The 71,167-nt window shown below is 48.2% G+C and overlaps 1 protein-coding gene across 1 annotated transcript; it reads left to right on the top strand.

Annotated features, from left to right (window-relative positions):
* Positions 1-11,319: 11,319 nt before the first annotated feature.
* MSH4 (mutS homolog 4) lies at positions 11,320-40,778 on the top strand (the record flags this gene model as incomplete). Its single annotated transcript, XM_082056252.1, has 20 exons — positions 11,320-11,554; positions 13,412-13,576; positions 17,110-17,273; positions 18,365-18,475; positions 19,337-19,452; positions 20,078-20,251; positions 21,554-21,726; positions 22,491-22,558; positions 27,417-27,491; positions 27,889-27,953; positions 28,498-28,667; positions 30,889-31,025; positions 31,427-31,530; positions 32,352-32,476; positions 33,578-33,778; positions 34,998-35,116; positions 35,675-35,803; positions 37,230-37,404; positions 39,073-39,161; positions 39,517-40,778. 20 exons carry the CDS (start codon positions 11,320-11,322, stop codon positions 39,700-39,702), a joined length of 2,781 nt encoding a protein of 926 aa, XP_081912378.1. The 3' UTR covers positions 39,703-40,778.
* Positions 40,779-71,167: the final 30,389 nt, after the last annotated feature.

Here is a 71,167-nt window from a genome sequence, read left to right as displayed (position 1 = left end):
ACTTAAATTAATGAGCTTTTTCCTTCTAGCATTTTAGGTATATTTAGAGCCACTGGCAGGCTTCAAATATTATATGCAAATCCCTAAAGAGACGCTTTTGTGATTATTTGCATTAGAGAGGACAGAGTTTTGTTCTGGAGTAAGAGAAATGAAGGGGAGAGCGCTGCGTTTTCCTAATGATTGCCATTTATACACTGTTTTTCTGTTCAGTTTTGTATTGTATTGCTTCTTAACTAAACTTGGAGAGTTAAGACAGGTCAAAGCTCTGCATTGGTCCAAATAAGAAACGGAAAAACTGGAGAAGTGAGACAGCAGCAGGAGTCGTGTTTTGGAGCATCTGTGACAGGAGAAGGGATGGGGGTGCCAGGTAATCGGTAGGAGAGCTCTGATGCGTGGCAGAGTCATGCCGGAGAACATTGTCATTGAACTATAAAGATGATAAATGGAGATGGACAAGACCGGAAGCTATGGATTACAGTGGGCTTCTTTGAATTTTTAATCTAGCTTTTTAAAAGCTGCTCATATTGAACAACTTTGATAGGGACATCTGTATAATGCTGGTCTTGAACCTGCTCATCACAGCTTTCAGAGACCTCACTGTCCAGATCTATAAAACCTGCAGAGCGACTCATGGTTGGTACAAAGGGAGTTTTAATGCTGGTTGCGATGTAACAGGGAGTGAGCTGTGGAATTCCACCTACTCGAATGTAACCTCTGTGGCAGTGGAACACGACCATGGGCAACAGACCAGGGCATAACAGACGGAATTTGTAGGTAGAGGTCTCTTACTGCATCAGCTGATCAGGAGGAGAAAGCAGTCAGGCTTTTGGGCACACGAGCCCTTCTTTAGTCTCAGATAAAACCATGGACTCAACAGCCTTACTGGTATCATGACGTATCATAAAACAGCTCCTCATGTGCCTCTCTGTTCCACAGGCAACAAACTCCCTGTTTCTTTTCCCTAACATTGTCTCCTCTCTTATCCCCTCCATAACTTCTCTTTTACCTCAAAGCTGTCAGCTCTCTTGTCTTTCAGAGATGATCTAAGCGGTACACACCCAGCTAAACTCCGAGCTATTGCCTTCTACTTGTATTTAGCTCAGCTAATTTTATGTAGGTCCAGCCACATCTATTTTGAAAGCCTCCGAGTGTTCAAAAGCTTGCCTGTTTTTACAGCTACAGCAACTCGTTTAATGCAGCATAATACCGTTGCCGGCAAATCTAATGATTAATTTGAGGGATGAAAAAAATGAATTAAGGAAAACTTGAATGTATAACCGGACCCGCCAGGCTGACGACAGCAGCAACGGGATCTGTAGTAATTTAAAAACCACTGGATTTTACCTTTGTCCCCAAGCCTTGCAGTAACTCTGGCTGTGTACAGGGAGGCAGTCCAGAAATGCTCGTCTCCATAACCCCTGCTCTAGGGATCTTACTCCGAACATCGTGAAGACAAAAATGTATCCAGGGTCATGCAACATTGTGACAGACCCTGATACCAGTTTCTGGCATAGGTGCATTTCTTGCCCTTTTCTTGTCTCCTTGGCCATATTAATGGATCCTTAGACTTCTGGCTGTACTCTGGTGAGCACAGCGGGGCAGAAACTTGTATAAGTTGCCTTCCAGTGTGCAGTCCTCTGAAATGTGCTGGGATATAGCAGGAGTAATTAGTGCAACTTGTACAGCTTTGCTGTTATTGAACATCCCAGTTTTTCTGAAGCTCAGTACAGTTCACTCAGTCATACCATTTATAGGAGTAAACCTCCTATAAAACAAGAAACTGTTCACCCATCCAACCAGGCAGGGTCTCAGTATTTGTACAGATCATTTTTACCACCTCCTGGCAGCACCAGGTGACCTTGGCTCGGTTCTGGATACCGGTGGATGAACCGGGCGGGCAGAGCGCGAGGAGCCCGCGGCTGTCCCCAGCCCCTTTGCTGCTCAACCTTTAGTATCAGATCAAACCACCAGAATGGTGCCCACCATTCCCTTGGGGTGGATCCTTAAAGGGCACAAGTCATGCACATTTCCAGTGTTGTTTGTCCTCTATCTGCTTTTCCCAACTTTGTGTTGGGACTCCACTGCAGGACTTCTAGCACTTTGAAAATACATTTCACATGGCTGAGTTTGCTACGAATACATCCAGTGACAAACACTTAATGATAAATGTGTCCTTTATAACATCAAAATGGAAGTGTTTGAATATTTTGTGCCTTCTCAGCATCTGTTATGTTGCTATGTTGCAGCTTTTGAATGACACAGGATGTTAGGACATCACAACAGGAATATTTTTATTCGTGGTTTCAACGTTGCCCCAGTTGTAATTATAGAGAGACATAAATCTTGCTCTACCTTTTGCTCTCGCAGTGCCAGGTAAAACCGTCTATTTAGATTTCTCAGGGTTCCTTTTCTGCAAAGACAGAGAATACACAGCAGATAATGGTTTCCGTAGGCTGTGGCCTCGCTCCCTGACTTCTGTTGTTATGGAACGGAGGAGAGTGGCCAGGCCAAACAATAGACCTCCGCTGAACTGAACGGGCCTGAGACTCATTTGGTTGCCAAGCAGCAGTGGACTAAAGACCAATTTCTCTGCATCTATATAGTGAATGGGAATGCAGGAAAAGCTGTAAAGGAAAGGGAAATGGTTGAGAGAAAGAAACACGTGAGAGAGGCCTTGGAAAAGGAGATGCTGGAGAGGGTGCAGTATAAATGAGAACAAGTGACATTGAAAGAGAAGAAATGCTGAAAAGAATTGCTGCTCTATGGAGTTTTCAGAATTGGAAAAGGAAGAGACCTGTAAGAATAAAAATCATGTTTCTTTTGGAGTTCTTGGTGGTGAGATTACAATGAAGCAGTGCAGAGGGGACAGACAAAATCAGGGACTTGCTGGGATACTAAGTGAGATTAATTTTGAAAAGGTTTCAGTGCTAAGAGAATAGGGAAGCTAAAGAACTATATGGGAGAGAAGTCTGAAGACAGGCTGGAGTACTTTGTCAGGCAGGGACATTGGGCAGTATCTCTTGACACCATTGCCCAGAAAGACGTGGAAAATAAGAGTGCTAGGCAAGTTTTATAGCGAGCCTTCCTTAGGAACCCAGCGGATTGTGATATGTGAGTGAGATACAGTCTGCAGCTTCGCTGAGGCTGGCATTCAGCTACTCATGCTGCACAATACTTTGCATCCCGCTTTGCTTCAGTTAGATCTTTTCTGCTCGATCTTTCCTTAACAGAGCTACTACTCTGTTCACTTTCCAGTAAAGGGATGGAATTTCCAATAAAGGAATGGTAAAATTAGCTGGAACAATTATTGGTGAGCCTACATGCAGCACATGTTCCATTGTCTTACATTGTACTTGCATTTAGTATGATGATAAAAAACTCAATAGTTAGATGACATTACTCTTCTTATTACTAATGGCTGAAATAGCAAGAAACAAGTATGCATCTTATTTGTCTGCAAATGAAATTTTAAAAATCTGAAAATTCTGCTTAAATTTTCCTAAGTGTTCATTTTCCCAGCCAAGCGATGGGTCTGAAAACTGACATGCATAGACTTAGTCCTGTCTGAAACTGTACTGTTACTGTGGACTGGATCTTTCCTTTTTCATGTTGGTGAAGAGCCCATCCTGTATCTAAACCATTGCTGCCTGTGGAACAGTAAGACTTGAGGGAAGAGATGCTTTCAAACCACCCTCCATGTACCCACGTGGTACAGAATGTACCCCAGAGGGAAGGGGATTCCTGCCCATCGGTGTGGAGGAGGAGGAGATCCAAATCTGGACAACGCATTAACCACTCCAGAACTTCCTCAGCCATTGTGCCTTGTAGGAACGGAAACATTTGCTTTGAGAGATTTAGAATTTGACTCTTCCACTTTATTCGAGGCGTCTTGGATTTGTCATATAGTGTTGACAGATTTCATTAGCAGGGTTCAGATTATACGCATTGTCAAAGTTCTCTTTGTATTTAAGCCCATGTATGATTTTGATGGTGGGCCTGTACAGTCAGTCTCTTCTCATAAATACTTCTCGTTTCATGAGCAAAGATGTGAGTGCAACTATATTAAAGTGTGGATGGGGAAAGCACTGTTAATGAAGGTGAATTATCTTTGGAGTCCTTCTTTCTACATTGCTGTGTGAAGTTTTTTCAAAAAACCAAATCCATTTTACCTTGAAGAGCATTCAGTTGTTCTTGCTTTTCTTTGAAATACCGACCACTGAAAATTGTTTACTGTGCAAGATGTGGTTAAAGTATCTGGTGCAACTTAAGGGTGTTAGTTTTGCAAAGTACTGCACATAAAAGGAATTGTGCTGTTGTGTAGTTTCAGTCTTGACTTTCTCTGCCTAGTGTATAGATTTTGGAAAAACATACAACTCTTAAAGTAATGTATTCCTCAGGTTTACAGTTATTTAAGTTGCATGTGCTATATTCAGACTGGCAAGTAGAAGACAGAAGAGGCTGCCTTAATCCTCACAGAATCTCGTGTGAGACAGAAAACAGACGACCGAGGTCTCAGTTTACCTCACGGTGCCCAGGAACATGCCCTCCTCCATCTGCGGCCAGCGCGGGCGCGGAGCCTGCGGGCGGCGCGGCAGAGGGCGGGGGGGCAGGGACGTGCCAGGGCCAGGGACGCGCCAGGGCCAGGGACGCGCCAGGGCCAGGGACGCGCCAGGGCCACACCGGGGCAGGGCCACACCGGGGCAGGGCCACACCGGGGCAGGGACGCGCCGGGGCAGGGACACACCGGGGCAGGGACGCGCCGGGCCAGGGACGCGCCAGGGCCACACCGGGGCAGGGCCACACCGGGGCAGGGACGCGCCGGGCCAGGGCCACACCGGGGCAGGGCCACACCAGGGGCACACCAGGGGGTGCAGCTGGGTGCTGTGGGGAGGAGGGCAGCGGCAGCAGGACAGCGCTGTGGCGCTCGGGGCCCTGCCGTGGGCCAACCTGCCTGGCAGTGCTGGCCAGTGACAAGGCAGTGTAAATCAGCTGCTGGTTTGCAGGGACACCGCCTCTGGGTGTTGGACCATGGAGCTGAGAGGACCGAAATTATGATGTTAGTTGTCTGTAGAGGAGGTGAGTCGGTGTTGGTGGTGATGCAGGTATGTTTAGTGGAAATGCATCTTACTCTAATCCTGTGGACTGATTCTTGCATATGGTGCCTAAAATCAGATGTATAAACAACACGTGTAACACGTTCCTGGTGTGTATCCCGCTCTGCTACACTTCCAGAGGAAGCAGAAACTTCAAAAGCTGTAGGCAAAACCTCCTCAGCTGCTTCTTACTGTTTTCTTTCTTTTACATGCTATGGTGTGTATTGCTCAAAAATGAAGGTTCCATCAGTTCTTTAAAGTTCATTGTTTACAGTTTCTTGCTCAGGGGCTATGGTTTATTACTTTATTCTCTGGGACTCCATATTTATCAATCAGGGCATGTGGTTTACTTATTTACTGATCAGGATATAAGATTTAAAATCTAATCCTATCTATAAATTGCAAAGCACCAACAATCATTTGGGTTCCAAGATATGTAGTTTAACACTTAAAGTTCAGGGTTTACAGCTTAATGTTAAATGATAAGGTCCAGATGCCTAGATAATAAATTGTAAGCCCTGAACCCTAAACAGTGGGCTGTTCTGGGGGGTTCATATCTTGGCCCTGGTGCCAGCCAGCATTCTGCTCTGTGGTCTGATCTGAAGCAATGAACAGGAGGTAATCAGACAAGTGTTTGAAGAAGCAGATCTGCTTACGCATGCCTGAATTGCAGGAGGGATGACATGGCTACGCCAAAAATGCGGACACGGCAGCCTCCTGAAAGGTTAACCTGCAGCGACTGCTGAGTCTGGGTTCTTTCTTGCAGCAAACCCACATGTTGTGGTGGTCTTCAAAATGGGGGTGGAGGCACAGATTCGTGTTTGTGCACTAAATTTGGGTTCTTGTGCTTTTCTGCAGGGCTTTCGGTTTTGCCTTCCTTTATGCTTTTACAGGACGATGCCTTTTACTATGCGTGTCAGTAAGCAGCAAATCACATATTATTGCCACAGCGGGTCCCGAGGCAGCGGGTGATGCTGGAGAGCGCCTGCCGGCCGCGGGCAGCGCGGGCTCACCGCATTCGGCCGGACCCCACGAGGTTTCTGCAGGGGTGCAGGTTTCGTCTCCACTCCTCTGTCCAGCTCCCCGCCCCCCGTGTCTACCTCTCTGCGCATGCGCGGTGCTGCCGCCGCGCGCACCGGGCACGGCAGCTGGCGGCACGCATGCGCAGTGCCCGCCCCGCGCCGCCCTCGGTTGATCCCGGTGCGCTGCCGCCCGCCCTCCCACACACGCGCGGCTCCGCTTCCTCCCGGGCGCTGCCGTGGAGCTCAGTTCCCGGCTGTGCGGGGATGGTGTACGGATGTGCAGTACGGCCGCAGCGCTCACCGGCCGGCCGCGGGTCCCGGCGCAGTGCCCCAGCCCGCCCCTCACGCATGCGCGGTGCCGCGGGCTGAGCAGAGCCGGTGCTGCGGCTGCCGCGTGCTCAGTGCTGCCCTCCCGCGGCCGCTGCCAGCAGCGCAGCCCGGGGCGGGAGCTCGCCGTGCTCCGCGAGTAACCGGCTGTGTTCACCGCTCTTCCTGCCGCCCAGCTCGGCAGCAGACTGTCGGCTTCTCGGCGCTCCGCTCTGCGGTGGGACGGGCCGGCCCGGAGCGGCTCCGCGGCGCGACACGCGGTGCAGCAGCTCCCCCCACCCTCTGACACGGCGCTGCGCCGCGGCCCCAGTGCGCATGTGCGAGCCGGCGGCGGCGCGGCCGGTTTGTCGGTACCGGGAGCGGTGCGGCACGTGCCGCCGGCACTGCCCGCCGCCTCTGCCGGGTCTGCCCGGTCTGCCCCTGCCTGCAGCGCTGGAGCTGCAGCCACCGGGAGGGTGGCGTGCGGGCCTCGGGCTGCGGCTGCTCGGAGCTGAGCCCGGGGACGGCGCTGAGGCCAGCGAAGGGAAACCCTCCCGTGGTGCGGCCCCGGGAACGCCCCGCGCCGGCTGCGGGCAGAGCGCTGCGGGTCTCGGCCCCAGGTGCACAAGGGAGACCCTGCGGGAGCGCAGGGGGTTTTCCCTTCGAGCCCGTTGCTGCCCGGCCGCAGCCGGTGCGTCCTCTGCCCCGGGGCCGGCTGGCCTGGCTGTGCCAGTCCTGCCTACCAGGTACGAGCTGCCTTATCAAATTAGTGACCTGAGGACCGGGGGAAGCAGGAAGACAGGCTGGAGGAAAGGCAGCCCCAGGCACACTGAGGCCCCTGGCACAGGCTGAGGATGCCTGCCCGAGTAATGAAGGTTTCTGCTGAGCCTCCCCGAGGCTGCCTGCTCCGTGCAGCTGCCCCAGAGCCACGGGACTCCCCAGTCTTGCCTGTGCCAGTGAGTCACACGTTGCTTTGCTGTTTACCCAGACACCCAGCAGCATGCAGCCACCCACGAGAGCACACAGAGTGAGCACCCTGCTGGGACAGAGCTCCCACTGATGTGCAACCTGCTCGTGTGTGGTGTGGCAGTCTGGAGCTGCCGTCACCCCTCGTACCGCATGCAGCGCAGTGAACCATTTTAGCCTTGCTTCCAGTGCCCGGGCAGGGTTCCCTCCTGGTGCGGCTCGAATTGTACTTGTGACACTGGTATCAAACCCAGTTTCCTGGTGGATCTGTCTCTGTGCAAACCAATGTCCGCCCTTCATCAGCCTCTTTCTGCTCCTCCTCTGCCTGTGTGCAGCACAAACCTGGACCCGACTGCTTTGTGACACGCAAATGAGAAGAGCAGCGGCCGCCCGGGCTGCCGGGAAAAGAAACAGAGAAGAAACAGGAAAAGAAAATAAATAGAAATGGAAATAGAACATACATAGAAATAAATGGGGCCGAATAGAAAGAGAACAGAACAAAAAGCCGCATCGAATATGCAAATCGCCCTGGGGCGATTTATATGCAAATATATGCATTTAAAGATATGTTTATAATTTTATACATATATTTATATGTATTTTTATATTTATATATATTTAGTAATGACATATTTATATAAATACATTTATATATATTTAGGTATAGTTTTAATATATATTATATTATATATATTTATATATGTATTTATATATGCAAATAGAGCACCCGAGGGCTCCTGAGGGGCCGCCAGGAAAAAGAAATAGACGTGGAAATAGAGAAAGAACTAGAACTTGGAGCAGAAATTAAACAGAAGCAAAAGCCGCGCGGACTCTGTAATTCGCCTCGGGGCTCCAGGGGCGGGGAGTGGGCGGAGAGAACGCGAATGGAGATGCAGAGCGGGCCAATCAGATCGCGCGAGAAAACTTGAGGGGCGGAGCGGAGCTCAGCGCGGGGCAAACACGGAGGGGCGGTGAAAGGCGGGAGAAGAGAAATTGAGGTGCGTAGTCGCCCAATCAGGTTGCGGAGAGGGAGGAGAAGGGGCAGGTGGCAGGGGCTCGAGGGATTTAAAGTGCGTGCTCCCAACGAACGCACGAAGGTGCGTGCACCGCTTGCTTCGCGGTGCGCATGTGCACTTGCCGGTAATGCCCCTGTGGGGCGTGGCTATGGCCATTGAACGTCCGTCCTCCCGAACAGGCCGCTCGGGACTCGCCTCGGGGTCTTTGGGGTGCTGCGGTTGTCGAGGACTGTGGAGCGCGGCGGGACGGTGAGAGAGAGCGAGGCCAACAGAGCGGCGAAAAGAGAAGGCAGGTCGGTGCGGCGAGGGTGAACGCGACGCCGGAGCGCATGGGACGGGATGGGCTGGTGCGGCGTGGCGGTGCGGCAAGGGCGAACGTGACGCCGGAGCGCATGGGACGGGATGGGCTGGTGCGGCGTGGCGCTGTGCGTGGTTGTTTTACCCCTCGGCTGAGCGTGGGCAGTTCGTCCGAGGCGCGCGCTCCTGCGGCAGGGGGGTGTCCGCAGCCCGGCCCGCAGCGGGGCTCTGGGTGTCCGCAGCCCGGCCCGCAGCGGGGCTCTGGGTGTCCGCAGCCCGGCCCGGCGTGGCGCTCTGCTGCAGCGCCCGTTCCCGGCGTGGCGGTGTCTCCGGGACCAGCGCGGTCGCTTTCGGTTCGCAGGTTGTTTGAAAGCAGAGATACGGTGTGGCTGCAGCCTCGGTGATGTGGCGGGGGGAGGGCGCTGTGGGGGTGGTGCGGCCGGTCAGGACCGTCAGGGTCTGCGTGTGTGTGATCCGAGCGTGCCCCACGCGAGGCGCAGGCTCTGGCCCGGCCCACGTGGAGCCGCTGCACCCGCGCGCTCAGCTGCCCCTTTCTTGACAACGCGGCACAAGAGAAAGAAAAAGAAAACACACACAAAAAGCCAGGTCAAGAACTGGTGCCCAAGAACCAAGTTGCCTCGGGTTCGGCAGCGGTGACCATGGGTGCAGAGAATGTTAATTCAGATGCAGAGCGGGCTGATGAGATGCTTACATGTTGCCTGGCTGGCTATGCATCTATTGGGGTCTTTTGCCTAGTCCCCCACGCCCCCCACTCACGGTAGAGCAGCGATCCCAGTGCCTGTGTAACGGCTGAGCCTGAACTTATTAATCCACGTGGAGATCAAAACCCCACCCTGAGTTTGACTTTATAGCTGCTGGAGAGTGGTGAGCTGGGCTTTGGTTTTACAGAAGTTCAGGGAGGTCAGTGATTTCTAGCCCTCTTCTGGAAGACTGTCCTATCCGAACAGCCCTCGTTGCTGAATGCAGATGGCCGGGTTTACGCTCTGTAAGTCCACGGCGAGGGCTGCAGCCTTTGCGGTGCTGCAGGGAGGCGAGGGTGCGCGGGTGCTGCAGCGCGGTGCTGCAGGGAGGCGAGGGTGCGCGGGTGCTGCAGCGCGGTGCTGCAGGGAGGCGAGGGTGCGCGGGTGCTGCAGCGCGCCGCTGGACGATGGCGCAGGCGCACGTCCCGGGAAGCGATTACCCTGCCGATAGAATAGGCCCAGGCAGTATCTCTCAGCAAAGCATATTTTATTAGCGATTTTGCTAGACCGGGTGTTGTACGTAAACTTAGGCACACAGAATATGGCAAAAAGCTCCCGCTTAGATCTCCACCCCCTCTTCCCCAGTCCCAGCTGCAAATTCCCGTCCCTGTTCCCCACTGGTTGGGTACTGCAGGGCTTACAGACTGCCCGGCACCTGCCTCGGTTTACCAGAGTGGAAGAGTTTCTACCGACATACACCAAATATGGTAGCAAACACAAATTTTGCACGAAGTTAACCTCGATGACACCACCTGGGGATTTGAAAAAAATTTGGAAGACAACTTCATGGTTACGAAACTTAAATTGTTATAAAGTCTATTTGCAATCGCGATACGCGTTATTGTAATTTACATTCTAGCCTACCTTACAATTCACTGTTTTAGGTGGTACAGTGATATCTGTTTCCAACTCCAATACAGAAATTATAGAAACTAATAATTACAAGACATGTTCTATAAGAACAAGTCTCAAAAAAAGAGGGGATTTGATAAGAAGAACAAAAATCTTATAGAAACCCCTAGGCCAAATGTAGCAAGACAAGGCCTAACGCAACAGAAACCTGACAGAGAAACAATAGCTCTGTAGAGACTGGACATGAGACAGAGCGGGATGTCCTTGGCTTGCAAGCCGGGAAAGTGGAATGTTCCACTGAATGGAGAAGGAGCTACTCGACTTTTGCTGAGCAGCAGCACAAAATGACAATATGTGTGCTCAAGAAATTAGGTCAAGCAACTGACACTGGGGGGGCACCAAGTTGCAAAGACCCTGGGGATCACGAGAGACCCGATGAAGACTCTGGAACACCAAAGATGGACTGCCAGCAAAGGGCGGGGCTATGAATATCATTTATGTTTAATGCATTAACTCAGCAGTAGAAACAAGAACACGAAGTGCGAATCACGCGTACACTCGATTAGAGGAGCGATCCTCCGAGCGTGCGGCACGCTGTAATGAAAGTGCTGCTTGTTAACGCTTTCAAAACTGTGTTAAAGAGTCTTTTTGCGGAGTTTTTGGTATCGATTGGGATCTTTTGGTATCTAAACTCTTGAGCAGGGGGCACAACATCGGTGTAGTTTCTGCTAAAAGTCTTTGAGTGTTGAAGAATGAATGTGGGACAAGTCATGTTCAGATGCTTTGTTCCTGTTTGAGAGAGCACAACAGGACGTTTCTCTTCAGACCTTCTGGGGGGCGGGGCCTCGCCCGCGCGCGGAGCAGCCGCCGTTCCCGCGCTCAGGTCGTGCAGCGGCCGTCGCGCGGGCCCGGGCCGTCGCGGTGAGGCTGTGACGCTGCGCGTGCGCGGGGCCGCCGTGTCGCGAGGGCGCTGCCGCGCGCCGTGCCCGCGCTGGGCGGGGCGGCCATGGCGGAGGGAGGAGCAGCGGCCGCCTCGGCGTCCAGCGCGGGCCGGGGCTGCTCCGCGTCGGCGCTGAGCGGGCGGGCGGAGCGGACGCCCCGCTACACCTTGGGGCTGCTGCAGACGCCGCGCAGCACGGGGGGCAGCACCGGCGGCTCCTCCAGCGGCGGGGCCGGGCCGGGCAGCTCCAGCGGGGGAGGCCTCGCTGCCGGGGGGAAGCCGCCGGTTCCCGGCAGAGGAGGTGGGGCGGCGGCGCTGCCGTTTCCCTGCGGGGCTTTGCCCCTTTTTTACCCACTTGCCCTCTCTGCTGCTCGGTTCCAAGCGCCGGCACAGGCGGTGCCGCAGCGGGAGGGGCAGCAGCGGTCAAAGGCGCTTTCTCTTCAGCTGTGTAACAGTGGGAGTCGTTGCTCGCACTTCGTTTCCTCAACCTTTATTATTTTCCCTACTAAGCTTTTAGATCGCAGTATCCCAGTTCCCTGCTGGGGTCAGTAAACTGGTTTCAACTGCGGCAGGGTATTTGCTTTACTAGAGACGTGAACCACGTTCAGCTGGTGATGGATTTTGGTTTTGTGATTGTTTGCTGGGCTGTTTGTTCTGGGAGGTGTTCGGTTTTCTCGGCTTGCCCTTTGCAATGGCTCAAGGGCCGTTATCGGGGACGTGTTGAGACGTTGTGACCCCGCAGCCGCCGGTGCCGCCCTGTGCGTGCAGCTGCTCCGCGGGTTCGAGACCCCTCAGCGGCTCCCGTGCCCGGACCGGGGCTCCAGCCCGCTCGGCACGCCTGGGCCTGCTCGCGCAGCCTGGCTTGGCAGGCAGGGAAATATGGTTCAATTATTTTTTTTTTTTTCAGTGGAGCAACTATAAAAATAATTAGAAATTCTTCTAACACTTGTTGAAATGCATTCTGAGGTACCTACCATTAGGCATAAGTTGAGAACAGGTAACATGCTCTCGGGTAATGTGCATGATCAGTCATGAATCCTACAAAAAACCCAAACAAAATAAGGCAAAAAAGCCCCTTAGATTGCTAATTTGAGTACAGCGTAATTTACGTGTTAAATGTTGGTTTTTAAAAATACCTACAGATGGTTTGGTTCATCTGGTCTTTAAATTACATTTTTCACCATGTTACACCAGATTCAGTACATTATAAAATAACGGCAAAGTCTTTTTGGCTGAACTTCGAATTAACTTATTCAAAAATCTACATGAATGCTATTTGGGTTTGTATGTGTCTCAATACCTGGAATTTTTAAAGTTTTAATCTGAAATCCTCTGTTTTTTTTTTTTTTTTCCTTTTTTAAAAATATATATTAAAAAGCAATTATTCAATGTAGATTAAGCATGTGATATTGTTCTTAGTCAAGAGAACTGAAAATCAGTAAAATGCTATCAAATGATTTATTGAAACTAAAGAATGATCTGAGAAAAAGAGATTTTGCAGGACTTAAAAATATGGATATGTCTTAAGACACACATATAAAAGAAACTGCAGGTAACATGTCCCAGATCGTTGTATGAGTTCTGAGAGTTGAACCCCATCACTTCAAAGGGAGATCTTTCTACAACTGAGGTGTTTTGGGACATGATTCTTTGCTTTCTGTTATCATCCTTTTTCTAAAAAGAATGGTCAACCTAAAAAAAGAAAAAATAATGAACACGTGTATAGTTTCAGATACGGGTTTTAAAACTTGTGGGCCAATGTGGGATAGAACTGACTTACAGCATTCTTTAATGAATCTAGAATTCATTAGAACACAAAATTATGTGTTGTAAAGTGCTTCAGGCCAACAATGTAAACAAACATTTTTATTGGTGCTGCAAGTGATTGCAGCATTGTGGAAAATAACCATGTGGATACAGGCTTGTTTTCAAATCAGACTGATTTTTATTTCATTTTATACTTTAGAGAGCTTTTATGGAATGACATTAAAGTTTATTGCTTGGATATAGCTATTTATAGTAAGAAAGATAAAGTTTTCTAAGCTGTTTATTTATATATTGCTTTCTGGATAAAAAATGATTAAATTGTGTATCACTTCACTGAAAAAATATTTTAATGTGTCTGTTTACAAAAGTTATTTTTTCCTCCCCTCCTCAGAATCATATTTTGGGGACAAAAGTTCTTGTGTAGAAAATACCAGCACACTGAACCTCACAAGTTCTTCTTCTGTGCGAGGCCTGAACAGCGAGTGTGTCAGAAAAACCCCCCTCTCTTCCAGCAAGACCGTGTGCAGGAGTCACACCCCGCTCATGGGATACTCAGGTGAGGTTAAAGACCTTAAAGCAAATAGTCCTACTTATGTTTGTAACATTATTTTATTAAACATAATTTATTTTTGACATGGTACAGTAAGATACTGAAATATATGCAAAACATGATGTGTTTTGTACTACAGAGTGTGCCTGCCAATGAGAGGTGCACTCGTAAGGCAAAATAGTGCTTTAAACACTAAGTACATGTTTTGGTATTGCAGCCTCTTGTCACTTCCTTTGCATTCATGTCTCAATTAGCAGTACAGTTAGAATTCAGACTTTTTTCAAATTACACAAAACTGGATTATTTTCTGGACATGTTGGTTTGTGTGGTGACGGAAGAGCCCAAATTTATGCACATTTCTAATCAGGGTTTCTTTAGGCTTGTGATGCATCGTACGTCACATATCGTGACGTTATTCTCAAGTTTCCTGATACAAGTTTTCCGCCTTTTATGTTGGCATCTCCAAAGGTGTAGCACACTAGCTCTCCAGAGGAACGCTGACGCAGTAGCTTGTTGGGTTTACGTTTGCAGTGTTTCTTATGAACAAAGCTGTGTTTGTGTGTGTCTGTGTATTTGTTTGTGCTTGCTGTATTGTATGTACCATTCCTTGATCAGTCTTTCATGGATCCGTATTGAAGGCAGTGTATCCAGAATATCATATGTTGTTTGGTCGCTGTATTTTTTTTTTTAGTGTGACAAAATGGAGAACTAACCATCTTCCAAATAAAATGTGTGTAATTGCCATATGTAATCTAAAATACCTATTATCTTCACCCTTTAGTTGCACTTAAAAGACGAGTTAATATTGTGATCAGCTGCTACTGATGGGCCGGGGATTATTCTGAGTAGAAGATTCAGAATAACAATTACGTTATCAGCAGACCTCAGATGAAACTTTATGTGAATGCTGTTGTTGACATCTTATGGCCGACAGAATATAGGTAGAATAAATAAAGGTTCAGACTTGGTTCTATGCAGCATCAAAGAGTTTGCTCAGGTGGTAGCCAGTTGCAATTCAGACAGCCTTTAATCTCAAATTCTACTCTGATTCTGATCTTGCTCTTCCAGATTCCTGGTAGGATTAGTTTTGATTCTTGGAGTACAAATGGAGTTTACTCAGAAGAAAATGTCAGGTTTGGTGTATTCTGCATTCTTGGCAGGATTGTTCTGTTACTTCATTGCTCTTATTTCATTGCTTTTTGAGAGCAAATTCTGTGAAGAACAAGGTAAGGTAGGTGTGGAAAAGAATGTAAATAATCACTACGAAGCAAGTGGAGTTCATTGGTGTTTAGATGTCTGTGCTATCAAAATCCAATACTATTTAGATGTTTTTGGAAGTTTAAATGGGGCATTCCTTATCTGTGCAAGTGTTTTTCATACTTTGAGTACTTTAGTCTTAATGGTTCAGCTGAAAGTTAAAATTTACGTCATGAGGGCTATTTCCAGTTTGAGAAGTTACACCAATATGTATGCAGTAGCTGCTTTTCATAGTGTGTTAATTATGTCAGTATTGCTCAGAAAGTTACATGTTTGCTGACTTGAATAGCACAGTCTCACAATCTTTGGTTGCAGATTTCCAAACAAAACATCATTAGTAGCTTCTCCAATAGAATTTGGAGGAATGTCACACCATTTTGCAAACATAAAACAAAATCATCTGAGATACTAAAAGCAGCACTGTCTACATATTTTCGGTCTTCCATAGATGAAAAGAAGTCTGGTACACTGAATTAAAATGCATCACCCCTTGAGTGAAGTGTCACACTTGGCAGCACTGTAACTCAGCGCTCAGCAGTGTTCTGGAGCTGTGCAGCGTCCTGTGGCGCAGGGCTCCCTCGCTGCGGTCCAGATGTTCACAGAGCTGTGGGGCCGGACCCCGGGGAGCTGGGGAGGAGTAGGGGGATCAGCACCCTGTCCAACTGCTTATCCCAGTTCTGATTGCAGACCCCCATCTCTGAGCCCGTCCCCACTGCTCACAGCTCGGTTCTGATCGCAGACCCCCATCTCTGAGCCCGTCCCCACTGCTCACAGCTCGGTTCTGATCGCAGACCCCCATCTCTGAGCCCGTCCCCACTGCTCACAGCTCGGTTCTGATCGCAGACCCCCATCTCTGAGCCCATCCCCACTGCTCACAGCTCGGTTCTGATCGCAGACCCCCATCTCTGAGCCCATCCCCACTGCTCACAGCTCGGTTCTGATCGCAGACCCCCATCTCTGAGCCCGTCCTCACTGCTCACAGCTCGGTTCTGATCGCAGACCCCCATCTCTGAGCCCGTCCTCACTGCTCACAGCTCGGTTCTGATCGCAGACCCCCATCTCTGAGCCCGTCCTCACTGCTCACAGCTCAGGTGTGAGCACTGACACAGCTGTGCTGCAGGGCAGTTGTCACTTGGTGCTGTTTAGAGTTCAGTACTGTGTGGAGTCCTGTGGGAGAAGTGAGATGAAGGAATCCATCGAAATCTGTCTCTAGTCAGCTATTACTGCAATAAACCACAGCTGAACCAGAAACTAGCTCCATTTTTGAGACGACCTATTTGGATCTGAAGGAGAAGAGATTAGGCAACATAGGCCTATAGAATTCAGCTTAGGTATAAACATGAGGTTTATTGTAGATCTATAGTACAGTCCCAAAGTATATTTGCTGTGTTATGCTGGGCACATTGCTAGAGCAGCTGGATTGGTGCTTCTATCTGCATGGGAAAAGCAAGAGGCTGCGTAAGAAAATGAAGTTTAGGGCCTTCAGAAGGGAAGACATGAGGGGTTAAGGAGCTGTAGTCTTACTTTTCATACAATCTTTGTAAGGGGTGGTAGCTCTCAGAGTGGTAGCTGGATATTTGAAGAAGGAGATGGGATTAGTTGAGTTCGTGATTATATTTGGGAAAATTTAAGCCAAACCCATTTTAAGATACTAAAAGTGTTTTTTAAAAAACCCACCAAAATGAAAATCAAATTACAGGGTCTCGAGCATACTGTAGATAATAATTATCTATATCTATTAGAATAATTTAATAAGTTTAGCGGAAAAACAGATGAAACATGTATATATAAAAAAGACCTTTGTTTCCCCTGAGTTGACGAGATCTAAGCCACCTCAATCAGAGTTCTACTTTTAGTGTAATATTGACTTACAGTATCTCTCTGCAATTAATACACCTGATTTTAATTAGTGGTAATAGCTATGCATTGTTTTGAATTTAAAATGGAAAATGTTTAATAACAGCATGCCTTTTGGCACATACTAAGCATCTTTTTGTTTAGTGCAGCCATGGTGGCTCAGCAATTGTATTTTATCTTGCTGCGGAAATGTTATTAGTTCTGACACGTAGGAGTATGATGTTCATACTCGGAAAGTGTGCCTTGTCTGTACGGTGTGAGCAGTGAGGAGTTCGACAGCCAGGATTTAAGATTTCTAACAAAGTTTGGTAAATTGAAGGGGCTTTCCACGGATGTCACAGTGTAAACGCATATTTCCCTTGGAATGTCGAAGTAAGATTCTGAGTGTAAAGTGGCCGGTAACCGAGTTCTCACCTGTTTCACAGTGACGTCCTCGTCAGCGACCTCTGCGCACGCTGCCGCGTCGGTGATCGCAGCGGTGGTGGAAGGAAGAGGCCTTGCCAGAGGTGAAGTGGGAATGGCCAGTATTGACCTAAAAAATCCTGAGATGATATTATCACAATTTGCAGATAATACAACTTATGCCAAGGTATTGTTGCATGCTTACTTGCTGTATCCCTTACAGGCTAATTATTGTGACTTTCTTATAATGATTATGACTAATTTTTAGCTTGTAGAAGAAATTTCTCAAAGTTGAAGTAACGAGTTCTAGAAAATGTGCAATGTTGGAAGGACTGCTATTTTATTTACTGTGCCTCAGATAAAGAGGAAAGAATGTTTTGCCAAAGAAAAACAGCCTTTCTGCATGGTGCCCGTGTTTTGCTAGGGAGTGATATCAAGATTATTGCGTGTTCTTGCGCACCCTTTTAGTTTTGAATATTCTGTAAATTAATTCAGTGAAGTTCTCTTGTATTTTCTAAGTTCCTCAAGGTTTGCTTTAACTCTGATGCCTCTGAAGAAAACTTCCTGGTGATTATCAAATATGTCAGGCAGCAACAGCTCTACCTCCCACACCCCCAGTACTCTTAGATGATTTATTTTGTGTATTTTTTATACTTGTTTACCTTTACATTGTTATCTGTCCCTGCTTTCACATCGCAATTTCTAAGCACTTAAAATATAGTCTATTTTGTCATGTTTCTCCCTTGAAAATTTGCACATGGTGATATAAAAGAATGTAAATGCATAATGATGTTTGCCCTTTCTTGTACAGTAGACAAATAGAAAACTATATAGTGCACTTTAAATCCCTACAGCAGGTGTATCTAACATAATCAAAGCAAGGCTGGCTTAAATATGCACATTTTGAGCCATATTGAAAAAGGTGAGCTGAGATAAATGTTGTCAGAGGAGGTTAGAACAAAGTCTAAAAGAAGTCTCAGTCAAAAGATTATTAATACTCAGATCTGTTGCATTTCTTAATTTCCCAGAGCACCATTAACTTCTTGGCTGTAGGCTCAGAAAGCTGCAGTGTCTTGAAAAGTCCTTCTCCCATCATAGCCATGGAATATAGTTTTGGATATTTATCTCTTGCTTCAATGACAAGCATGTTTGTGTTTAAATCCGAATCTATGTGTATCTGTAGATTCTATAATTCTTTATTGCTGGTTCATTATAATGTAAAAATATTTTAGGCTATGTATGGATTTTTATTGAATTATTTTGAATTATTTTGTTCAGGTTATTACTAAACTCAAGATATTAACACCGTTAGAAATAATAATGTCAAACACTGCTTGTGATACAGGAAACACAACAAAGTTGTTCAGTCTGATAACAGAACATTTCAAGGTAAGCTCTTAAATTTCATTCCATAATTTGGAGTTCTTGTTGATCACTTTTATATGATTGTTGACTTGGGAATTTACTCAACTTCTAAAGCCTTAAATGCAGTCAGTTTTTGTGTTTTCTATTATATTCAATCCTGATTTTATCATGGTAAAGAATAATTTAAATGCATCTCCAACACTGCTAGTTCTAATTCTGGTAAATGTATCACAAAATAGAAAAAGAGCACTGGCAGGGTAAAAGAGGGTGAGATGAACTAGTATATGTAATTTATGAGTATTAAAGCCTCAGAACTTGTAAAAGACTGTATTAATTACTACTCGAATTGTTTCCACTTCTATACTGCTGGTGGCTTCTTCATGAGTCATCTTCTACTTCCTGACCTTTCCTTTTATTTGCATGAATCACCCGTGCATCACACACAATCAATGACATTGACTTATTGTCTTTATGCCTTATTTACCATTGAAGGTTTGATAACAATCCCTGGGCTTAAACCTTGCCAAGGGAAAACTACAGTTTGATTGTGGGCATTGCTGCTAGCATGAAAATAACTATTCCCAAAAAGTCATTTATTTTAACGAAATCCAGGTTAAATTAAAAATGTGGAATAGCTAGTACTTGAGAGGAGAAGCAATATCCAAGAAAAAGCCTATGTACAATCTCAAAGCGGTAGTATGAGCCTTTTTTGTGTACTCGCTACCAGAGAGCGGGAAAGATGAGTGGACAACAGTGCTAATCAGCTGGAGTGAGTGCTCCTGCAGAGTGCTCAGTCACACATATAGTTAGAAGCATAGAGAAGTCTTTCTGAAATGTTCTCTGTTAACTTTTTAAACAATTTGCTTTCCCCATCCTTCTTCACAGAATGTGACTTTTACAACTGTCCAAAGAAAATACTTCAATGAAACAAAAGGTTTGGAATACATAGAACAACTGTGTGCGTCTGAATTCAGCACCATTTTCATGGAGGTTCAATCAAAGTATGTTTAAACAAAGCAAAAGCATACTGTGCCCAGATAAGTTTTTAACAGCTTTTTACATACATACACAAGTCTGTGGCTTGTTGCAAAGGTTAGAAAGTCATAAAAGAGCTGTTCTTTCATTTTGCCATCTAGTGTTTCTGATATAGCTAGGAACTTAAACAAAAAGCCCATTACAAATTAATGTTTTAAATGTGTGTGTGTTTGTTTTGGTTTTTTGTTTGTTTTCACAGCTTTCCACTTTCTCCTTTTCATTCTTTCTTCGAACAGCTGTGATTGCCTTTCTTTCTGGCCTCAGGAAATGTTTTCCTTGTACCGGAAGTTTCAAGTGGTGATACTTGTGGCCTGGGTGTTCAGGTCACATGTAACTACTGAAATCTGTATGTTCACAATACCAGCTGCGTAGTGTGAAGTGCACAGACTCATTCATGAGTATTCAATTTACATGCATCCATGTGTACTATACGTGGGGAAGAGCACACCTGAAGCACGCTGCTTTTTCGGTGCCGTCAGTCCCAGTAGTTGTCAAGCAGAAGTGCGAATGTGGTTTCTGTAGTTCACCACTTGGCTTTGAAGTATTTAAAAAGCACTCTCCAACATTCATTAAAGATTGTTTCTTTTCAAGGTACTACTGTCTTGCAGCTGCTGCAGCTTTGCTAAAATATGTTGAATTTATTCAAAATTCAGTGTATGCTCCCAAATCACTCAAGGTGCGTTTCCAGGGGAGTGAGAAAACAGCTATGATAGATTCGGCATCAGCGCAAAATCTTGAACTAGTAATTAACAACAGAGATTCTCGGTAAGAGTATTTAAGTTTACAGATTACACTGTTATAAAGCTGAATTTCGCCAAGTTTCCTCGATGTTTCCGTCAAAGAGCTGACCATTGTATTTAATTCTGTAGCACGGAACTTAAGTACCCTTCAGAGCAGTTAAAAAAAAATTTGGACAGAGAAACGCATTACATTTCAGCACAAAATTTCTAGCATAGGAAATCCCAGAAGTGAATTGAGGGAAGAGATGATACATAGTAATCTTTACATTGATGTCTATATTTTATTCTGACTTATAAATTATATTGATGCAAAATTTCACAGATTATGAAATGCAAGAGGCAACCTTTCCACAAGAACTTGCTTATGTTGAATTAAAATGCCTAGGTTTTACACAACATAAATACTCCTGACTTGAAAGGTTGTTTTTTAACTCTACGCAACAGCGGCAAACAAAGTAATTTCCATAGTGATGGTCCGGTGCGGTGTGATACTAGACTGCAGGGTCGCTCTCCACGAGAACAGTGCCTGGCGCCTCCTGCACCGGGGGTGGTACTTGGATCACATTTCTCCCTATACAAGTTCCGTTTCAATCAATGTATTTTTATGGCCCCAGCGTTTTCAGTTACCCTCTTTCAACTCAGTAACTCTGAAGGTTTCAGGTTTCTGAAACTGTTCAGGTATGTACTAGATGTAAAGATTACAGGCTGTTTATTTTAAACAGATAAAATCAACCCTTACGTGTGAGAGCCTGGGATGTGTAACATGCAAAAGCCATGAACATTAAAGTAATATTTATAAATAATAAGCATGTTATTTGGCTCCTGTATTGACTCAAAGTCTGTTCTTAGCGAAAAAAAAATAAAAATCAAAGCTTATTTATGTCTTGGACTTCGCAATATTTTAAATCAGAATTGTATTTTAATAAAAATGTTCTGATTAGTATTTGATCTCAGATGGTAATTTGTCTCCTTTTGGAGGGTTAGTTGGTTTGTTTTGAATTAGTTCAATTGAGACGAAAAATGTGAACTGCACCATGCCAGTTGGAATGGAATATTACTACAAAAACTGAGGAAAATACTGAGTGTAATTGTATTTCTGTATTTTGGAAAATTATATAATGAGGGCTAATATTATATGAAATTACGTCAAACTACCTGACTTTCTCAACTGCTGTAGTTCATATAATGTACATAGTAAACAGGAAGGTGCTAAGCATCCCTAAAGCACGCCTCAAGTGTGTAGGATGCTCTCACCTGAAAACGTCATTTGACCTTTACCATTTTGGTTTTCTGAGTGTATTCTTCACAACTATTTTTTTTTCCAAAGGAATGGTCACACGCTTTTCGGTGTCCTGAATTACACTAAAACTCCAGGTGGAAGTCGAAGGCTTAGATCCAATATCCTGGAGCCACCAGTTGATGCCGAAACAATTAACATGAGGCTGGACTGTGTTCAGGAATTACTCCAGGATGAGGAGCTCTTTTTTGGTCTTCAAGCAGGTAGTGGTTTATTTTTAATACATCATATTATATTTATTTTTAAACATTTTTTCTAATACCTGAAAGTATGTGACTCAATATGTTTGATTTTTTTTTTTTTAAATGATTTGTCAGGTGACACATAATGGAAGTAATCTTTATTATAATAGTGGTGTTTTTCTCAAGTATTTTGCTAAGAAAAGTGAATTTCGCAGATAAAATGGGTAGAAATCAGCCAATACCTTTTTCAAAGAATTTGAGTTTGTCTCTACCTCTGTGACTAGATACGCGCTATGTTGGAAGTATATGAGAATACATAATGTATACTCTAAAAACAAATGCATCACTGATGTTGTACTTGTTGTGTATGGATATTTTTTCCTGTTGCTTCATAAAACATAGCGGTCGAAACAAACAAAAACAACCAGCAGCAAACCAGAACCAATAGCAGAGTATGAGTCAGTGCACCTGAAGCTGGATCATGTAATCTTAATCTTTATCACAAGAGACGTATGATTCAATCAAGCTAAAAGAATATTGCTGAATTCATATGTGTCCACCTGTAAAATAATCACTACATGCTTCAGTACAGTCTGTATAGTTATGACAACATAATTTAGATAGCAGCAATTTTTAACCTGTTTTTTCCCCTGGTAGATAATTTGTGAAGATAGAATGAAAGAAAAAGATAAGCCTAAGTTTCACTAAGTAATTGTATGCATTAAAAAAGTAGATTTTATTACAATATCCATTCAATTTCTGATCTGGGTACTTTTGTTTCACAGTTATCTCGAAATTCCTGGATACAGAACAACTACTTTCCGTTTTGGTACAAATTCCAAAGCAGGATACGGTATGTTTCGAAATGCACCTTAGATGAGCAGTTACCTGGCTATATATAAATGTGGTACCGATGCATGATATGGTAGGAAAAAGACTGCGCCTTAAAAAGACATGGACTAATGTTATCATAGTCTGAGAGTATATCTTATTGTACAGCAGCAGGAGATTCTATAGGGGAATGTTAAAAAATCCGAGTTTGCTTCAATATCACATTTATCTTAATTTATACAAACTGACTTAAAAAAATGTTTACTTTTTCATCACTCCCCACCTTTATTTTTCGTACATGTTCATCCTATTTGACAGTACTAGGATGAGAGAGGAGTTTTCTTCACATCAGCATAAAAGGAAAAACTGTGTTAATATACATTTACTTTCATATTTTTGGAGGTTAATACAATTTTTAATAGCCAAAAGAAAATTAAGCCTCTTTCCTACTAGAAATTACATAATTTTTTAGCTTTTATGTAATACGAATCAATAGAAATCAGTCTTTATTGTCTGAAAGATCATTTTGAAAAAGGTTCTTAAGAAGCACTCTTGACCTTGCTCAGCTGTGCTTATAATACAGATAAATCTGTATTTGATTACTGAGTCAGTTGTGTAAACATACAAAGTCAGAAGTGAGACTTGGCTGTTAGTTTCCAATAGACAGACAACGTATGAGCTAAGTGCAGGTTTTTCATGCAGGTGTTCAGTGTTCCCTCTGAACAACACCTGACAGAAAACAATACACATCTTTGCAGAGCAGAAGCCACACCAAGTGAGACAGGAGTGTCCCTTGTGCTGACTGAACCTCAGCTCTGAGCACGTGGGGACACAGCCGGGTTATGAATCATGTCTGGAAGCCCCTTCTGCGGGCTGTTCTCACCTTGACCCGTGCTTTTCTGTTAACCTTTGAATGCAAGGAACAGCAATGTAGTGAAGAATTGATTCCTGTGAAGTTTTCTCAGGGTCCTGTCTTACGGATTAAAAAAGTGTCCTGCTCTTATCTGTCACCTTAAATCACACGTCTTACAAGGTGGACCAAAATGAAATGCAGATAAAAGCCTTTATTCATAAAAGCATAAATAGACAATAAAGTTATAAATGCTTATAACAACATAGTTTTGTTGAAGGACAAGCAATAGTTGGTGTGTTGATGTTAAGGCTTCAGCAGGAGGGCAGTTTCTCCCTCAGCTGCAGGTTCAGTCTGTGAGCGCCTCGTGCCCCGTGTTGTGCCCCCGGAGCCTCAGGAGCTGGTGAGCAGGGGAGGCTCCGTCACAGAGCGCTGGGAGAGCTACTGAGTGTTCTTTGGGTTCACGTTCCTTACAACCCCCTCTTTCCTCCTCAGGATCTACAGAGAATTTCCCCTTTGTAGTCTTCTGGGAGCTGGAGACAGATAGAATCTTTGCCTTGAAAATCACTCCAATGTTTTTAACCAGGACACGGTTGTGATTAACTGAACTGAGGTTTCTCTTCCTTCAGTGTACCCGTGTGTGTTCTTAACTAGTTTGTAAACTAAAAATTGCTGGAGGGTATAAAAGTTCTCTTCCCCTCTAGTGACTATTAACATGTTTCAAATAAAGGTCTTTTTCATCAGACCTTGCCTCGTATATTGGTCTGTACGTTAACACATGCACTACAAATATCAAACCAAGATACGTGCAGCTTATTACTGGATCTGGGTTGAGACCAGACACAGCAGTAACCGCTGTGAGCCTGAGGCAGCGGAACCTCAGCTTTTTTCTACTAAGCGTATTGTGACCATTCCATTTTAAGTTGCATTTAGCTGCTGGACTTGAGTAGGCTATTTCTGCCAGTGCGTTGGAAGCTTGTGCTTGCCTGTGTTTGTGCTGGTGTGCCAGCATCATAGGGACTTACAACTTTTTCTTCTTGCATGCTGAGTTACCTGCTTAGTAAATAACTTGTCTAATGCCAGGTAAAGAAATCAGGTACAGGCTCCAGCGGGATTGTAGTAAATGCAGAAAAATCTCTTTAATGGCACATCAGAAAGCTGAATGTTTATTGCTCCCAGCTTTCATTGCAGAGATCTGTAACATGAATGAAAGATCAGGTGTATGACTAAAGCTGGCTGGATGTCTTCGTGTATACATAGGACCGTGTACACCAAACTGGTAACTGCACTGTTTTCTATCGTAACTAGCAGCAATATAGCAGAGCATATTATTCATGCAACAGACATGCTAATTCAAGTGCTGAGTTGCTTTTATTAAATGCTAGATTATCGTATTCCGTATGTTCCACTTCCACTCTCCATAAAGATTTTCATTGCAAAACGTTCCCCAGCTGTCACGTCCCGGTCCGAGGTGTGTGTGGGGAGGTGACTCAGATTCACGGTCCCCTTAGTTAGAAAAGAGTATATGGGATACTTAAGGACCATAAACAAAAATAACCCCCACCTTTTATTTTGCAGCTGGGCCCAATTAGCAGACAATTTGGCAGCAACAGAAAGATTTATGCTACTTAAGCCAAATTGGTTAACAGTTTAATAGCAAAAGGATCTACACAAAAGAGTTTTGTGGTTGTAAGCCTTATGTTATACTACTCATAGAGGGAGAGGCAAAGAGATAGGGGTATAGGAAAGGAAAAGAGAACGAAAGGCCCTCACGGCCCCAGCGTGGCCAGTGGACTCGCAGTCTGGGCCAGGGACATGTGGCCCCTGCGGGCCCGGCTGAGCTGCTGGGTTTGTAGTTTGGGATGTCTGGGTGGTGACAAGAGAAAAGTCCTGGGACATCTGGAAGGGTCTCAGCTTTTCCCTTTGGGCCACGCTGGGCCCATCAGCAGCCAGAGCTCCTGCCCTCCAGCACGTCCCCTCCCGTGTCAGCCCGCGGCCTTTGCGGCTCCTCGGCTGGTGTTGGGATGTAAATCATGATTCACCTTCTCCTGAGTGCCCCATCTGCTGCTACTGAACACAGTGTCTGTGACAGGATTCTTCTCAGTCTGACAATGACTCATCCACTGTGGGATGAGCTGTTGCTGCCATAATGGTTGAGACATAATTCTCTTCAGTCTCTGGCACAGGAGGCAGATGGTGCTTGTCTGCAAAGCCCCCAGTTTCAGTCACTACAAGTGTTCATGGGTCATTCAACACGAACATTCTCTCATGCTAAGGAGGACTGTCAACTGACAATCTTGTTGAGATGTGTTGCTTGAAAAATCACTTAATCGGTGAAGTCGAGTGCTTCCTCTTATGTAATCTGCATATATAAGCAAATGAAAGATATCTGGACAAAATAAAACAATATCCTTAAAAGACCCTCTTGTTCCAGTCATTCTGGCCGGGGTTCTGAGCAGCCTGATCTAGTTGAAGGTGTCCCTGCTCATTGCAAGGGGGTGGACTAGATGGCCTTTAAATGTCCCTTCCAGCTCAAACCAGTCTATGATTCTATGAAGGATCACTAGGAGCTGGATCAGCTTCCAGTGTTTGGTGGAAGTGGGGACCACCTGTTCTGGATTACTTGGTCACCCATCTTAAGAACAAATTCAATAGATTCTGTGCCTGAAGAAGTTCCAGTCACATGATAAATCGTTTCCTTTTCTCACAGGGAGAAGGTACTGGTATTTTTGGTTTACATGAATTTCCAGGAAATACAAAAGTTAAACTAGGCCTGATCCACTGACATGGCACTTAAATCTCTAGGACTTAAAGTCTATAGCACAAAAGCAGAGTCAGCCACTTCTATGAATCCTTATGCTTTACATATCAGAGTGAGTGTGGACAAATTAATTTGAGATGCTGTAAAGGATAGGCTGCATTTTAGTTATCAACTATGGCTGTAGTCATTCATCTTCTCCGTTTGAACCTAAAATGCAGCATATACAAAGATCCACTTTCAAGACCACTTCAGTTATAATTCCTGTAAGAACTATTTTAACAAAGGTATATTTCATTACAAAGGACCAACTCTTCACATATGGCCTTGTCTGTTCTTCTGATGTCTGATTCCATCCCATCATGGGTCTTAGACCCCATAGTTATTTCCAGATTATGATTCTTCTGTTCACACATTCAGCATTGTTTAGTCCTGTCTTTTACAGAAGGCAACTTTATATCGGAGGCAAGATAAGGCAAGAGAGACCCTCTGCCACAAGAGTAAGGATTTCACATGGGTCATACAGCTGTGTTCACGGCGAAAACTGACACTAGATTTTCTTTGGAACAAACAATGTGCTTACCTGTGTTGGTTCCTTGAAATCCTCACACAGTGGATGTGCACTGCTGTGCAGTACAATATGCCCTAATATGAGCAGCACAGTTCTTTATGGTAAATGTTCAGGGAGCATACAAAACAAGGTGGAGTGTATGTGGTCAAAACATTTTGAAGAGCAGTCATTATTGCAAGCAATATTTTAAAAATCTTTATTGGATTTCTTTTTTCAGTTACATTGGCAGATGTTTAAGGATATAAATATATTAACCAAAGATAAGTCAAATTGGTTTATGTTGTGTTTAACAGCATATATGAAAAGGCTGTACTACTTAATTATGATGCATGATGTATTCCCTTTGAAAGAGTCTACAAGCTACTGTAGGGTTTTATAGAGCTATGCATAGGTAGAAGATCAAAAGCCGTTTTCATGGCTTGGGTTAGCAGAGTGTTCTCAGAGTCAGTCGTCAGTGCAGACATAGGAAAATATTAGCTACTGATGGGCAAACTATCAGAGTAAGCAATGTAAAATTTAGATAGTTTTTTAATGCAATCGCATATCAAGTTGTCAAAGTGAGCTTATAAAGTATTTTAGCAATTTTCATTAAAAGTACGAACCTGTTACAGTTAACAGTATGAGTTCTGCTGGTTCTTAAGTACTTTTTTTGAACAGGTGGATGTACAAACACTTCCAATATTTGTAAAATTTTTCAACAGGTTAAAACTGCTGAATCAAAAATAACTAATTTAATCTACCTGAAGCATACTCTAGAACTTGTGGAACCTCTAAAAGTAAGCTATCTCTGTCATTATTTTTAGAATAAAGTACAGAAGACCATTTTGTCCTTAATTTTATACAGTGCAGTTTGTTAAATTTCATAGGTTATAGAATGTCTCAAGTTGGGAGGGACTGATAAGGATCATTGAGTCAACAAAAAAATTACTTTGTATCTTGCAGAACACAATACTGCCAATGTGGTCTGTCGTCTTAAGCCAATTGAAGTATGCATTTGAGTCTAACACCTAAGAACTGAAATCCTGTCATAACATTTAATTGAAACTCCTGCTCAGACTCTCGTAGCTGCCTATGCAACCACTAATAAGCATCAGAGAATCTAAAAGCTTTCATTCCTCTAAAAGGGCTACAAAAAGAAGTAACCGTTTATGTCCACATTCTAATCTTAAACAGGCTGCATTAAGAAGCTGTGACACATCGCTGCTGAAGGCTTATTACCATTGTCTTGAAGATACAAGGTATTTATCGTATCCTTTAGCTAGTATGTTAGAAACTCTAAGAATGTGTGTAAGATTAAAGATGTTGCAGCTTTGCCTATTTGTAGTTACAAGTATAGCTTAATAATTTTGCCTAAAAGCTGATTTTAATTATCAAACATTCTAATTATCTACTAACAAATAAATACAGGTAGAAAAAGCAAAAAAACAAGGTTAGCTATGATACTGCAGTTGCTGATGAACTGCACTCAATTAGAAATTATTCTTAAAAGACAGAAGTAATGGTTTCCTGGAGTCCCCATAATAATGCAAAAATCAGCTGTTGGCTGTGTATTTGAGAAAGAACTTATATCTCCCAAAGATTTTAATTATATCTATGGTGAGACTTAAGTATAGTCATACTTAATTCCGAGGCAAAAACAGACATGACATTTAGTGTTTGGTTTAACAGTAGATAATTTGCTTCAGTTATTTGTAATACTCTTATTTGTAATTTGGGGATTATATTGCAAATACAAATTGTAAAATGTTATGTAGCTAATTAGCAATACAACTAATCTTGCAGATTTGGAATAATACTTGAAAAGATTACAACTGTAATTAATGATGATACAAGGTACACAAAAGGATGTCTGAATATGAGGACCCAGAAATGCTATGCTGTGAAGCCTAACATCAATGAATTCCTTGACATAGCTCGTAGAACATACACAGAAATTGTTGATGATATAGCAGGTATTTCTCAACCAAGTTTTTATTTATTTGGAGTTCAAAGTGCGTTGCACCTGGCATATAGAAGCCATGTAATCATATGATTAATTATAACATTTTCCTATGTAAAAAGTGTTTAGTATTAACATAAACTAATTGTCGTTTATAATTAATTGAAGTACTCTTGAGATACATATTGAGATTCTCCTTTTGTAGATAAAACTTCAATTTTATTTTAATGAAGTTGAACAATTATATTGTGATTCCTGTATTTAAAACTCTGTTGTCCCTTATCCTCTAACAGTACAAAAAAAGTTAAAGTAATGTAGCTGAGTTATTCCAACTAAAACATTCTGCATAAAACATATAAATCTTTGGTTTAGCTTTTTGAATTGAAGTATCTGAATGAGTTCTTTATTCTTTATATTTCGAGCAGTCTTGATCTATCTGTGGACTACTTTTTGGCCAAGCTATTGAGAGTAGGAAAATACAGACAAAAGGAATTTTAGCATAATGTCTCTTCCTGTGCATTAGGAACCTTCCCGTTTATCATTAAGTCAAAACAGAAGGAAAAAAAATCAGCTGGAATGGATCTCTTTTTTTTTAATTTAGAATAAAGTGTTGATTTCTAGCTAAGGGACCATCATCTTAGTTTAACTATGTAACTGGAAACTTCAAAGAGCACCAGAAACTTTAGCATCTGTCATATGTTGTGAGCTTCCTGTTTTCTTCTAGTCTGACATTCTACGTATTGAAAAGTACAAATGCTGTTGTTTTTTATTTCCTAAACCTTCCGAAATTTGGCAGCTGCTAGGATTCCAGAACACGTGAACAGATATGTTCACCTTAACCGTTTTCACTGTAGCGCACATGCTTGCAGAAGGGATTCTTCTTTCTTTTCTGCTTTACTGGATTAAACTCTAAGGGACTCCAAGAATGAAATACTGATGTCATGTACGTGGACTTCTCTGAGGCTTTTGGTACGGTCCTCCATAACATCCTCATCACTAAATTGGAGCGAGATGGGTTTGACTGATGGACTAAAGAATGAGAGGTGGATATGAGATGGATAAGGAATTGGCTGGGTGGTCGCATCCAAAGAGTTACAGTCAATGGCTTGATGTACAGGTGGAATCTAGTTACGAGTGGTGTCCCTCAGGGGTCCGTGCTAGGACCTTCATCAGTGACACAGACAGTGGGACCAAGTGCACCCTCAGCAGGTCTGTAGGCAGCACCCAGCTGAGCGGTGCAGCTGTTTGCTGGAGGGAAGGGGTGACATCCCGAGGGACCATGACAGGCTTGACGAGTGGAGCTGTGTGAACCTCTTGAAGTGCAACAAGGCCAAGTGTGAGGCTCTGCACTTAGGGCAATCCCTGATATCAGTATAGGCTGGGGAGTGAGTGGATTGCAGAGAGGGACTCAGGAATACCTGTGGGCAAAAAGTTGGTCATGAGCCAGCAATGTGTGCTTGCAGCCCAGAAAGCCGAGTATCCTGGTGTACGTTGAAAGAAGTGTGGCCTGCAGGTCAAGGGAAGAGATTCTCCCCCTCTGTTCTGCTTTGGTGAGACCCTGCCTGAGCACTGTGTCCAGCTGTGGGGTCCCCAGCACAAGACAGACAAGGGCTTAGGGCAGTGAGCAGCAGGGAAACACCTCTAACTCATTCCATCCTTTCTTCTCAGAGGAGTACCACACGATGATCCTCTTTGCAGTATTCAAAATTCCTGTGATTTAATAGGACAAATTCTTCTATCATCCAACAGTTTCCCACATATGGTATCTTTCTCAGCTAGGAACAAGATGGATTTAAGGAGGGGATTGCAAATGTAAAGCATTACCTGTGGTGTGTGGAAAGAGGATCCCTCAGAGTCATGAACTGGTTGAAAACTGAGAGTCCCCAGTTGACAGTTGGTATTCTGTCTGCTAATTAGATAGTGACACTAATTGCTTGAGCAAACTTTCCATAGTCAGGCTCACCTGGGAGTTGGTTGAATGCATGAACTGTCTTTAAAGAACACGTGAATTTATCTGATTCTCCGCTGGAATTTTTCTCCCAATAGCTTTATGCCACCAGATTTGTTGCATTAATATGTTACTTACATAATTCCCTGAAGACCCACCTCTAAAGCCTCTTGTCATGTTACTTGCCTGACACATTTCATGCCTATAAATCTCAGTAAGTGTGCATCTTTGTACAACACAAACATGTATGTGTAATTTGGGTCAAATCTTTATTTGCTGTATGTAGGTATGATAACACAACTTGCAGAAAAGTACAACCTACCAATGAAAACAAGTTTCAGCTCTGCTCGTGGATTTTTTATCCAGATGAGTGTTGATTGTTCAGCGTTACCCAATGGCCAACTTCCTTCAGAATTCACAAAGGTATCGGGACTAGATTTGTTGTTTTGTAATATGTTTGTATACTTAATGTATAATACATTTAAAAAGCGCACATCATACAGTAATTTAGGCAACAAAATCATTTCAGTGATGATATCTAGAAGTAAATGAAAGTATAACTGATAATCTTATAGCTGCCCTACTTGTAGTTAATATGGTCAGAAATGTGCAATTACGTGCAGTTATGTTGTGTGTAGATGTGAAGTTGTATACCTTACTGATAACTGCAATCTATTGTGGTTTTTTAAAATAAAAATTGATATTGGAAAAATGAAACCAGGTGGTGTTTTTTCCACCCCCCCCCCCATATTGTTACCAGTTTGCTTTTAAAACTGTTTCTGATAATATGGCAAGTTCTTATTGTTGGTTTGAATTCCCTGTAGATCACAAAAATGAAAAACACATATAGCTTCACTTCAGCAGATTTAATAAAAATGAATGAAAGATGTCAGGAGTCCCTGAGAGAAATATATCACATGACCTACTTGTAAGACCATTTAAAACTATTTATTATTTGCTAACTACATTTACTTTGTCCAATTAACAGCTAATTGCACATTTTCTTAAAGCTATCTTTCTGTTAAGTTATGGCTACTTACAGAAATAATCCAAAGCGACACTGATCCAGTGTCCTTGAGTCAAAAAACCCTCACAAAGTGTGTTTTGTACTAAACATGACTACAAATATATAGGCATTTATTAATAAGGGTGGCCTTCATATTTACTAATTTTTATGGGTGAAGTATCTACAGAAAATGACACAATGCATTAATTCTGTAATGCAGAGTTGTTACTTTTAATCCATTCCTCGCGTTCCCAGCAGAACTGTCTATTCTGTGCTGTCCTTGCTGCGGGTCGGTTGCTCTGCTGTCTGGTTCAGGAGACTCACTGAGTGTAATGTCGCATGTCAATTTTATGGACATTCTTTCTAGAAACTCTGTGGGGTTTTTATTAATGTGAGGGCCTAGGGGAATTAGAGTTGCATTTGATGCATTGATAAAACACACTTGATTCCATAGGTGTATTTTTAGTTCATTCTCTTGTGAAGCTTTCTCATGAGCTGTTGGCATTTGAGCTGTGTGTCCTGTGTCTGATAGCAGAATTTGACCTGAGATGACAGTATAAAATTGGAATTTGCTTCAAATAAATTTATACATTTGCTTGTATCTGGCAGAGATGATTGCATTTTATGAGTAACCTCCTGTCCTAATGTATGGAGTATGAACATTATGAGCTTGCTTTATTTCTCCAAGTTGTGTAAAGTGACAGTATGTACTGTGCAACAATTAAATCTGTGTCTCATTTCAGAATAGTGTGTAAACTACTGAACGAGATCTATGAGCACATTCATTGCCTGTACAAGCTGTCTGACGTTGTGTCCATGCTGGATATGTTGCTCTCGTTTGCCCACGCCTGCACTCTGTCTGATTACGGTAAGTTTCTTCACTGATTACATGATTATGGCCAGATAAAGACCCTCCTGTTGGGGAATATCCAGGCTGTTTGGTCCGGTTCCACAACTGCTAAGCCCACACAACTTCTGTTTTTGGTCTCCGTAGGCTTTAGGTGAGTGTCTCTGGTCTGTCGTCGCTGGTTTTGTGCTGATCTTCTTTCTGTCTCCATTCACTGGAATTACATCCTCCATTCAGCTGCTGCAAGTCTGCACAGCCGGTCTTTTCAAGACAGCCAGTTTAAGCGTATTCTATTCAAAAGAAAGAAGTCTTTGGACACTCTGAGTTTACAGTTCTGTTCCACAAGGGCACAAGTTAATCTAAGTGGGTCAACATTATGTAAAAAACAAAATGTGGCTACTGTTGTTTATCTGCTACAATTTCTGTAGCATTTTTAGACAATTTTAGACAATTTTAGATTCTAAGGAATCCAGGATCTTGTGCTTACCTGCATATTGCTCATTCTGCACATTGTCTTCGATTAATGCTGAGCTGAGGTATTTATCTGCAGTACAATACGGTGTAGATACTAAATCGGGTCTGGAAGCCATCTCAGGAGATGGATTAGCTCATAATTACATCAAAAATAGAAGGAATACTATTTCCTTGTTTCCTGTGCTTATGTAATAAGGCATATATGTAGTAGTAACGGAGTCCGTGACCCCTGTACTTCATATGCTTATAGCAGTGTAAAAAGAAATTATTAAAATTAAACTGGCTTTCAGGTTTTCTGTTTTAATTACTTTTCAAATTTCGCTCTTTGTATTTTTCTTTATTACTGGAGTCCAATCCCACTTACAACAGAACACAAACACAGAATGTAGATTTGGAAATTAAGTGTTAGTAATGAGATTCTTTTTGTAGTAATAAATCAGGAAGACTTTCATGACAATCAGAATCTGTACCTGACAGTGGCTGGTAATTCTTCACAAGTGCTGCATGTTAGTCTTGCTCACTAAAAGAAAGTAAAAATTGGGGAATCAGGACCACAGCGTTTGAATTCTGCTCCGCAAGAATTACTTTATTTCAAGTAAAGGTTTCCATACTAACTTTGCAATGTTTTATATCCTTTTTCTCGTTTAGTTCGTCCAGAATTTACAGATACTTTAGCAATCAAACAGGGATGGCATCCCATTCTTGAAAAGATAGCTATGGAAAAACCTGTGTCTAACAACACATACCTGACAGAGGGTAATAATTTTGCCATTATTACAGGACCAAATATGAGTGGAAAATCAACATACCTAAAACAAATTGCACTCTGTCAAATTATGGCACAGATTGGTGAGTAAGTGTGTACCGTATTAGTAATCTTTGGCAGCACGTTTATCGTTTTTTATTTTAAAATATTTATGAATTTGAATGATTTGGCTTGTAGAATAAGATTCTGTTTAAATAGTAACCAGTAATTTTCAGTCTTCTGTTGCTGACAGAGGCCACTGCAAGGTTTTGGGTCTGACACTGGAAAGTTATGGGGCCCTTTCTATGTATCTGGAAGCCTCCTCGGCGTGTCTATGGGAGGAGCACAGTGGCATTGCCTTAATTCTTTGGAGCTCATTAACCCAGTCTGGCACATCGTTAGACTGGTAGCGAGTGTCCTCGAAGTGTCCAGGCCGCCTGTGTGCTCGTCATCCCGAAGAGCAGATGAGCTCGAGCGCACCTCGGTGATACAGAAAAAGAGAAATGTGCTTGCAGCCAAGTAGAATTAATATATAGTCAACTACTTCAAATAAAAGTACAAGGTTCTATCACTAAAATTATGAAAGTAAAACAAATATTTGTAATGTCTAACAGACTCATCCCTATACTCAGGAGTTCTTAATGATTTTTATCTTAAATATAAAGGTAAAGCTGGTAGCACAGGAGAAAGACCTTAATGGGGTGACCCTACCTCTAGAATAAAGCTACTCAGCAGTGGAGAATAAAATTTATCTGCTATGTGTTTGTGAGTCCAGTCCCCAGCAACTGCAAGTTCTTGAGGAATTGCTGTCAAAAACATGAGTTTAATAGGAATAAAGGAGACCGTAAAGTCTTTTGACAGGTTTACTTTTCTATTCAATACAAGTAACAGGCCTCAAAGACTGATAAAGGCAATATAATCTTGTTTTTGGGAAACTAAGATTCCTTGGGATTAGTAATTCAATGGCTACAGAAACGTCAATTAATCCTAGTGTTTATTATCGCTTTTCCATCCCTTTAGACTGACACACAGCTTCAGGCGCATGATTTTGTAAGGTTTTATTGACAAGCTTCTTTAATTGTGGTATCTATATAGGAAATTTTTCTTATAAAGTATTGACTGAACATAATCTTATGAAACTTTATAGAACAAGAACAGGATGCGTTCTCTACAATGCGTGAAGACAGAGTGTAAATCTGCTTTGGTGTTTTGTTGTTGGTTTTGGTTTTGTTTGTTTCTTTGTTTTTTCCCCGCTGGCATATTCAGGGAAACTGGCATTTATCGCACTGGTATGAGAAAACTAAGATTTTCTTTGTGTTGTAGGTTCTTATGTCCCAGCAGAGTATTGTTCTTTTCGAATTGCAGAGCAAATTTTTACCAGAATAGGTATGGATGATGATATAGAAACAAATTCTTCAACATTCATGAAGGAAATGAAAGAGGTATTAAACATAGCTAATCCAGGGTCAAAGGCTCCTTTTTACTGTTAAACTAATAGAAATTGTACTAGTGTGTGTATATATATATATTTCCACTGAAAGAGTGTACTTTGAAAAGTAGTCAAAAATTTACCTTTCATCTGTTACCTTGATGATAAACCATAGAGAACCAGGCACATCTTAAATGAAAAGATATCCGAATATGAATAAAACTCAGTGCTCTGTTGGACAGAAGTTTCAGTGTTTTGTTATTCCTTAGACCTTAAATGATTATTTGTAGGAGCCTAAGCCCTCTCAATTCCCTCTCCCAAACTGACGTGATTTGGAGGGAAAGTGATACATTCAGCGGAAAAGAGGGAGTGCTGCGGTGTGTCTTTGCTTGATTAGAGTTGGTAGCTATTTGAAAGCTGTGAAAAGGTAAAATTTGTGGATGTGACAAGGTCTTTTCAAATTTCTGTGTTTCATCTGAATAACAAAGTATTCCTATTAGCAATAGCATGGCTATTAGGGATTTTTTAAAGAGCATTTATAGGAATGATAACACTTTAAATATTTTTCTAGATAACATATATCATACAAAACGCTAATGACAAATCGCTTATCATCATTGACGAACTCGGCAGAGGTACCAGTGCTGAAGAAGGTATTGGCATTTGCTATGCTGCCTGTGAATATCTGTTGAATTTAAAGGTAATTCTGTTTTGAAAAAAAACAAAAGCCACCTTATAATTATTTTCTCATACTGAAAGTAAAGATAACTTTTTCTCATAATTTACCTTGAGTTTTGTACAGGTTTCTTGCCTAAATATGATATTTTTCATAACTGGTGAAAAGTAAGAATTACAGTGATGAAAAAATGCTGACAGAAACTGCTTCAGTTCACCGGCTGCTGCGGTTTAACCCCTGTGGGCAGCCCAGCCCCACGCAGCCACTCGCTCGCTCCCCAGCAGTGGCTGTGGGACAGAGTTGAAGGGTGAAGTGTGAGAGCACATGAGCTCGGCTGAAGACAGTTACGCGTTCAGCAAAGCTGCTCCCCATGCCCAGGTCAGCAGGACTTCAGCACACGTCACAGTGACGGGAGGGCAAACACCCTGACTCTGACACCCCTCCTTTCTCCATCTTCCCTGCAGCTTTTCTTGCTGCATCGCGTTGTGTGATGTCCCTTGGGCCGGCGGGGTCAGCTGTCCCGGCTCTGTCCCCCCCAGCCCCTGCGCAGCCCCAGCCTGCTCTGGCGGGGCAGCGGCAGGACCAGAAAAGGCCTTGATGCTGCTCAGCCACAGCGAAAACATGGGTGTGTTACCAACACAAATCCAAAACGTAGCACCGTACAAGCTGCTGTGAAGAAAGCTAACGCTGGCTCAGCCAAAACCAGCGCAGTGCACCATCTCTCTCCAGCTGGCTCGCAAGCTTGCATTTCTGTCTAGGAAGAGAATAACCTGGTCCTGGTTTTGCTCAGTACAGCTTTGGATGCTTGAATGTCAAAGGTGAACCTCTGTACCCAGCTGTTACTTTTCCAAAGGACAGTGCTAGTTCTGCACAACTTAGGAATTGGTCACAGAGGTGAGAGGCTTGTTCAGAAGAGTGGGAGATGGTTTCAGGTGGGTCGGAAGTTTCTCCTCTATTCCCAGTCGTGTGATCAACTCGACTGTTGATCGACTCGCTGTCATCAGCTCTTTGAAGTGAGTGCGCAGGTGTTTTGTTTCTCTCCAGAGTTTATTCAGAGTATTTTCGTGGTTTGGTGTGAAAAACTCAGATATTTTCTGTGGCTTGTACTTTTGGCGAAACGTTCCTTGGGAGTATTAAGACAACCATTTGACAATCATTCTATTTAACCCTAGTCAAATTTTGTAAGCATCATGGATTTCCTGTTACTTCTGATATTCTTTTCCTTCTAGTGAGAAAGGAGTGGGAAAATCCCCACTTGGAAAAGATATCCTTGCCAATGATAGAACTCAGGGCTTAAAGATTTTAATTTGCTTTAGTAATTTAAGGACAAATTTTCATTGTTTTCGAGGAAAACCTGGACATCTGTGAGATAATTTAATTTTTCTTATTTATTGTAATTTATTCCAGGATCATTTACAAAATAAATTTTCTTTCTTGTTTCCTTATTTAGGCATTTACATTGTTTGCTACACATTTTTTGGAACTGTGTCATATAGAGGTTTTTTATCCCAATGTGGAAAATTACCATTTTGAAGTGCAACATGTGAGAAGCAGTGCTGGAAACAAAGAGAAAATTGCTTACACTTACACACTCTGTAAAGGCTGTACGGAGGAAAAGAACTACGGTAATGGATTCTACTAAGACTTTAACTTAGTAAAGATTGTAAAAGATACTATTTCAGTTATTAGACATCTAAGAATATTTTTCTGCTAACAGATTTCTGCTGAGTTTGTGTCTCTCTCATAGAGGAACAACTGCAGATCTGTAGGATGTTCAAAATTACTTGAGTATTTTATGTAACCATGTAGTGAAATAGTAGTTTGGGGTAAAATGGAGAATTTACTCATTTTTTTTTCACTATGAAATTTCATGTAATGTCAGTAGCTACTCGATTCACCTGAATGAGACGAGTTGTTCTGGGCACACAGGACTTGGTGCAGCTCTGGAGGGACTAAAGGCTGTGAATGCCGAGGTTTGTGTTACAAAGAACTCTTCATGTGTCTGCCATAAGCAGTGATTTATCAGTTAAATAGCAGCTTGGCCCTTTTTGATTAGCGAAAGGGAATCATGTTTCTTTAAAAAAGGTCAGGAATTTTACTGCATCAGCCTAAGGCTATTTTGGGAGGTTCCACTAAAGCATCGGTGTTTTCTGGAAATTGGGTTTACTTCTCTTTTAACTTCAGAATAAATAACACTGAAGACTGTACAGATTGACAGATTATGGGTCAATAAAGAAATGAGTGAGTGACAGTAAGGCATAACTACATGTTTTAAAGAGTTACAAAGATCCTGGTTTTCAAATATGAGATTGTGAAGTGGGATCCTTGATTTAGGTGACATTTAATCAGTAGGAAATCAGCAAAATGTGACTTGTGCAAGGTAGTGGTAACTGAAGACTACGAATTATTCCAGTCAAACTTCAATTAACTGGATTGAAAATGCTTCATTATCAGAATTTCAGAATAAGTTCCTTTACCTTTGGCAGCACAAGCTCAATTTCAGATGCTACAACACCACTCACTCAGAAAAATCCTTTGTTCAGAGGGCGTTCTCAGAGGACTGGAGACCCTTAGTAACTCTGTCTTGGCATCCTGGCTTTACCTTACGTAAGCAAAGCTACGTTCTAGGAAAGCGTGCAATGGCCCTTCTTGACCCTTTTTCGTTTTAACCCTACACTATTAAAGCACTTGCTGAAGCACAGATTTTCCCCAGAACAGCCAGGGCCACAGGCAAATGAAAAAGTAAAAAAATAATCATGTTAGTGCAGAAGAAATATTTTACATCTTTCTTACCCGGAGTATCTGGCAGTTTGGCTACTGGCAGCAGAGTAGAAGTTGGAACAAGACATCCGTGTCCGCTGGATGTCTGGATTTAATGGAGAGCGTATTGAGCGCAACCTCAGTATTTTCTGGCCTGCCAGATTCAAAAAACAAACAAACCAACCCACAAACCAACAAAAACTAAACGGGGAAAGCTGTTAACACCACTGTGCCATTTCTTTTCCTTTAACCCCTGATGTGTTTCGTCTTGCCCAGTTACAGTATTACCAGCAGTAACTTTCTGTGGGATTGTATCTTAGAAGTAGCATTTCAACAAATTAGACATTTTATTTTGTAACTCTCAAAACCATATAGTTTACTTTTTTTAAAAAAAAAAGACAAAAAAAATATAATAAAATTATTTTAATAACAATGAAAACTTTATCCTTTAGAAAGCAGGCCAGGTTAATTCTGGCAAACACTGGAATGCAAAAAATTTAAAAAATGTCCTGATTTGTGTTTTATATGTTTAGGATTAAAAGCTGCAGAAGTTTCCTCCTTACCATCATCCGTAATTTTGGATGCAAAGGAAATCACAAATCACATCGCAAAACAAATTTTGGTATGTGGTGGAAAATTATAATACTGTAATTTGCCATTTTCAGTGCCTGAAAAATGGCAAAAAAAAACCCAAATATGTTTTCAGTTTCTGAAAGGATAAAGAATAAGCAGTGCCTATGGTTTCATGAAAATAGATGGGTATTTCCGGAACTCGTTATCAAAGATGATACTGAAGGTCACCGTTAGGTGACAACACAAAGCAGCCCTTAGGGTTAAGGAGTATTGGATGTAATGTTGGTGTACAAACCAAGAATCAGGAGATCAGAAATAGCCTGGAAAATAGCTGATATTGGTATTTTAATAATAGGACATCATTGATTTCATGTGTTAATACATGCGTATGTTTGTAAGAGCAGCACAGGCAGAAGGGCCGTCCCGAGCTGACGGAGCAGAGAGCCGTGTACCAGTTAGCGATGAGGCTGGTTCAGACCGCTAGGAATTCTCGACTGGATCCAGACAGCTTGCGGATCTATTTGAAAGGCTTGAAGAGAAAGTATGAAGCCAGTTGTCCTGCACCTGGACAAAATGATGAGCAACAGTAATGTGTAACATAGGCTGTTGTTCCAACTTTTATGACTGCAAGATGACACTGTTTTTTCCATAGTATTAGAAAACGCTGCTTTTCATGTGTTAATAAATTATTATACTCAGTACTGAAAGGCCATATCCTTCATGCTTTTTCCCCAAAACATACCTGAGATAAGCATTTACTTTGTATGAGGAACACGGTTCTTTTTGATAATGAACTATATCCCTTTCATTATTTTAGAGACAAAAAAGTCGTATAATACTTACGATTTTTTTGTGTGATATGTCTGGTGTTATGTGTCTTACATGTGATACTAAAGATCTTGCCTGACAAAAAGCAGCCTTTGAAACGGACGGTCCCCTCGCCTGGCTGGGCGAGCTCTCCTGTGCTGCCGGACGTGTCTCTGCCCCCCGCGGGTGCTCCGGGGCCCGGCGCTCAGCCCGTCCCGCGGCTCCGGAGCCGGGCGCGGGAGCGGCACAGCGCCGCGGTGCTGCTGCTGCTCTGTCTCTGTTCAGAAAGCAACAGTAAAGCAATAAAAAGTTGAATATCCTTCCTTGTGTGTTGGTTTCGTTGGTGGTGGTGGTGGTGATTTTTGTTTGGTTTTGTTTGTTTTTTGTTGTCTATTATATAATGCGTATTACACAATACAAAATGTTACATATGCATTGTATTTGAAAAGGATAATCAGGGAAAGAAATTGAAACCAGTAAAAGGTTTGTTGAAGAACAGATATTGGTGTAGAATACACAGAACATTAGATCAGAATTGTCCCTCGGTCAGTCCAGGGTGGGATCCTGATGTCCTTATACCAGGGGACAGGCTCAGTGGGTATGGACAGTGCATTTTATATGGGATTAGACACACTGTGCCTAAAGCTGTAAATATGCCAAAGCCTTCTGAGATAAAACAGGATCATCTGTGCCTCATTTGCTACTCCCCTTTATCTGTTTACCAAATTACGATTTAGACTGTATTTACCATTGTAAAAATAAAGCTTTTCCCCCTTTAATTTTTGTCACGTATTGTAATTAATAGAGATATTGAAGCCTGTCCCAGCTAAATGGAGAAAAGACAGCAGTGATGTGTATTTTTAAAGATTAAATCAAGTCTGCTAGCTCATTATCTTTAAGCGTTTTCCTGTGATCACCTCCCTCCCAAGGTTTGGTGTCTGTTGTATCAAGGCCTGACACCCACGGCCACAGTGGATGAGTCACCGTGGGCACAACGCCAGGAACCGCCTGTTGGTGTCCAGGATATCCACTGCAGCAGATGCTGTTAGTAGAAGAGCACATCATGGAACTGAAAAACCATCTAATTGTGTCATTATACACATTCACTGCTCTTTTTTCTGCTTTATACCCCTTGTAGCACACGGAGCCCGATTTTCCTTCTCTAGGGCCTTTCACCCGGTTCACCGCACCCGTGTGATCATTGCGCTGCACGTGGGCAAAATCAGCCGTGCCCTGTGTTTCTCCTGTAAAATAGTAAGAATGATAATATAATCGGGCCAGGAACTGCCTTCACAGTGAATATTTGAAGGAACCCACTGCTAATGTATTGTTAATTGGTACTTGCATTATGGATTAGATGCAACGAAAATCCATACTTTCTTTTATCCTTTGCTGTACAGGAGGTGGTTGAACTTTTCTATAGCAGATTCAGTCACCTGTTGTAAAGCAAGATGGTTGTCTCCTGTGAGGAAGCAGGGTAGATTTATCCATACTCTATAAGCACCATGGATGAGCTATATAGAGTAAGAGCTTAAAACAAACAAACCAACAACAAGAAGCTAATGATAAAAACAACAAAAGAGGCAAAAAACCCCAAACAAACCAACCCAAAAGCGCAGAGGCTCCTGAACGCCCCCTGTCAGTGCTGTGCTGTCCATTTTCCAGGGAGCCCGTGGGGTGTCCCCAGAACCACAGACACAGGTGGCCCGGCTGGGTGGTGCCAGCAGAGAACAGTTTGTGTGACCGACCCGCTGGGCTGCCCTGGGAAAGCCGGGGACAAAGGGCCGGGCCGGGGCATCGGGAGGTTGGTTCCAGCTCACGGAGCAACTCACAGCGCCTGCGGAAACAGCCCCGAGCCGGGACGCGCCCCCGCCGTGTGCTCCTGTCCCACCGCCGCGGGCTGTCCTGGCTCTGGGCATCGCTGCGCAGGATCGTTTGAGAACCGTTCCTGAGGGACGCGAAGCGCCCAGAACAGCAACACCTGCCCGGCTGCTGCTCAGCTGCGGGTAAGGGCTGGAACTGACCCCTAACAGCCCCAGAGCTGCCACAGCTGCGGAGGAGCCGAGTTATTGCTGCAGACAAGACACGAGCACAGGCAGAGGCAATATATTTTATTAGGCCAGCAGACATCTTGAGGAAAATAATACTTTATACATGTGGGGGTTTTATCTTTTATCAGTGTGTCTGCCATGTCCGCGGCTCTGGGAAAGCGCGTTCAGGCTCAGGCCGCCCACGGGTCAAGAACAAGCGTCCGCGCTGCGGGGCCCGGGGGGCGCTGCGTGACCGCCCTCGGTGCTGCCGTCTGGTGGCCACAGCCCGGTACTGCAGCTGGGGAGCGGCGCCCTGTGCCCGTGCTGGGGGGCGAGGGGGCGCTGCCGCTGCGGGCGGGGTCGTGCCGGTCAGAAAGGGGGGGCAGCGGTCGGACGAGCCGCCGGGAAACAGAGAGGTCCCCGGCTCTCCCGGGGCAGCCCCGCTGCGAGGGGAACGGGCGAGGCGGCAGCAGGAGGCGGCGGCGTCTCCTCGGTCCCGGGCACAGGGGAGAGAAACCTGCCGGCCGGAGCTCCTTAGGGCTCTCTCTGTTCACAATGAATTTATGGGTAGGTGACCACCCGCCGCCCTTTTCAGTGTAAAGCAAATGAGCGCGGTTTGTTGTTTTAAACGCGGCTGCTGGAAGCCGCGCGGCCGAAGGGCGTGGGGGTCCCCGCAGAGCAGGCGGGTGAGGATGCAGAGCGGGCCAATCAGATGGCTCGGGAGGGCTGGAGGGGCGGAGCGCTGATAGGCGGGGAGAATGGCAATTGATGTGCGTAGGCAGCCAATCAGGTTGCCGGAGGGGCGGGCGTTGAGTGCTCCGTACTGCGCATGCCCCAAAGAGAGAGAGCGCTGATAGGCGGAGAACATGGTGATTGGCGTGCAGCCGGCAGCCAATGATGTTGCCGAAAAGGCGGGCGTTGCGGTCTCCCTACTGCGCATGCCCCAATAGCGAGCGCTGATAGGCGGGGGGAGAGGTGATTGACGTGCCCTAGGCAGCCAACCGGGACGCGGCAAGGGGCGGGTGCTGCGGTATCCCTACTGCGCATGCCCCAATAGCGAGCGCTGATAGGCGGCGAGAGAGGTGATTGACGTGTCCTAGGCAGCCAACCGGGACGCGGCAAGGGGCGGGTGCTGCGGTATCCCTACTGCGCATGTCCAAACCGCGAGCGCCTCGGTTGCGGGGGGGTAACCGGGAGCGAACGGGAACGGGGGTCGGGGCTGCTGCGGAGCGCTCGCTGCGGCCGGCGGGGTCGGTGCCCGCGGAGCCCAGCGGGAGAGCGCGAGGGGGACGGAGCGGCGAGAGACGCGGCAGGTGAGTGCGGCCACGGGGACCGTGCCGTTGGAACGGGGGGAGCGGGATGGGCTCCGTTTCCCCCCCGCCCTTACGGCCGAGCTGGCGAAGCTGGTGGGCGGCGTGCGAGCCCGAGGGCAGGTGCGCTGAAGGCTTGCGGTCTGGAGCCGCGTCTCCCTCCGGCGCAGCGCCCGTGCCCGGTCCGGCAGTCCCTCCGGGAGCGGCGCAGCCCCCGTTAGCGGGGGCGCGTTTAAAAGCGGAGCTGAGGCGCGGTTGCAGGCTCGGTGGTGGGGCACCGCTTCGGCGGGAGCTCGGGGCGAGGCGCGGCGGGTTCCGTGTCCTGTAGGCGCGGCTTCCGTGCCGCGGCTCTCCGTGTGCTTTTTTGTTTTGTTGCCTTTGTTTTTTGGGGTTTTTTTTTCGGGATTCCCGCGACACGCAGCGCGACCGCTCGCCCGGGGCTGCCGCGGCGCGCCTCAGTGTCGCCGCCCTGTGGCGAAACTCGGGTACTGCAGCGCACGGCCAGGGGGCAGAGACGCTGCTTGCCCCGCAGCAGCCAGAGGTGCCAGATAAGAAACACAAGCACTCAGAGGTGCCAGATAAGAAAGAACCGTCAGAACCGTCAGGAGCTGCGGCTTCACAGCTCCATCAGCGTTGATCTTATGAGTCTGATGTTGATGCTAGTCATTTTGACTTACATTATGCTACAGTGTTCTGTTTGGCACTGCCAGTGGGTAACAAATAATTGTGCTGTACCACAGCACGAGGTGATAATATTTTGTAGATTTATACTGCCAAAGAATTTGCAAGTATATTGCAAAGGGGGGAATTCAAGAGAAGCTGCCAAGTTAGTGTATGCTGTGATGAAGTTATAGAACTCATACCCTCATTAACCAGTTGATGTGAGGTAAAATGCTTTCTGAGCCCCTGCACGCTGAGGGGATATTTTTCACCTTTTAGATCCTTCTGCATGACAAGAGGGAGAAAGAAGATTAAATAACACGTTGTTTAGAAGCAGAGTGCTTAGTTTCTATTTAACTAATAGGTGTATTGTCAGTGTATTGGCCAGTGTGCCGCAGAGGAGCAGGAGGCGCCAGCCGGCCGGGGGCAGATGCCGGGTGCGTCCCCAGCTCGCCAGAGCTCCCCCTGAGCCTCCTCCCGCGGCCCCGCTCGCCCCGTGCAGCCGCCCCCAGCCGCGGCAGCTCCTGCGAACCCGTCCCGTGTTCCCGGGCCGCTCCCGAGCCCCATGGTGAAGGCGGCAGGCCGGCCCTCGGCACCTCTCCGGTGGCCCGTGCGGAAGGAGCAGGCTCAGGCAGGGGTGAGCTACGGTGCTAACGGCTGCCGCTTCTTCTTTCCCGCTCCCAGAGGCCACGCTGAGGATGCGGCCGTTTGCTGCCACCCCGGGGATGCCGTCGGCTGCGCCCGCCTCGGGCTGGCGAGGCTCGTCTGGCAGCGCGTCGGGAAAAGGGACGGGGGAGCGCGTCCCGTCCGTGGACGGGTGCTGCCGCGGCTGGAGCCGGAGAGGTAAAGAGGAAGAAGTGCGGGTCCGTCGGCCCGACGTCTGCTTCCTGCGGCGGGCAAGAGAGGGAGCCCCTCTCTCCGGGTGGCGAAGGGTCCCTCTGCGTGGCGTGCAGCGGGCCAGGCCGTCAACGTGCGCGGCAGGTCCGTGCGCGTATCCCGGAGCGGGACGGCTGCGTGGCGAGCGAGCCAGCGAGGCTCCGTGTCCCCGAAGCCTCGTCTCGTAGCAGCCCTGACACCCCACCGTGTTCTCCTAGGCTGAGGACGGCCGAGCGCCCCGAGGGAGGAGAGGAGGGGACAGGAGCGTCTGAGCTGTTAGAAGCCTCCTGGCAGCCACCGAAAGCGAGAGCCGCTGTGAGTCCCTGGCCCTCGGGCCTCGTCCCCGGCTTCTGTGTCCTGGTGCCTCCCTGCCCCTCCGTCTCCTTTTTCCCCACGCTTTCTCTGGCCCGTTCTTGTCCCCGCTGTTCTCTTGTCCCCGCTGCGCTCTCGTCCGTGTGTCTGTCCCCCCGCTGCGCTCTCGTGTGCGTGTCCCCCCGCTGCGCTCTCGTCTGTGTGTCCCCGCGCTGTTCTCTTCCTCTCTGTGTCTGTACGTGCTGCTCTGTCCCCCGACCTTCCTGTCTTTCTCTTTCCTTCCTCCCTCCCTTCGTCTTCTCTCTCTGTGCCTTTGTCATGCTCAGCGTTGCTGGCGTTCTTCGTTCTGTACGGCGCTGTTCCCGTCCTCGTTCCTGTTCTGAGCCTTCGTGCTGCCCCCCGCCCCGTTTTTCTCTTTTTTTGTTGTTTTTTCCCTGCCCTCCGTCTCTCCGCGGGGCTCCTCATTCCTCTCTTTGTTCCTCCAGCCCCCTGTGCTCCCCGCGGTCTCTCTTGCTCTGCCATCGGTTTTGCCTGTTGCTCTCCCTCTTGCTTCCTGTTGATAGGAGGAACAAAAATCTTTTAGAAAGCCCTCGGCATAAGGTAGCAAGACCAGGCCTAACGTAACAGAAACCTAACGGAGAAAAACTGGCTCTACAGGGATTGGAGGTGGCGCAAAGCGGGATGTCCTTGGCTCGCAGGCTGGGAAAATGGAACGTTCCACTGAATGGAGAAGGAGCTACTTGAGTAGCAGCACAAAATGACAGTGGGCGTGCTCAAGAAATGAGGTCGAGAAGCCGACACCGGGGCGGGGGGGCACCGGGGACCGCTGGAGACCCTTGGTGGACACGCTGGCACACCAAGGATGGACTGCCAGCGAAGGGTGGGGTTATGGAAAGAGCTTCCGTCTAATGCATTAACTAAGCGCTGGGAGCAAATGAATATCCAATAGGTAGATGTAATCAATACCAAGAAGCGTGAGTCACATGCACGCTCGATTACAGGGGCGATCCTTGAGCGTGCGGTGCGCTGTATTGAAATTGCCTGCCGTTTAACACTTTCAGAACAGTGTTCAAGAGTCTTTTTTGCCGACGTTTTGGTATCTCCCCGCGTCCCGTGGTTTCTTGCTGCGTCCCCGTGTCCCGCTCCCTGCCCGTGGCCGCGTTCCTCTCTGTCCCATTGACCGTGCCGGGCTTTTTTCCTCCGTCTCCGCCCCACCGCGCCGATTTGTTTCTTCCTCTGCCCTGTTCCTCGGTGCTCTTCCGGCCTCTTTTCCTCTGTCCCCCCCGCTGCTGTGTTCTCTGCCTTGTTTTTTCAGATCCCTGTCCCTGTTTTCTCTTCTCGCTTGTGAAGAGAAGCTGCCAGGGGGCAGAGACGCTGTGTGACCCGCGGGGTTCGCAGTCAGGTCTCCGCGTGTCAGCGTCCGTCCCCCCGACGGGGGTCAGGTCCCCTTTTGTGTGCAAACAACATCCCTCCCTCGGTGCCTCCTTAGAACGTTTAATGGTGTAAATATTGCTACTGCTAACGTTGTCGGTGCGGCTTCTTTCCTCAGTGGATCCGTCCTGCAGTCGGTGGCCCACGAATGCTTGGCAACAGCAGGAGCGGATTGAAAGGACCGGCCGCTGGAGGATGCCGAAGACTCCCGGGTCACTGATGGAAGCAGCTTTGCGTAAAGCAAGGGGTACGTGAAGGCGGGCGTGCGGGGACGACTGCCCAGCAGGTAATGGGAGCTGAACCTTTACCTCCAGGGACTTCTGCCCAGAAAGCTGAAGAACTCGCTCTCCCGCGAGAGAGCGAAGGGGGGTATCGATATTGGCCGGCACGAACAGCTCCCTGCTCAGGCTGGCCAGCAGCATTGCCGTGCCGGGGGGCAGCTGCCGGCCTGTGGGCCGGGGGCTGCGGCTGTTTGGGGCGCTGCCCCCGCTTTGTTTTCCTAGGGGAGCCCCCCCACTTTTGGGGGGTGGTGGTACGTGCACGTGTAAATGACACGATGTTCCTTTTGTTGCCATTTCAGGATCTATAGGCACGGCTGAGATTTGCATGGCTTGGAATACTGAATGTATTAACCGAATAAAGCACGGGATCATACACGGTACAAACAGCTCCCCCAAAGAAGTGATCCCACCAATGGCCGGTAAGTATAGAATTCCATTTCTGTACTGGGACATGCGCAACTCGTTTTATCTCCTCTGCTATTTTCATGATAGCTTCCCCATTACCATCTATTTCTAAACAACACTCAGAAGTATTCCGTTTACCACAGACACCCCCTTCTTCAGCTAAAAGATAATCTAAGGCTACCCGATTTTGGTCCACTGCAGCCCTGGTCTGAGACAACTGTCTCGCTATGAGATTCAGTGCCTCAGCTGTCCGGTTGCTTCTTATTTCAACCACTGCTTGCAACCGGATAATTCGGTTTAGCATGTATATTGGGGTACGGTATCCCCAGCTTCCATCTTGGGCCCAGGTGGCTGGATCATAGTATTCAATTATCCTTTTCGCAGGCCATTCATCATCTTTCCAAGTTTGCGTTCCTCCTATGGGGACATTTGTTAAACCCCTCTTCTCTCTCTTTAAAGTTTCGTACAGAGGTTTCCCCAGATGACTCCCTTTTTCCTTTGGGAAAAGGAAAAATGCTGGTTGAATTATCCCTATTGTACAAGACCCTCTCCATTTAGGCATTAACTCATTCTAAGCTCTGTTCCCACATATCCAAAATAATCCATCGGGGGCTTTCCTTGGTTCGTTGGCATCGGTAGAGGCAGGATTCTGCCAAGATCTCCTTAAATCGCCCATTTCCTCCAAGGGGTTTGCTTTGCTTTGATTCTTCCAGCATATCGTTTCATTTCCCAGGCTACAATTTGGAGACCAATATCCATTAGGAGGACAAGATCCTCATGATCTCCCACTTTTATATGAAGTATTCACGTGAATGGGATGTTATACACAGCTGGTCAGTTTCTCGGTCACCTGTTTCTTGTTGCCCCTCTTGCAAGATGTGAATGTGTCCTTAGCAACAAGTTAGCATTCCATTGCTCTGTTTACCACAACACGTATCTGGTTCTCCAGGAAAATGCAGCTAATATGAAGCTTTAGCTGACAGGCAAATTCACTAAAAGAGAAACTTGTTTTGTAACAAAACCAGCACAGCCCCCCACCGCGAGGGGCATGTTTTTTTCCCCCAGGAGTTCCGGAGGGGACCCAGGAGTTCCGGAGGGGACCCAGGAGTTCTGGAGGGACCCGGGATTTCTGGGGGGACAGAAATGACGTTTGTGCCGCGGCGGGTCTCAGTGTCGCCGTCCTGCGGACAAAGCGCGGTGCTGCACCCGGCCGCCCCAATGGGGTGCCGCGGCGCGCCTCAGTGCTGCCGCCCTGTGGCGAAACTCGGGTACTGCAGCGCACGGCCAGGGGGCAGAGACGCTGTTTGCCCCGAAGCAGCCAGAGGTGCCAGATAAGAAACACAAGCAGTCAGAGGTGCCAGATAAGAAAGAACCGTCAGAACGGGCAGGAGCTGCGGCTTCAGAGCTCTGTCAGCGTTGATCTTATGACTCTGATTTTGATGTGAGCCATTTTGACTTACATTGTGCTACAGTGTTCTGTTTGGCACTGCTAGTGGGTAACAAATACTTGTGCTGTACCACAGCACGAGGTGATAATATTTGGTAGATTTGTACTGCCAAAGAATTTGCAAGTATATTGCAAAGGGTGGAATTCAAGAGAAGCTCCTAAATTAATGTATTGGGTGATTAAGTTACAAAAGACAAGCCTGTCATCAGGCAGTTGACATAAGAAATGCTTTCTGGAAACGTGCAAAACGAGGGTCTATGTTTCAAGAACTCTCCTGTGGAATTGCTGTGTTTCAGGGGCAGCTGTGACCGCCCCATGCTCAGCAGACCCCCAGCCCCGGTGGGGGGAGCAGCGCCGGAGCGGGAGACGCGGCAACGTCGTCCGTCCCCAGCGTGCCGGGGGGCGGCTGCCGGCCTGTGGGACGTGGCTGCGGCTGTTCGGGGCGCTGACCCCCGGGTTTGGGGGCTCTGGTATGTACGTATGTGAATGGCATTTTAAAGTAATGAGCTGCCCGCTGGGGCTGTTTTCCTTTTCTAACTTTTGTTTTTTGGAGTGAATCAATGGGGGAACTCGGGGGATGACGATGATGTTACCGGAGGAGCAGGCCAGCGAGAGCTGGGGGCTCACAGCCCCAAAATGCCTGAAGAATCAGGGTGTTCAGTGGTACGGCAGGGAGGGGAAATTTCTCCCTGTCCACTGCAGGGAAAACAGAACAATCCCCCATCAAAGCTGTCCTAGAGAAATACTTGCTGTTTGTCATTCAGGCTCTAGAACGGCCCAGTGTCCCGTTAAAGGTTGCGGTGGTGCGGGTCAGGGATCCCCAGGCTGCGCCGGGCCCACAGGACGGCTGCTGGTGGAACCAAAATCCAGGACAACTTCTCAGAGGTAAGAACCTTTCGATTTGTTCTCCTCAGGACACGTCCCTTTGCCTCTGTCCCCCTCACAAGCTTACTCGCCCCCTGGTTCCCTCAGAAACCCATTTCCTTCCAGCTCCTCTGCGATGACCCTGCCTGCCTTTGGTCCCTGCAGGCTCTTTGGTGGCATCACGGTGCCCGTTTGACCTCTTGGCCCATTAAATTCCCCTCTTTTCTCTCTTCCCCTCAAAACTTCCCCATTTGCCCTTGACACATCCCAGAGGCCTCATTTTTGCCCTCTTGTCTCCTCTCAGGACCCCCATCTGTTGGCCCCTGTCGAGGGTTTAGATTGCGGGGTGACAGTAAAACCCTGGCAGATGTATTGTTATCCCCCTCTCCCCGCCACTTCCCCCTTTTGCCCCTCCCTCTCCCCCCGTCCCACTCAGGACAGGCGATCGGGAGGGGGAGAAGGACAGAGAGAAGAGAGTTGGAAATATTAACAATGTTTTACTAATGCTACTGATAAGAATAGAGAAAATAATCCAAAATATACAAAACCAATCTTGAATGTCTCAGCACCTGCAGAGCCGGTACCCGAAGCGTGGTGAGCCGGCACCCAGCCGTGGGGCTGGTTGGGCGCGTCGTTGGCGGAGCCGGCACCGACGATCTCTGGACGCGTCAAGGCGCTGCGGTGGGTTTTCCTGGAAATGCCAAGGCCCTGGTGTTTTATGATTGTAACTACTTACTTACTGTAAGACATTTAGAATGAAAACGTAAATAAGAGTAACCAGAAGAGTCTTTGGGAGTAAATAATGCCTGTCATCTACTCTAGCTGTTACTCAAAACTCTGCAGACAGTAATTATCTCCAATTGATGTAGTAAAATTTAAAAGAGTGGACTATAAATACTGGAGCACTAATTGGAAGTAATACCTGTGGAGAAAAAAATCTCTAGTTTATAATAAAAAATAATGTGCTAGTTAATCTGGCTGGTAGTAATGTAATGATAAAAATGTTAAAGTGTAAATAAATGAAATTATTTAGGCGTGAGCAATAACTAAATTTAATTTCAGCTATTACTTCTTGGTGAACTAGGCAGCAGTTATTCCCAATCTGAATCCTAGTTTAAAAACCACGTTGTCTGGAATTCCTTTGAAATGGTAAGGGCAGAAAACTAATGTGGAGTCATTGGTAGCTCCATTTGCACAACCGTTGTGAAATAAACTGCAGGCAGGCACGAATGACTGCATAGGAAACAAAGTAAGGAAGCTTTAGATTTTAAACAGCATTGGAAAGTAATGGGGAGTGTTTAGTATTTAAATTCTAACAGAGCCATGAGATTGGAGGCAACAAAGCTCAGAACCAAACGGAGTCAAAACGTTACTTTTTTTTTTTTTTTTTTTTTTTTTTTTTAAAGAGAAGTAAAAAGGAACCACTAAGTAGCGGCTGTTTCTAAATGGTGAGGATTCAGAATGGGCCAATCAGATCGCTCGGGAGGGCAGGAGGGGCGGAGCGCTGATAGGCGGGGAGAATAGCAATTGATGTGCGTAGGCAGCCAATCAGGTTGCTGGAGGGGCGGGCGTTGGGGTGTCCGTACTGGGCATGCCCAAAGTGCGCAGTCCTCAGTCAGGTCCGACCCTGAGGCGGGCACCTGGGCGCGGACCGCGGAAGGCGCATCCAATAGGAGGACGGCGCGGTGGGTGTAAAGCAGCCAATCAGAGTGCGCCGACTCAATCCCGTTTGAACAGCTGCCTGCCTCGCCAACGCGTCCGTGGTGTCTCGGGGCGAGGCGGGGGAGGCTGTGGAGCGCTCATTTTGGCCTCTCCGTCCCGTTTGCCTCGCTCTCCCTCTCTCTGCGTCACCTTGTCTGGCTCCCTGTCACTGTCTTTCTCTGATAAGCTGACCTGCTCTTTGCCCTCCTTTTTTGTGGGATCACAGGCTCATTCTGCTTGGAAAAGACACATGCAATTTTAAATTTGGGGTTGACTTCTAGGGTTTTTTTTCCCCATTAGTGTAAATCGATGGCCCGTTGTCCCGTGGCTCAATCCCCGTTCTGTTCCGTGGAGTCTTCAATTTAGGATGTTCAGGTAAGAAAGTTTGTCCTTCCAGAAAAGGAGCAGTCATTGGTAGGACTGAGAGAGGCTTTGAAGTGCACGATCAGAATTGAAGCCAGATTGCACTTGCCGTTGCTGCTGTCCGTCTTGTCTCTCACTGGTTTCCCCACGGCTCCCTAGTGTTTGGGCATGTTTTTTCCCCAAGGAGAGGCCGTGCGGGTGAGGATTGAGAGGCTTCAGAGCGGGCCAATCAGATGGCGCGGGAGGGCTGAGGGCTGGAGGGGCGGAGCGAAGGTTGGCTGCCTAGGCACGTCAGTTTTCACTCTGTCCGCCTATCAGGTTGCCAGAGGGGCGGGCGTTGAGGCCTCTGTATTGCGCATGCCCCAAAGAGCGAGCGCTGATAGGCGGAGAACATGGTGATTGGCGTGCGGCCGGCAGCCAATGATGTTGCCGAAGAGGCGGGCGTTGCGGTCTCCCTACTGCGCATGCCCCAATAGCGAGCGCTGATAGGCGGCGAGAGAGGTGATTGACGTGTCCTAGGCAGCCAACCGGGACGCGGCAAGGGGCGGGTGCTGCGGTATCCCTACTGCGCATGTCCAAACCGCGAGCGCCTCGGTTGCGGGGGGGTAACCGGGAGCGAACGGGAACGGGGGTCGGGGCTGCTGCGGAGCGCTCGCTGCGGCCGGCGGGGTCGGTGCCCGCGGAGCCCGGCGGGAGAGCGCGAGGGGAACGGAGCGGCGAGAGACGCGGCAGGTGAGTGCGGCCACGGGGACCGTGCCGTTGGAACGGGGGGAGCGGGATGGGCTCCGTTTCTCCCCCGCCCTTACGGCCGAGCTGGCGAAGCTGGTGGGCGGCGTGCGAGCCCGAGGGCAGGTGCGCTGAAGGCTTGCGGGCTGGAGCCGCGTCTCCCTCCGGCGCAGCGCCCGTGCCCGGTCCGGCAGTCCCTCCGGGAGCGGCGCAGCCCCCGTTAGTGGGGGCACGTTTAAAAGCGGAGCTGAGGCGCGGTTGCAGGCTCGGTGGTGGGGCGCCGCTTCGGCGGGATCTCGGGGCGAGGCGCGGCGGGTTCCGTGTCCTGTAGGCGCGGCTTCCGTGCCGCCGCTCTCCGTGTGCTTTTTTGTTTTGTTGCGTTTGTTTTTTGGTTTTTTTTTTTTCGGGATTCCCGCGACACGCGGCGCGACCGCTCGCCCGGGGCTGCCGCGGCGGGTCTCAGTGTCGCCGCCCTGTGGCGAAACTCGGGTACTGCAGCGCACGGCCAGGGGGCAGAGACGCTGCTTGCCCCGAAGCAGCCAGAGGTGCCAGATAAGAAACACAAGCAGTCAGAGGTGCCAGATAAGAAAGAACCGTCAGAACCGGCAGGACCTGCGGCTTCACAGCTCCATCAGCGTTGATCGTATGACTCTGATTTTGATGGCCTGTCATTTTGACTTACATTATGCTACAGTGTTCTGTTTGGCGCTGCTAGTGGGTAACAAATAATTGTGCTGTACCACAGCACGAGATGATAATATTTTGTAGATTTATACTGTCAAAGAATTTGCAAGTATATTGCAAAGGGGGGAATTCAAGAGAAGCTGCCAAGTTAATGTATGCTGCCATGAAGTTATAGAACTCATACCCTCATTAACCAGCTGATGCTTTCTGACCCCCTGCACGCTGAGGGGATATTTTTCACCTTTTAGATCCTTCTGCATGACAAGAGGGAGACAGAAGATTAAATAACACGTTGTTTAGAAGCAGAGTGCTTAGTTTCTATTTAACTAATAGGTGTATTGTCAGTGCGAAATGAAACATTTATAACTAACATAATCAGTAATTTCTTAGGCTAGATATATTGTATGTTTAAAATTCCCCAAAATTGTAATGAATATGTAGCAGTTGTGTGACTATAAGCAATGCAAGAGCATCCAGTCGTGGGAGCACTTACAGAGGACGACCCCTGGAGCTCCGCAGTGCTGATGAAAGAAACATTGCCTGCTCAGCAGTGTCATTGACTCTGCTGTCTCGCTTATTGCTCCGTTTCAGTACGAGCCCGTCCCGTGGCCTCACAGGGCTGTCTTCTGTGGCGCTGCTGCGGGGAAGGCGCGAGATGCTTTCCCGCACCAGTGGGAGCGTTTGCTTTTATACTGAGCGTGTCCTAAACGGTGTCAGTTTGTCTTAATGCCGTCTGGCGTTGCTCCAGTCGCTCTGGTTTCTCAAGGCTGCCTTGCGTTTCGAGGCAGCCCATTTCCCTGGAATCCTGCGTTAGCTCAGCTGCTCTCCTGTCCCTTCTCCTGACTAGTTCCTCTGCTTTCTCCTGCTCTATTTTTTTCAGCCACTGAACTCTAATTTGGAATTTCTGTTTTTCAGAGGCGGAGCTGTGAACGCCCGATGCTCAGCAGACGCCCCAGTCCAGGCGGGGAATGGAACGGGGATGCTCCAGGTGGGGAGCAGCGCCCGGGTGGGAGGCGCGGCGCCGTCCTCCGTCCCCAGCGTGCCGCAGAGGAGCAGGAGGCGCCAGCCGGCCGGGGGCAGATGCCGGGTGCGTCCCCAGCTCGCCAGAGCTCCCCCTGAGCCTCCTCCCGCGGCCCCGCTCGCCCCGTGCAGCCGCCCCCAGCTGCGGCAGCTCCTGCGAACCCGTTCCGTGTTCCCGGGGCCGCTCCCGAGCCCCATGGTGAAGGCGGCAGGCCGGCCCTCGGCACCTCTCCGGTGGCCCGTGCAGAAGGAGCAGGCTCAGGCAGGGGTGAGCTACGGTGCTAACGGCTGCTGCTTCTTCTTTCCCGCTCCCAGAGGCCACGCTGAGGATGCGGCCGTTCGCTGCCACCCCGGGGATGCCGTCGGCTGCGCCCGCCTCGGGCTGGCGAGGCTCGTCTGGCAGCGCGGCGGGAAAAGGGACGGGGGAGCGCGTCCCGTCCGTGGACGGGTGCTGCCGCGGCTGGAGCCGGAGAGGTAAAGAGGAAGAAATGCGGGTCCGTCGGCCCGACGTCTGCTTCCTGCGGCGGGCAAGAGAGGGAGCCCCTCTCTCCGGGTGGCGAAGGGTCCCTCTGCGTGGCGTGCAGCGGGCCAGGCCGTCAAGGTGCGCGGCAGGTCCGTGCGCGTATCCCGGAGCGGGACGGCTGCGTGGCGAGTGAGCCAGCGAGGCTCCGTGTCCCCGAAGCCTCGTCTGGTAGCAGCCCTGACACCCCACCGTGTTCTCCTAGGCTGAGGACGGCCGAGCGCCCCGAGGGAGGAGAGGAGGGGACAGGAGCGTCTGAGCTGTTAGAAGCCTCCTGGCAGCCACCGAAAGCGAGAGCCGCTGTGAGTCCCTGGCCCTCGGGCCTCGTCCCCGGCTTGTGTGTCCTGGTGCCTCCCTGCCCCTCCATCTCCTTTTTCCCCACGCTTTCTCTGGCCCGTTCTTGTCCCCGCTGCGCTCTCGTGTCTGTCCCCGTTGCGCTCTCGTGTCCGTCCCCGTTGCGCTCTCGTGTCCGTGTCCGTCCCCGTTGCGCTCTCGTGTCCGTGTCCGTCCCCGTTGCGCTCTCGTGTCCGTGTCCGTCCCCGTTGCGCTCTCGTGTCCGTGTCCGTCCCCGTTGCGCTCTCGTGTCCGTCCCCGTCCCCCCGCTGTGCTCTCGTGTCCGTCCCCCCGCTGCGTTCTCGTCCGTGTGCGTGTCCCCCCGCTGTGCTGTCTTGTCTGTGTGTCCCCCCGCTGTTCTCTTCCTCTCTGTGTCTGTACGTGCTGCTCTGTCCCCCGACCTTCCTGTCTTTCTCTTTCCTTCCTCCCTCCCTTCGTCTTCTCTCTCTTTGCCTTTGTCGTGCTCAGCGTTGCTGGCGTTCTTCATTCTGTACGGCGCTGTTCCTGTCCTCGTTCCTGTTCTGAGCCTTCGTGCTGCCCCCCGCCCCGTTTTTCTCTTTTTTTGTTGTTTTTTGCCTGCCCTCCGTCTCTCCGCGGGGCTCCTCATTCCTCTCTTTGTTCCTCCAGCCCCCTGTGCTCCCCGCGGTCTCTCTCGCTCTGCCATCGGTTTTGCCTGTTGCTCTCCTTCTTGCTTCCCGTTGATAGGAGGAACAAAAATCTTTTAGAAAGCCCTCGGCATAAGGTAGCAAGACCAGGCCTAACGTAACAGAAACCGAACAGAGAAAAACTGGCTCTACAGGGACTGGAGGTGGCGCAAAGCGGGATGTCCTTGGCTCGCAGGCTGGGAAAATGGAACGTTCCACTGAATGGAGAAGGAGCTACTTGAGTAGCAGCACAAAATGACAGTGGGCGTGCTCAAGAAATGAGGTCGAGAAGCCGACACCGGGGCGGGGGGGCACCGGGGACCGCTGGAGACCCTTGGTGGACACGCTGGCACACCAAGGATGGACTGCCAGGGAAGGGTGGGGTTATGGAAAGAGCTTCCGTCTAATGCATTAACTAAGCGCTGGGAGCAAATGAATATCCAATAGGTAGATGTAATCAATACCAAGAAGCGTGAGTCACATGCACGCTCGATTACAGGGGCGATCCTTGAGCGTGCGGTGCGCTGTATTGAAATTGCCTGCCGTTTAACACTTTCAGAACAGTGTTCAAGAGTCTTTTTTGCCGACGTTTTGGTATCTCCCCGCGTCCCGTGGTTTCTCGCCGCGTCCCCGTGTCCCGCTCCCTGCCCGTGGCCGCGTTCCTCTCTGTCCCATTGACCGTGCCGGGCTTTTTTCCTCCGTCTCCGCCCCGCCGCGCCGATTTGTTTCTTCCTCTGCCCTGTTCCTCGGTGCTCTTCCGGCCTCTTTTCCTCTGTGCCCCCCGCTGCTGTGTTCTCTGCCTTGTTTTTTCAGATCCCTGTCCCTGTTTTCTCTTCTCGCTTGTGAAGAGAAGCTGCCAGGGGGCAGAGACGCTGTGTGACCCGCGGGGTTCGCAGTCAGGTCTCCGCGTGTCAGTGTCCGTCCCCCCGACGGGGGTCAGGTCCCCTTTTGTGTGCAAACAACATCCCTCCCTCGGTGCCTCCTTAGAATGTTTAATGACGTAAATATTGCTACTGCTAACGTTGTCGGTGCGGCTTCTTTCCTCAGTGGATCCGTCTTGCAGTCGGTGGCCCACGAATGCTCGGCAACAGCAGGAGCGGATTGAAAGGACCGTCCACTGGAGGATGCCGAAGACTCCTGGGTCACTGATGGAAGCAGCTTTGCGTAAAGCAAGGGATACGTGAAGCCGGGCGTGCGGGGACGGCTGCCCAGCACGTAATGGGAGCTGAACCTTTACCTCCAGGGACTTCTGCCCAGAAAGCTGAAGAACTCGCTCTCCCGCGAGAGAGCGAAGGGGGGTATCGATATTGGCCGGCACGAACAGCTCCCTGCTCAGGCTGGCCAGCAGCATTGCCGTGCCGGGGGGCAGCTGCCGGCCTGTGGGCCGGGGGCTGCGGCTGTTTGGGGCGCTGCACCCGCTTTTTTTTCCTAGGGGAGCCCCCCACTTTTGGGGGGTGGTGGTACATGCACGTGTAAATGACACGATGTTCCTTTTGTTGCCATTTCAGGATCTATAGGCACGGCTGAGATTTGCATGGCTTGGAATACTGAATGTATTAACCGAATAACGCACGGGTTCATACATGGTAGAAACAGCTCCCTCAAAGAAGTGATCCCACCAATGGCCGGTAAGTATAGAATTCCATTTCTGTACTGGGACACGCGCAACTCGTTTTATCTCCTCTGCTATTTCCATTATAGCTTCCCCATTACCATCTATTTCTAAACAACACTCAGAAGTATTCCATTCCCCACAGACACCCCCTTCTTCAGCTAAAAGATAATCTAAGGCTACCCGATTTTGGTCCACTGCAGCCCTGGTCTGAGACAATTGTCTTGCTATGAGATTCAGTGCCTCAGCTGTCCGGTTGCTTATTACTTCAGCCACTGCTTGCAAACGGATAATTCGGTTTAGCATGTATATTGGGGTACGGTATCCCCAGCTTCCATCTTGGGCCCAGGTGGCTGGATCATAGTATTCAATTATCCTTTTCGCAGGCCATTCATCATCTCTCCAAGTTTGCGTTCCTCCTATGGGGACATTTGTTAAACCCCTCTTCTCTCTCTTTAAAGTTTCGTACAGAGGTTTCCCCAGATGACTCCCTTTTTCCTTTGGGAAAAGGAAAAATGCTGGTTGAATTATCCCTATTGTACAAGACCCTCTCCATTTAGGCATTAACTCGTTCTAAGCTCTGTTCCCACATATCCAAAATAATCCATCGGGGGCTTTTCTTGGTTCGTTGACATCGGTAGAGGCAAGATTCTGCCAAGATCTCCTTAAATCGCCCATTTCCTCCAAGGGGTTTGCTTTGCTTTGATTCTTCCAGCATATCGTTTCATTTCCCAGGCTACAATTTCGAGACCAATATCCATTAGGTGGACCTGGCTACCGAGTGGGAGGAATAGAGGTATTTGATGAATTTGCCCGTAACGCTAACTTACAAGGGGTTTGTCCAGCGTATTCAGTAAAATCCAGTTTACCATCATCCCTTGACAGGCATATCTGCCCTATTATTAAGTGACTTAATACCCATCCTTCTGGTCTTTTTTCTCGAGTTACGTGAGTTCTGTTCCATCCCAGTAATCCGTCTGGGCTTATGTTCTCTCCTCTCCAAGGCCACCGTTCTGCCGTTGGAGACCCCCCACATATCCAGCTTGACGTGACATTTAATTCCCGGGCTATCTTTTCCATAAGACCTATAAACAGGTTTTTCCCTACTGTTGGTAATTGTAATCCCTTGTCTTTTTTCCTTATTTCTTCATACTGATCGCTATTTTTCGGTACCAGTTTCTGTTTCTCTTGCCTTCTTTTCGATTCCTGAGTGGCACTCTTAACTAACTCCTCCTTATACTGATCTTGCGCTCCCCCTCCATCTGAACAGCCCCACATAGCAGCTTGTGTAAAACAGATGCTCTGTTCTCCCCTAGGGCAGGAGACAGAGCCCACACTGAGTCCACCTTTCCCTAGGTGAGTTGCTACCCATAACTTCTGCCCTTGGATTTCACATTTTTCCAATTTTGTTCTGTCATAACACCCAGAATTAACATGAGTGTGATAACTGAGAACATCCTGTGTCAGTCGTCCTATTCTCACGTGCTCATAGCATTTGGTACAGGGGTTGGCCAGGCTAAGTTGGGAACAGTAAGTCCCCACTCCTAGCAAGAGGATCAGGTCCAGGTTTCTACACCCTCTGCCTCTCTGGCCGACCAGGTTGCAGCCGCAGCCGAGTTCGTCATCTTCTCGGCAGCAAGGGCGGCGTGGAGTCGAGGACGTTCTCGGCGCGCCCCAGGGATTTCTCTGGAGGTGGCTCTGGTATGTACGTCTGGAAATGGCATTTTAAAGTAATGAGCTGCCCGCTGGGGCTGTTTTCCTTTTCTACCTTTTTTTTTGGAGTGAATCAATGGGGGGACTCGAGGGGTGACGATGATGTTACCGGAGGAGCAGGCCAGCGAGAGATGGGGGCTCACAGCCCCAAAATGCCTGAAGAATCACGGGCAGGGTGTTCAGTGGCACTGTGAGGAGGAGAAATTTCTCCCTGTCCGCTGCAGGGAAAACAGAACAATCCCCCATCAAAGCTGTCCTAGAGAAATACTTGCTGTTTGTCTTTCAGGCTCTAGAACGGCCCAGTGTCCCGTTAAAGGTTGCGGTGGTGCGGGTCAGGGATCCCCAGGCTGTGCCGGGCCCACAGGACGGCTGCTGGTGGAACCCAAAGTCCAGGACAACTTCTCGGAGGTAAGAACCTTTCGATTTGTTCTCCTCAGGACACGTCCCTTTGCCTCTGTCCCCCTCACAAGCTTACTCGCCTAATGTCGCCATAAGCAGAAGGGACGAAAAAGGGCAAAGAGGACAAGATCCTCATGATCTCCCACTTTTATATGAAGTATTCACGTGAATGGGATGTTATACACAGTCGGTCAGTTTCTCGGTCACCTGTTTCTTGTTGCCCCTCTTGCAAGAGTGAATGTGTCCTTAGCAACAAGTTAGCATTCCATTGCTCTGTTTACCACAACATGTATCTGGTTGTCCAGGAAAATGCAGCTAAAATGAAGCTTTAGCTGACAGGCAAATTCACTAAAAGAGAAACTTGTTTTGTAACAAAACCAGCACAGCCCCCCACCGCGAGGGGCATGTTTTTTTCCCCCAGGAGTTCCGGAGGGGACCCAGGAGTTCCGGAGGGACCCAGGATTTCTGGGGGGACAGAAATGACATTTGTGCCGCGGCGGGTCTCAGTGTCGCCGTCCTGTGGACAAAGCGCGGTGCTGCACCCGGCCGCCCCAATGGGGTGCCGCGGCGCGCCTCAGTGCTGCCGCGCTGGGGCGAAACTCGGGTACTGCAGCGCACGGCCAGGGGGCAGAAACGCTGCTTGCCCCGAAGCAGCCAGAGGTGCCAGATAAGAAACACAAGCAGTCAGAGGTGCCAGATAAGAAAGAACCGTCAGAACCGGCAGGAGCTGCGGCTTCAGAGCTTTGTCAGCGTTGATCTTATGACTCTGATTTTGATTGCTAGTCAATTTGACTTACATTATGCTACAGTGTTCTGTTTGGCACTGCTAGTGGGTAACAAATAATTGTGCTGTACCACAGCACAAGGCGATAATATTTTGTAGATTTATACTGCCAAAGAATTTGCAAGTATATTGCAAAGGGGGGAATTCAAGAGAAAGCCAGGACAGCCCCCCACCGCGATCCCCTCAGAACTCCTCTGATTCCCATCTACTCCTCTCAGGACAGCTGAGCTTGTCTTTTGGGGCCCTGAGAGCCCCCGTTCACCTTCTTTTACTTACCTTTGTTGTTGTTCCCAGCCTATCCTGGTGTTTTCCATCCTTCGGGACTTGTTACTGTTGTGAGAGTCAGAGAGAAAATGAGGAGTCTCTGTGACTTACGACTGTCATTGTTGATCTACGGTGTTTTAGAGACGGATTCTTGCAGGATTGATTTCTGGTTTGTCCTTCCCTCCTCCCCAGAACGCGGCGCTGGTGCGAGTTCCCCAGTACACGTGTGTGTGTCCAGCGGGTCCGTCTGGGGGCGAGCGCGTCAGGGTGGGCAGACGGCTGAACGGACGCGCTGTCAGCGAGTGCCGGACGAGCTGGGACTTCTTCGACCGTGTCCAGCCTTGTGCGTGTGGTTTGTTTTCACTTGCAGGCTGAAACAGCAGTTTCCTTAACGAAAAACACCCCAGCATGTCCCCCAAGCCCCAACAAAAATAACGCCAAATTGCCACCAAAAAAAACACAGGGAGTTTTTAAAAAATTTCCTTTAGCTTTCTCCCCCCTCCCTGCTGCGTTTAGTGCAGTGAGTGACCGTGAGGAGCCGGCTGTGGATCTGGCTGTTGAAGGGTGTGTGAAGGAGGAGGAGATGTGTGTAGAGCAGCACTGGTTGTGGAGGTGAGTGTAACTGGCTTGGGTGTGGGGTTGTAAATTCTTTTTGGAGGCTTCCTAGTTTCTGGTGTCACCTGCGGGGTGCAGTGTGATTCTGTGTGCAGGTTTGAAAGGTGCAACGTGCAGAGCTCCCTCATTTGCCACCAGATCTCCAAGTCACAGAGCCAACGTTGCCATGCAGCTGCCAAGGACAGTGCGTGTCCCGTGCAGAACAACATCCTTTGTGCTCCGTGTGCGTGTTCCTCCTTTGAAATGAAGTTGCACTGCCCGGTGTTTCCCGTTCCGTGCGGTACCTGCCGGGCTGAGTCTCCTCCCCCCGCTCCGGTCGGTTCCGTCGCGCTGCCGCAGCCTCGGCAGCACGGTGGGGCTGGTTGGGCGCGTCGTTGGCGGAGCCGGCACCGACGATCTCTGGACGCGTCGAGGCGCTGCGGTGGGTTTTCCTGGAAATGCCAAGGCCCTGGTGTTTTATGATTGTAACTACTTACTTACTGTAAGACATTTAGAATGAAAACGTGAATAAGAGTAACCAGAAGAGTCTTTGGGAGTAAATAATGCCTGTCATCTACTCTAGCTGTTACTCAAAACTCTGCAGACAGTAATTATCTCCAATTGATGTAGTAAAATTTAAAAGAGTGGAATATAAATACTGGAGCACTAATTGGAAGTAATACCTGTGGAGAAAAACTCTCTAGTTTATAATAAAAAATAATGTGTGCTAGTTAATCCGGCTGGTAGTAATGTAATGATAAAAATGTTAAAGTGTAAATAAATGAAATTATTTAGGCGTGAGCAATAACTGAATTTAATTTCAGCTATTACTTGTTGGTGAACTAGGCAGCAGTTATTCCCAATCTGACTCCTAGTTTAAAAACCACATTGTTTGGAATTCCTTTGAAATGGTAAAGGCAGAAAACTAATGTGGAGTCATTGGTAGCTCCATTTGCACAACCGTTATGAAATAAACTGCAGGCAGGCACGAATGACGGCATAGGAAACAAAGTAAGAAGCTTTAGATTTTAAACAGCATTGGAAAGTAATGGGGAGTGTTTAGTATTTAAATTCTAACAGAGCCATGAGATTGGAGGCAACAAAGCTCAGAACCAAACAGAGTCAAAACGTTACTTTTTTTTTTTTTTTTTTTTTTTTTTTAAAGAGAAGTAAAAAGGAACCACTAAGTAGCGGCTGTTTCTAAATGGTGAGGATTCAGAATGGGCCAATCAGATCGCTCGGGAGGGCAGGAGGGGCGGAGCGCTGATAGGCGGGGAGAATGGCAATTGATGTGCGTAGGCAGCCAATCAGGTTGCCGGAGGGGCGGGCTTTGGGGTGTCCGTACTGGGCATGCCCAAAGTGCGCAGTCCTCAGTCAGGTCCGACGTGAGGCGGGCACCTGGGCGCGGACCGCGGAAGGCGCATCCAATAGGAGGACGGCGCGGTGGGTGTAAAGCAGCCAATCAGAGTGCGCCGACTCAATCCCGTTTGAACAGCTGCCTGCCTTGCAAACGCTTCCGTGGTGTCTCGGGGCGAGGGGGGGGAGGCTGTGGAGCGCTCATTTTGGCCTCTCTGTCCCGTTTGCCTCGCTCTCCCTCTCTCTGCGTCACCTCGTCTGGCTCCCTGTCACTGTCTTTTTCTGATAAGCTGACCTGCTCTTCGCCGTCCCTTTTTGTGGAATCACAGGCTCATTCTGCTTGGAAAAGACACGTGCAATTTTAAATTTGGGGTTGACTTCTAGGGGTTTTTTTCCCCATTAGTGTCAATCGATGGCCCGTTGTGCTGCGGCTCAATCCCCGTTCTGTTCCGTGGAGTCTTCAATTTAGGATGTTCAGGTAAGAAAGTTTGTCCTTCCAGAAAAGGAACAGTCATTGGTAGGACTGAGAGAGGCTTTGAAGTGCACGATCAGAATTGAAGCCAGATTGCACTTGCCGTTGCTGCTGTCCGTCTTGTCTCTCACTGGTTTCCCCACGGTTCCCTAGTGTTTGGGCATGTTTTTTCCCCAAGGAGAGGCCGTGCGGGTGAGGATTGAGAGGATTCAGAGCGGGCCAATCAGCGGGCGCGGGAGGGCTGGAGGGGCGGAGCGCTGGTTGGCTGCCTAAGCACGTCAGTTGCCACTCTGTCCGCCTATCAGGTTGCTGGAGGGGCGGGCGTTGAGGGCTCGGTACTGCGCATGCGCCCAAGCGCGAGCGCTGATAGGCGGAGAGAATGGTGACTGGCGTGTCGCCGGCAGCCAGTCAGGATGCCGAAGAGGCGGGCGTTGCGGTCTCCCTACTGCGCATGCCGCTACTGCGAGCTCTTATGGCGGCGATCGGTGGAGAGGGGGGGGGTAACCGGAAGGGAACGGGAACCGGGGTCGGTGCCCGGCGGGAGAGCGCGAGGGGAACGCAGCGCCGGAAGAGGTGGCAGGTGAGCGCGGCCACGGGGACCGTGCCGTTGGAACGGGGGGAGGGGAATGGACCGGCGCGGCGCGGAGGCGTTCGTTTCCGTTTCCCCCCGCCGAGCTGGCGAAGCTGGTGGGCGGCGTGCGAGCCCGAGGGCAGGTGCGCTGAAGGCTTGCGGTCTGGAGCCGCGTCTCCCTCCGGCGCAGCGCCCGTGCCCGGTCCGGCAGTCCCTCCGGGAGCGGCGCAGCCCCCGTTAGCGGGGGCACGTTTAAAAGGGAGCTGAGGCGCGGTTGCAGGCTCGGTGGTGGGGCGCCGCTTCGGCGGGAGCTCGGGGCGAGGCGCGGCGGGTTCCGTGTCCTGCAGGCGCGGCTTTCGTGCCGCGGCTCTCCGTGTGCTTTTTTGTTTTGTTGCGTTTGTTTTTTGGGTTTTTTTTTGGGGATTCCCGCGACACGCGGCGCGACCGCTCGCCCGGGGCTGCCGCGGCGGGTCTCAGTGTCGCCGCCCTGTGGCGAAACTCGGGTACTGCAGCGCACGGCCAGGGGGCAGAGACGCTGCTTGACCCGAAGCAGCCAGAGGTGCCAGATAAGAAACACAAGCAGTCAGAGGTGCCGGATAAGAAAGAACCGTCAGAACCGGCAGGAGCTGCGGCTTCAGAGCTCCATCAGCGTTGATCTTATGACTCTGATTTTGATGCTAGTCATTTTGACTTACATTATGCTACAGTGTTCTGTTTGGCGCTGCTAGTGGGTAACAAATAATTGTGCTGTACCACAGCACGAGATGATAATATTTTGTAGATTTATACTGTCAAAGAATTTGCAAGTATATTGCAAAGGGGGGAATTCAAGAGAAGCTGCCAAGTTAATGTATGCTGCCATGAAGTTATAGAACTCATACCCTCATTAACCAGTTGATGTGAGGGAAATGCTTTCTGACCCCCTGCACGCTGAGGGGATATTTTTCACCTTTTAGATCCTTCTGCGTGACAAGAGGGAGACGGAAGGTTAAGTAACACGTTGTTTAGAAGCAGAGTGCTTAGTTTCTATTTAACTAATAGGTGTATTGTCAGTGGGAAATGAAACATTTATAACTAACATAATCAGTAATTTCTTAGGCTAGATATATTGTATGTTTAAAATTCCCCAAAATTGTAATGAATATGTAGCAGTTGTGTGACCATAAGCAATGCAAGAGCATCCAGTCGTGGGAGCACTTACAGAGGACGACCCCTGGAGCTCCCCAGTGCTGATGAAAGAAACATTGCCTGCTCAGCAGTGTCATTGACTCTGCTGTCTCGCTTATTGCTCCGTTTCAGTACGAGCCCGTCCCGTGGCCTCACAGGGCTGTCTTCTGTGGCGCTGCTGCGGGGAAGGCGCGAGATGCTTTCCCGCACCAGTGGGAGTGTTTGCTTTTATACTGAGCGTGTCCTAAACGGTGTCAGTTTGTCTTAATGCCGTCTGGCGTTGCTCCAGTCGCTCTGGTTTCTCAAGGCTGCCTTGCGTTTCGAGGCAGCCCATTTCCCTGGAATCCTGCGTTAGCTCAGCTGCTCTCCTGTCCCTTCTCCTGACTAGTTCCTCTGCTTTCTCCTGCTCTATTTTTTTCAGCCACTGAACTCTAATTTGGAATTTCTGTTTTTCAGAGGCGGAGCTGTGAACGCCTGATGCTCAGCAGACCCCCCAGTCCAGGCGGGGAATGGAACGGGGATGCTCCAGGTGGGGAGCAGCGCCCGGGTGGGAGGCGCGGCGCCGTCCTCCGTCCCCAGCGTGCCGCAGAGGAGCAGGAGGCGCCAGCCGGCCGGGGGCAGATGCCGGGTGCGTACCCAGCTCGCCAGAGCTCCCCCTGAGCCTCCTCCCGCGGCCCCGCTCGCCCCGTGCAGCCGCCCCCAGCTGCGGCAGCTCCTGCGAACCCGTCCCGTGTTCCCGGACCGCTCCCGAGCCCCACGGTGAAGGCGGCAGGCCGGCCCTCAGCAGCACTCCGGTGGCCCGTGCGGAAGGAGCAGGCTCAGGCAGGGGTGAGCTACGGTGCTAACGGCTGCTGCTGCTTCTTTCCCGCTCCCAGAGGCCACGCTGAGGATGCGGCCGTTTGCTGCCACCCCGGGGATGCCGTCGGCTGCGCCCGCCTCGGGCTGGCGAGGCTCGTCTGGCAGCGCGTCAGGAAAAGGGACGGGGGAGCGCGTCCCGTCCGTGGACGGGTGCTGCCGCGGCTGGAGCCGGAGAGGTAAAGAGGAAGAAATGCGGGTCCGTCGGCCCGACGTCTGCTTCCTGCGGCGGGCAAGAGAGGGAGCCCCTCTCTCCGGGTGGCGAAGGGTCCCTCTGCGTGGCGTGCAGCGGGCCAGGCCGTCAAGGTGCGCGGCAGGTCCGTGCGCGTATCCCGGAGCGGGACGGCTGCGTGGCGAGTGAGCCAGCGAGGCTCCGTGTCCCCGAAGCCTCGTCTGGTAGCAGCCCTGACACCCCACCGTGTTCTCCTAGGCTGAGGACGGCCGAGCGCCCCGAGGGAGGAGAGGAGGGGACAGGAGCGTCTGAGCTGTTAGAAGCCTCCTGGCAGCCACCGAAAGCGAGAGCCGCTGTGAGTCCTTGGCCCTCGGGCCTCGTCCCCGGCTTCTGTGTCCTGGTGCCTCCCTGCCCCTCCATCTCCTTTTTCCCCACGCTTTCTCTGGCCCGTTCTTGTCCCCGCTGTTCTCTTGTCCCCGCTGTGCGCTCTCGTCTGCCCCCCCCGCTGTGCGCTGTCGTCTCCCCCCTCCGATGTGCTGTCTTGTCTGTGTGTCCCCCCGCTCTTCTCTTCCTCTCTGTGTCTGTACGTGCTGCTCTGTCCCCCGACCTTCCTGTCTTTCTCTTTCCTTCCTCCCTCCCTTCGCCTTCTCTCTCTGTGCCTTTGTCGTGCTCAGCGTTGCTGGCTTTCTTCATTCTGTATGGCGCAGTTCCCGTCCTCGTTCCTGTTCTGAGCCTTCGTGCTGCCCCCCGCCCCGTTTTTCTCTTTTTTTGTTGTTTTTTGCCTGCTCTCCGTCTCTCCGCGGGGCTCCTCATTCCTCTCTTTGTTCCTCCCGCCCCCTGTGCTCCCCGCGGTGTCTCTCGCTCTGCCATCGGTTTTGCCTGTTGCTCTCCCTCTTGCTTCCCGTTGATAGGAGGAACAAAAATCTTTTAGAAAACCCTCGGCATAAGGTAGCAAGACCAGGCCTAACGTAACAGAAACCTAACGGAGAAAAACTGGCTCTACAGGGACTGGAGGTGGGGCAAAGCGGGATGTCCTTGGCTCGCAGGCTGGGAAAATGGAACGTTCCACTGAATGGAGAAGGAGCTACTTGAGTAGCAGCACAAAATGACAGTGGGCGTGCTAAAGAAATGAGGTTGAGAAGCCGACACCGGGGTGGGGGGGGCACCGGGGACCACTGGAGACCCTTGGTGGACACGCTGGCACACCAAGGATGGACTGCCAGCGAAGAGTGGGGTTATGGAAAGAGCTTCTGTTTAATGCATTAACTAAGCACTGGGAGCAAATGAATATCCAATAGGTAGACGTAATAAATACCAAGAAGCGTGAGTCACATGCACGCTCGATTACAGGGGCGATCCTTGAGCGTGCGGTGCGCTGTATTGAAATTGCCTGCTGTTTAACACTTTCAGAACAGTGTTAGAGAGTCTTTTTTGCCGACGTTTTGGTATCTCCCCGCGTCCCGTGGTTTCTCGCTGCGTCCCCGTGTCCCGCTCCCTGCCCGTGGCCGCGTTCCTCTCTGTCCCATTGACCGTGCCGGGCTTTTTTCCTCCGTCTCCGCCCCGCCGCGCCGATTTGTTTCTTCCTCTGCCCTGTTCCTCGGTGCTCTTCCGGCCTCTTTTCCTCTGTCCCCCCCGCTGCTGTGTTCTCTGCCTTGTTTTTTCAGATACCTGTCCCTGTTTTCTCTTCTTGCTTGTGAAGAGAAGCTGCCAGGGGGCAGAGACGCTGTGTGACCCGCGGGGTTCGCAGTCAGGTCTCCGCGTGTCAGCGTCCGTCCCCCCGACGGGGGTCAGGTCCCCTTTTGTGTGCAAACAACATCCCTCCCTCGGTGCCTCCTTAGAACGTTTAATCGTGTAAATATTGCTACTGCTAACGTTGTCGGTTCGGCTTCTTTCCTCAGTGGATCCGTCTTGCAATCGGTGGCCCACGAATGCTCGGCAACAGCAGGAGCGGATTGAAAGGACCGGCCGCTGGAGGATGCCGAAGACTCCCGGGTCACTTATGGAAGCAGCTTTGCGTAAAGCAAGGGGTACGTGAAGCTGGGCGTGCGGGGACGACTGCCCAGCACGTAATGGGAGCTGAACCTTTACCTCCAGGGACTTCTGCCCAGAAAGCTGAAGAACTTGCTCTCCCGCGAGAGAGCGAAGGGGGGTATCGATAGTGGCCGGCACAAACAGCTCCCTGCTCAGGCTGGCCAGCAGCATTGCCGTGCCGGGGGGCAGCTGCCGGCCTGTGGGCCGGGGGCTGCGGCTGTTTGGGGCGCTGCCCCCGCTTTGTTTTCCTAGGGGAGCCCCCCACTTTTAGGGGGTGGTGGTACGTGCACGTGTAAATGACACGATGTTCCTTTTGTTGCCATTTCAGGATCTATAGGCACGGCTGAGATTTGCATGGCTTGGAGTACTGAATGTATTAACCGAATAAAGCACGGGATCATACACGGTACAAACAGCTCCCCCAAAGAAGTTATCCCACCAATGGCCGGTAAGTATAGAATTCCATTTCTGTACTGGGACATGCGCAACTCGTTGTATCTCCTCTGCTATTTTCATGATAGCTTCCCCATTACCATCTATTTCTAAACAACACTCAGAAGTATCCCATTTCCCACAGACACCCCCTTCTTCAGCTAAAAGATAATCTAAGGCTACCCGATTTTGGTCCACTGCAGCCCTGGTCTGAGACAACTGTCTTGCTATGAGTTTCAGTGCCTCAGCTGTCCGGTTGCTTCTTATTTCAACCACTGCTTGCAAACGGATAATTCGGTTTAGCATGTATATTGGGGTACGGTATCCCCAGCTTCCATCTTGGGCCCAGGTGGCTGGATCATAGTATTCAATTATCCTTTTCGCAGGCCATTCATCATCTCTCCAAGTTTGCGTTCCTCCTATGGGGACATTTGTTAAACCCCTCTTCTCTCTCTTTAAAGTTTCGTACAGAGGTTTCCCCAGATGACTCCCTTTTTCCTTTGGGAAAAGGAAAAATGCTGGTTGAATTATCCCTATTGTACAAGACCCTCTCCATTTAGGCATTAACTCATTCTAAGCTCTGTTCCCACATATCCAAAATAATCCATCGGGGGCTTTCCATGGTTCGTTGACATCGGTAGAGGCAGGATTCTGCCAAGATCTCCTTAAATCGCCCATTTCCTCCAAGGGGTTTGCTTTGCTTCGATTCTTCCAGCATATCGTTTCATTTCCCAGGCTACAATTTGGAGACCAATATCCATTAGGAGGACAAGATCCTCATGATCTCCCACTTTTATATGAAGTATTCACGTGAATGGGATGTTATACACAGTCGGTCAGTTTCTCGGTCACCTGTTTCTTGTTGCCCCTCTTGCAAGATGTGAATCTGACCTTAGCAACAAGTTAGCATTCCATTGCTCTGTTTACCACAACACGTATCTGGTTCTCCAGGAAAATGCAGCTAATATGAAGCTTTAGCTGACAGGCAAATTCACTAAAAGAGAAGCTTGTTTTGTAACAAAACCAGCACAGCCCCCCACCGCGAGGGGCATGTTTTTTTCCCCCAGGAGTTCCGGAGGGGGACCCAGGAGTTCAGGAGGGACCCGGGATTTCTGGGGGGACAGAAATGCCATTTGTGCCGCGGCGGGTCTCAGTGTCGCCGTCCTGTGGACAAAGCGCGGTGCTGCACCCGGCCGCCCCAATGCGGTGCCGCGGCGGGTCTCAGTGTCGCCGCCCTGTGGCGAAACTCGGGTACTGCAGCTCACGGCCAGGGGGCAGAGACGCTGTTTGCCCCGAAGCAGCCGGAGGTGCCAGATAAGAAACACAAGCAGTCAGAAGTGCCAGATAAGAAAGAACCGTCAGAACCGTCAGGAGCTGTGGCTTCATAGCTCCATCAGCGTTGATCTTATGAGTCTGATTTTGATGCTAGTCATTTTGACTTACATTATGCTACAGTGTTCTGTTTGGTACTGCTACTGGGTAACAAATAATTGTGCCGTACCATAGCACGAGATGATAATATAAGGAAGATGGCTCAGCCTCAGATAGGGAAGACGTGAAAGGAAGGGTGGGCTACACTGTCTATACATGCTGGATTTTAGGAAAAAAAAATTTATCATGGCCTTATTCAAATCTGACTGTCTAAAGCCAGGCATTTCTGTTCCTCAGAGCTCTGCCCCAGGGGAGCTGGTGTGCGGGAAAGTAAATTCAACTGGAGGCGGCTTAGTTTTTAAACTGCGTGATGTGCTTTTTCTGGGGTGGCATTAACCTGAGAAATTTGGGAACTCAGAAAAAACCATAAAATTTATCTGCACTGCCACTGCCTGTTGTCAGCCCAGCATTTTCATCAGGCAAGGCGAGGTCTAACCTGAGAATGGGCTGCTCACAACCAGAGACCCACGGTTCAGGGAAGCCAAAGGATTTTATCACGGGGTTGTTTTGGGAGATGTTCTGATATGTGACGGGTGTCTGCTTTTGGTCTTACACAGGAATAAATCAGTATGGCTTAATGCACCGTATATCAGCAGGTCTATGTGTCAGGTGGACTTAATGGGTCTGAGCAGCTTCACCTGGGACCTCACCCACAGCCTGACCACAGGCCCTGGATCCTATTTAAGCTCAGCCCAGGGCTCTCACCTGCTCTTTGAGCTCTGCTGCAGGAGTGCTGGTCTGCAGCCTTGTTGTTGCCTGTGCTCCTTGGACTGATGCTGTCGGTAGGTGTCTCCTGGATGGCCCCTTGCGTGTGTGTTGTGGCTTGTCTGTTCCTGTCTGCATTTGCTCCTGACTGGGTTCCTTGGGTGGCCCTGGGCCTGTTCATCCCTTGGTGGTTCTGTTTGCTGTGTCTGGGCTCTGTGGGAGCTGGGCAGAGCCCTCACTGGGGTTGCTCTTGGTTCCTTTCCCTCAGGGAGCATCTGGAGCAGTCGCTGTAATGAAGCTAAACCACCTTGTATGTTGCTTATGTGCATTGTCTTTTCAGGAAGTAAAGAAAGGAACTCTTTCTTCGTGAGCTGGGAGTTGAATTGTTTAAATTAGGGAGGAGTTCCCCCAGACCGTCGTGTTGGTGGGAGAGCATTTCTTCATCCATGTGAGTAAGAGTATATGAGCTGGCCCCATCTGCCTCAGACATCAAGCTCTATGAAAGGGCATGAATTTTTTGGGATCTTCCTCAATCAAAGATAATATATAATGGTTTCTGACTTCTATGGCGCCTCTTTCCTGCTCTGAAATGGTAATTCTGACAAAGGCGCAATATCTGAGTATGTATTTCTGTAGCTGTCACCCTGATTTCACTAAAAAGCAATACTGCCCCCCATCTCTTTATTTTCCTGTTATAAAAATTACTGTGAGCAAATATGTCTCTTGTAGGCATGGACTTAAACTTTTGGAGTGAACAAGTAATTCTGGTTCACGGGAAATGATCACCTTGCCAAGGGAAGCAGATAACTACAGGAGTAAATCCTCACGGCTCGTTAAAACCACGCTGTGGGTCTAGCTGGTGACAAACCACATGTGTCAGACTGGAGATGAAAGTGGCTGTACCTTTGTCAAAGCACTGTGTAGGCTGAGGAGCTTGGTTGTTAGTATAGCTATGCTAATCTGAGAATGACGTTCAGATGGAGGCAAAGAAAGGCTGGGAAGGTGTCTGGGAACTCCCCGTGTTGTTGGCTGCAGTCTGGGAAAGTGGATGTGTTGCCGGATGCTGCTTCCCCAGCGCCTGGG

The sequence above is a fragment of the Streptopelia decaocto genome, assembly GCF_964273445.1.
Source record: "Streptopelia decaocto genome assembly, chromosome: 6".
NCBI lineage: Eukaryota > Metazoa > Chordata > Aves > Columbiformes > Columbidae > Streptopelia > Streptopelia decaocto.
The sequence above is the reverse complement of the archived record's forward strand: the minus strand, read 5'-3'. Positions and strand labels throughout refer to the sequence as shown.